Source organism: Takifugu rubripes, chromosome 1 (assembly GCF_901000725.2).
Source record: "Takifugu rubripes chromosome 1, fTakRub1.2, whole genome shotgun sequence".
In the NCBI taxonomy this organism is placed as follows: Eukaryota; Metazoa; Chordata; class Actinopteri; order Tetraodontiformes; family Tetraodontidae; genus Takifugu; species Takifugu rubripes.
This window is the reverse complement of record NC_042285.1, coordinates 23597351-23667648: the sequence shown is the minus strand read 5'-3', so window position 1 is coordinate 23667648 and position 70298 is coordinate 23597351. Positions and strand designations below refer to the sequence as shown.

Below are 70298 nucleotides of genomic sequence, written 5' to 3'. Positions count from 1 at the left end.
CATGGCATTCTCAACTCCATTTAGCTGGAGGTGTATGCTAAACTCCTGTCCAGGACTGTCTTCTGTGGGGTTTGACCAGAGGGTGAGGATCTGGTGGCCCCCAGGGTAGATCAAACCACACCTGGGTGCTACAGCCACAGTTTCAGCCAAGGTACCATACATGTTGTGGTCCAGACAGAAAGTTAAAGGGCAGTCCCCACAATTTTTGAGGAGTGCTGTCTGATAGGAGCGAACATTAAAGGGCACGAACACCTACAGCAGACAAAAAAAACACACATTTACATCACTGAATATTTGAACAGTGTGTAGTTTGGTATATTTCAGTGTATCATTTTAAATCTTTCATCTCCAAAAAAAAAAAAAAAGGTCTCACCACTCGTGAGGGCTCTAAAGAGCAGCTTGGGATAATTGGTTCTTTGACACGCTGAAACAAGCAGCCTATGACTCTGACATTAATGCAGTAAGGAGGGTACAGCGACTGCTTCTCATCGCAATGGGTTCCCTGCAGCATCCAGATATTGACGCAAGACAGCACATTTACTCTAATGTTGACATTACTCAAGCGTGCAAAATACATGATTCAGATTAAAAGGCAATACCTGATGGTAGGCAAAGCACTCTAGCTGCACTGCATGAAGAATATTTGGTTGCTTGGGGTCATAGGTCACTATAAATGAAGTGCACTTCAGTGGCATCAGTTTACATGATGGAGGGAATATGGAGAACGGAGAATCTGATGCAGTAGTCCACACCAGGCTGAAAGAGCATCACGTGTCATAGTAAGAAGCCAAAACAAATTATGAGCATATAAATCACTGTGCATAGCATGCTGTATACCAGAGTTCCAGCTTGGTGTGGTTGGTGACAGAGACAGTCTGAGAAGATGACCAAGAAGCACACACAGGGGATGACATTCTTATATTAAACATGAGATTTGTCGGCTCCACAGTCACAGCCGGAGATGTTGGAGTAGCAAGAGCCAGCGGACCACTGCACCCGAGGCAGGATAGATAATACTCCTCCATGGCAGATTTTTGTTCAGTGGACTCTGGTCTCTGCAACTGTGAATAGAAAAAAAGAAACAGAGGATTTCTGTTGTTTGTTCTAGTGTTTCCTTAAAAAGCAATCTCTCTAAAACCTGCCTTTTTCTTGTTACCTTTTCTGATGGTTGTGTGGACTTTGAGTTACAGGTACCAAGCAAGGTGAGGAACACGGGCTCCTGAGGGGGAGATTACATAGATGTAAGGACTTAAATATATGTGCTGTGATCTCCATACTGCCTCCCACCATCCGCAGGATGAGACAGGGCACTCTTCGGTGATGTGCAGCAGGTTGTGTGGGCCTGTAGACTGCCTTCAGGCTGGTCTGGCTATGTGGGCGTACGATCCCACATGCTGGATGGATGTTAAACACACTGTGTGCATTATAGTCCAGGTCCCACTGGTAAACAGCCTCTGCAGGAGAAGAATTTATCAACTCCATTTGGTGCACACGTTCTTCTCCTTCCTCAACACAGCCAAAATCCACCACAGGTGAGGACAATGAAATCTTTGGACCTGGATGCAAAAGGAAAAATTAAGATTGTCTTCCTTGGAGATGATCTGTTTTTGGCCGTATGTGGGTCTTGCATGTGCTACCTATGCAGCCTCCACTGAGTTTGAGTAGCGTTTCAATCACTGCTCCTCTGCATTTTAGAGATAAGTACTGAATGGAGGATGAATCCACCACAGTAGGAGTGAAGATAACATTAGCCCACTTTGATCCACCAGGCACCACTTCCCCATCGGTCATGTCACAGGTGAACTCCAACCCCGTCAACGGTACCCAGTCAGTCAGCAGTGAAAGTGTGAAAGAAGTTGTTACCTGGGACAAGCAGAGAGAGAGAGAGAGAGAGAGAGAGAGAGAATAGAGTCAGGGCCCTTAGGAATTTACATTTGCACGTTATGTGGATGCGTATTGCTGTGATTCTCACTGGGATGGGATTGAAGATTTCAATGGATTTTTGTGAACTTTTGCCAACGGCTACAGAGCCAAATGACAGCACTGGATCACACTGTTTTTCAACACCTGGAATTCGTAGCTGAAGACAAGGCATCTTAGCTGTAAAGCAAAGCACAGATGAGAATAAATAGACTGGAGTTCTTATTGAATTCTCCTCTCAGCATCATTGAAAACCCAGCCTTTATGGACTACACCCAAAATCTACACTTCCTGTTTAGCTTGTTAGATACTGTACCTTCTCCCTCCAGCAACACCGTGCAGGACCTCTTTGCCTCATTGTTTTCTTCTCCAAACCAGCAGTGGGCATGTTCTCGGTGTACCAGTGCAGCTTGTGGCTGGAAGACCACCGTGATGCAACAGTTCTGTCTGGGACTTAAAAGGCCTTTCTCTGGGCGTAGCTGGAACGGAGGTTTACACTCCCACTGGAAAAAGGTCTCAAGTTTACTGCAGATGAAGGAACAATGGGAGAAAGAAAAAGCAGAAGAGAATAACAGTATGATTTATTTTGGTAAAGATACACTTCCCTTGTGACAACCACCTCTGTGTGTCATATACACACCTCAAATTTCTGAGAAGAAACGAAGCATTTGTTGAGTGTTCAACAGCGCATTTTGGCAGCAGAAGAGACTCTGGCACCTCCAGGGCATGATGGGGAACTGTGGCACGAAGGCAGACTCTAAAGCTGCCACCTTTACATTGAAAGTCAATGCTGTCTTCATACTACAAATCAGCCAAAGCATTTACAGACACACAAATGGGACAATAAGATAAAATATGCTAGAATTAAATTTAAAAAGAACATTCTTTTTTTAACAGAGGTGATTTTCAGCTTTCACATGGGGAGTGAGGCAGTTTTGTGATTATATTTACGTTTTGTTTGCCGAAGTAAAGAATGAACCACAAGGTCTGTGTTTTCTATTACCTCTGTTAACTGGAGAGGTCTAAATCTGATTGGAACTGAGAAAGTTGTCCCTGGGCTGATAAAGATTATCCCTTGAGTCAATACAGTGAAAACCTCAGTTGCTGGAGGCCTGGTTGAGAAAAGGAGGTAAAAATAAGGTAGACAGATGCACTGTAACTGTGTGGATTTTATAACTGAGAGTGAGCTTTTTGTATATAATCATGTGTATATTTACCTGACATGAATCATCTTCTGTTTACTGTGAATATTTTTTAGTACTAAGATCTTGGTGAGCTCGCCTTGAAGGTTCCAGTCCTCCCAGACCAGTTCTGGATCAGTTTTGAACCCAAGACTGGCGCTTCTTTGGCTGCTTGTCTGTTGCAGGGTCTTCTCATCCAGCTGCCTCTGGTGATGTGGGGGTCAATATTAAAAATCAATAGAGACACGATTTAGTTTTAACTAGAAATATTTTACGTAAAGCAATATTTTGCGTATCACACCGCGATCTACGTATCGCTATCCGTTACTTACGTATAGCATTACTTTGACATCTTTCTCGGGGGAGAGTGGTTTCAATGGGGGGCCAGAACAAAGTGAATCAGGATCCTCATCGTCAGCTAGCATGACTAGAAAAGAGACAATGCCTTCATAATATTAAGTGTAAAATATGTCTGGACCTTTGCGTTCTGCTAATTGCAATAGTGAATAATGAGAGACATAAAGTGAGCAAAAACACCTAAAATATGTTTAAAACTTCACATTTTATCTGTTGATTGTGTTTGATTTCTTTTAATTCTGTCATGACGCCAATTTGTTGTCTTTGATGCAAATATCTTACCTTAATGTATTTTTTATTTTATTTTGTTCTATAGTTGCTGACTGCGTTTGAAGTTAACCAATACCAGTAGTACAGAGAACAGTGTGTTGCTTTGAACCCTAGGCCCTTTGATCTTTCATCATTGAAAGATGGAATGTCAAAGCTTCTTTTTTAAAGTTTTGGGATGTATGGAAAAGGTGAAAGCGGTTGTTTTTTTTTTTCTTCCGCTGCCCTGCTCTCTGGGTCACGTGATTCCAAAGCGCGGCTCCGGTTTGGATGAGCGGCGCATGCGCGATGCGTCTTCCCTCAGTCTAGATCTGGGAATGCTGCGGGTCGCTGCGGGACGCTGCGGGTAACCTGACCGCTTGCGCGTGCTTTGAAGCGCGTGAAGGGCCTCACGTCAGCAACCGGCTGCGCGTCGCGGACAGTAACAGCAGAACGTTACATGCTTTCACGTCAGTCTCCAACGCAGCAGCATAAGTTTGTCGCTCTTCGTTTTGAAGTTATAAGTTGCCCAGACGATTTTAAAAGTCGCAGGTTATAGCTGGGAGAAAAATCGTAAAAGAAGAATACCTGCTCGGTCCCGGTACATCTGGTGGAAAAGCCTCCAAACCGTTCCGTGTCAGGTAGAGCCGCGCTGAGTAGGTACTAGTGTTAAAGCGGTTTGCATTTCCGGTGTTACCACGGCAACAACGGGCCGTATGGAAACCGAGGAGGGACAATTGCTCTTCGCAAAAAGTTTGTTTCAATAAGTATTCACTATGGAACCCCCAAACTGTGTAAAACTGTATCGGTTCATAAAAATATGTTCATGGAGCAACTCTTGTATCCACTGTGAACATAATTAAATTCTTCACAAATTCAATCATGTATCTTTCCTTTTTATTTCATACCTACATTACACATAAACACTGTTGTTGCTTTTAATGTGAATATATTACAGTCTATGAAGTTAAATTATGACAACACAACACGCTTAACAAAAAATAGTTTTTCAGAAGAGAAAGACATGATGGCAACAATATTTCAATTTAAAATATATTACAAAAGGGTAGAGACCAAAACAAACACAATTACATGGACAGACAAACAATATTTGCCTTCTCTTCACTCAGCTCAATACTTTTAATATTTAAAGTCATCATAAAGCTCCATTATAAGGTTCTTTTCATAAATTAAATCTGAAAGTGGAATTTTATGCAATGCTCTCTGTGTTCTACCATCAAGTGCTATTACCAACATCCATGCAATTTACACATTTCTAAATAAATTAGATCTTCAGAATGGGCATACAAGCTTGCATTTGTAGTCTTGCTCGGGAAAACCAAATATACAGTTAAGATTATGCATATTTATAAAGGCAGTTGGATTACAAGTCATTAACCAATTAAATACTTATATTTCTCCGAGAGCCCATTGTGTACATCTCAACACGTGTTAATTTAAGAGCTCCAGACACACAATATGAAAGTGGGAAAAAAGATGTCCAATTTGCACTCCGATGTTTGTGCCCTGCACTGCTTTATGTATTGTCTTTTTAATAGAAAATAAATATTAGTAAATACTTGATGTTTTTCATGCTAAACTCCTGTTCTTGCTCGTGCCCCTCCCTCCTCCAGCTCCTCCTCTGAGTAAGAGCTGTAGTTCAATGTCCCATTCTTCAGAAAACCAACAGGGGGCAAAGATCCGGCTCTGAGTGCTGCCGTCTCCTCTTTTTCATCATTTTCCTCCCCTTCAAACTCGTCTTCATCTTCCAGGCTGGAGCTGTGTGAGTCATTCTGAGGCTTGATGCTGTGTACATCCACGCTCACGTCGGTCAATGGGGAATTCAAGGCTCCTTGTTCTTTGCTTTTACGGCTTCTCTTCCACTTCATGCGCCTGTTCTGGAACCAGATTTTAACCTAATGGAAAGCAAAGTGAACAATGAAAGTGTTGCACATCTCCATTTGTGTGGGATTCAAAGAAGAAATGTGAGAGGGGGATGAAGAAGATACACAAGGCCCTGCCTTGAATGGACATAATACTCGTTACATAATTGTCTACTTATCTTCCACCTTTTGTTTTGTGTGGCCTGTAAAGAAAAATCCATCCATTTGAAAAGACAGAGTTGTCAAGCAAGACCATATGAGACCATATGTCCCACAGCCTCCCTCACCTGTGTCTCAGTCAGCATGAGCGAAGTGGCCACCTCAAAGCGCTTTGGTCTGGACAAGTACTTGTTGAGCTTGAACTGGTTTTCTAATTCCAGCAGCTGCTGACTGGTGAAAGCCGTCCTGGGTCTCCGACATTTCCCAAGCAACCCTCCCTGGGATATGGCTACGTGGGGGAAATGTGTGGACAAAACAACAGTAGAAAAATGATATTCCCCTCAGTTTAGATAAGAACATAATGTGTATCTTGTGAAGCTGTTGTGCAGAAGTCAACATTTTAAGCAGACAGTGTTCCCACTGTTTAGATTCCTTCAGCCTGTACCTGTCATCTTGCCAGTACAGTATATCTCAGTTTATCTGAGGTGTCAGATGATATTACTTTGGAAGGGCAATAAATTACACAGGCCCATTATCCTAATGAAAACACTGTCGATTAAGCAGTACTTCTCTTTCAGGTGCTTCTCAGGTGATAAATATTGTTATTTTATACAAGATGAATGTTCTTTAAGTGAGAAAAGTCAATATCACAATGTTGAATAAATCCCTGCGTTTGGCCTCTCAAACCCATGACCAAAATAAAACATAGTAAAATAATAAGTAAAAACATTTTTATTTACTTGGAACAAGAATGGACATCCCTTTGTTAAATAAATATTAAATATGAGAAAGTTTGTTAAGATTATTGGTAATAAAAGTTGTAAAAGTAGGATTTCTGCAAGACCAAATTGACATAGCTGGAGTCTTCTATATGAGCTGCTTACCTCCATACTCTCCAACTCTGGGAACCATCATTCCAGATCTGAGCCAGTGCTCCAGCGGGAGCCCAGCGGCCATGGAAGCGCCCTTGAGTTGCTCTGGGTACGGCTGCAGCAGCTGTGCGAACCCGGGGTACATGAATCCCTGCGTTTGGCCTCCGAGGGCAGCCATAGGATACACGGAGCCGGGGTGAATTCCTAGTAGACCCGCTTGGTGCAGGGCACTGATGCCGGACGGGGACAGGTGGAACCGCTGGGATTTGTATTGGACGTCCTGGGGGGGTGGAGAAGAGTTTGTTTCTTTGGGGTTTGAATGAGGGGACGGCGAGTCGGACCCGCGCAGTGACAACGTGCTGCCGCCGGGGCTTCTGCTGTAGTAAACCCCTGAGGATGCGCCATCCACATCCGTCCTCGGCCCCGCACCGTGCGCCAGTAACGCGTCAATACGAAAGTTATTAGATTTCTCCATGGCGGCAGTCATTTTGCCCCACGACGCCTCAACTTTGAAAATAGTGGCAGAAATATTTCCTCTGGGTATTAACTGGATTTTGTCGGCTCTTTTTGTTGTAACAATTTGACACGAATCCGCCTCCTCCGGTTAACTTTATAGATCTTTAAATGTCGATTGGCAAAGCGAGGGACGGCCCAGTACGCACTCACTGCTCTCTTCCCTCTGATCTGCTCTTCATCCACGTGCGTAAAGAATGCGTAAAGAACTGTGGCCCACTCCAGTGTCGTGTGCGTAAACACTCCTTCACTCCCGCGTTGAAATGAAACATCAGCTAAAGGCGCAATAAAGTTTTCTGCTCTCTGATTGGCCAAGCAGCCTTAAAGGGGGGTGTGCTTCTCAAGGTTTAATTTTGGCCACTCATTTACTACTCTGACCTACTCTGATAAACTAACGGGATAAAAAAAAAAAGTATTTTCTGGATAATTTGCGTAAGAAGGCAAGCTTTTCTTTCTTTCTTTCTTTCTTTCTTTCTTTCTTTCTTTCTTTCTTTCTTTCTTTCTTTCTTTCTCTCTCTCTTTCTTTCTTTCTTTCTTTCTTTCTTTCTTTCTTTCTTGCTTGCTTGCTTGCCTGCTTGCTTGCCTGCTTGCCTGCTTGCCTGCTTGCTTGCTTGCTTGCTTGCTTTCTTGCTTGCTTGCTTGCTTTCTTTCACCACAAATATTATATCAGCTGTAATTGAGGTGTAGTTTTCTCACACACAAACACACATAAACAGGGACCCAAGAGTACACTGTGTTAATAACTGTGATGTCACTTTAGAGATATTCATTATTTTACAACTAACTCTTCATTACATTTTATTGCCAGCTGACGGTCACAGAAACAGAGAGGCTCTTATCAGCCGTACCTGCTATGATTATCAGTCATCACCACACTGTGATGCAGATAAAGAGGCAGTAAAGTGGCAACAAACTCATTTCCCCCCCACATGTGTGATTCCGACCGACACCCAGGCAAGCCCAGATCAGCACGAAGGATTCTGTAGAAAGCTGAAGTGTATTTTTTTTTTATGTAAAAAGGAAGTTATCTGGAGCCAATTGAGCAGAAAATACACCAAGATAGCAAATTACTTTCAGTCTACTGGATATTACTTGATAAAAACAACTTAGTGTCAGGTGGGTCTAGTGAATTTCACATAAATGTGTATATGTTTCTGCCATAGCTTAACCAATAGTGATTTCCAGTGCCCAGTTTATAGAGGACTGATAAGGCGGCGTAAGAGGCCTGGGAAAACAGACCCTCTCACTTCAAAAACAAACACATCAACACCTGTTCAACATGCAATAAAGGAAACGGCCTGTGTGCTTACCTGTGGGACCATCGTGACTAATTATTATCGGGTTATTTTTATGTTTATTGAGTTTCTGAGGAAAGCAGAACAGACGTGTTGTAATTAGACCATAAACGGAAAAATAGTCGCCAGTATGGAGTTTTGTCTTTTGAATCATGCAGAAACACAATGAGGCTCTTTGTCGCCACTCATGAATCAGACAAGGATGATATTCAAGTTCCTTTATCAGTCCCGGCTATAAATCATAATGAGCTTTATATTACTGTATCCGAGGTGACATCAAAAGAGGAGCCGTATAGAAGTGAAGGCTGGTGGAAGTTTTCAGATCAGACGCTCGCCTGTGATATGTCGATAAGGTTATCAGGGAGAGACACGATTAGCCTGAAGTTACAAAGAAATTCTGACTCATTTTGACAATGACATCTCAGGACTAATAGCACTTTGTCTGACATGGGTTCTGTAAGAACACGGCATTTAGAATCACGCCACTCAGAGGTATCATGGGTTCAACTTTGTGATTTAGGGCCATTGCCTGGTTGGTCATAATTATATTGAGTTTTTGTTCTTACAAACCATGAATGTAAAGTTCCAACTACCCACATGTGGTTTTGTGACGTTCTTACACTTACAAGAACAATCGCTTATTTTTAATCAGGGCTACGTGAATGCTGGAGCGTATTCCAGTCCGGCCAGGACAGGTCACCAGGTCATCACACAGTCCACACTATTTACTCACACACTCACACAGAGACCAATTTAGAGTCATAGATCAACCTTTAGTCAGGAGGAAGCAAAGTTTGAGCTAAAAACCCACACTGAGATGTAGAGAATGTGAAAACTCCACACAGAACCGCCACAAAAATGAAGTGAATCCAGAACCTCCTGCGCTGACTGCTGCGCCACTCATTTTATGTTTAAATGTAGCTCATAAACAGCTCCGTTCGTGCCAGCATACAGTAACAAAGTCAATATTTACTTGGCATGCACTGTGGCTGCACATTAACAAGTCTTGAGAGTCCTGCATTTGTTTCATTTATGACTCAACTTAACAGATAAATTCTCAAAAAGGTCAGCGCATTAGCAAGATTCAAATATAATTTGTCCCAGGACACTTCCAGAAAATCCCCCCAAAATCCCGACACAAAAGAATATAATACAGCCTGTTGTTCTGCTCCTGCTTCTCCTTTTCTTTTGTGATTTCAGTCCTAATATCTCCTTTTGCATTCTATTGTTGCAGCTATTGTGGTGTCCCTTCACTGCTCAAATAGGCCTAATGGGCCATGGGGGAATAGGAAACTTCCTGGTTGATCAGAGGTGGGAGTTTGGGGTTGAAGGGTTCAACATCACTCCAAATAAGTTGATTGATGAGTGCCGTCACAACTGAGACTGCAGGCCATAATGTGGAGGACAAGAGGGTGGAGCGAGGGGGGGTGAGAGGAGGGGTGGTGGTGCTGAGATCGGATGATTATTACTCAACACAGTAAAGAGCAGGATGACAGTACAATGAGGGGCAGAAACAGCAGGAGCAGAATAGCTAATTAGTCCTAAACAGTAGGCGTGTGAATGAGAGGAGGAGAGGGACACGAGTAGAGCTGGTTACTGCACAAAGACCTGGGAGGAGACGGGGTGGCGAGGTGGTGTCTGCACGGAGCACTTAAACATCTGTTGCTCTGTGGAGGGGGAACCAGACTGCTCGCTCTGGGCGGCACCTTTAAGTGACCGAACCCAGAAAATAGAATTTCAGTTTCCTGGAAAGACCCACTGACGTGGATCTAGTGGTGTTGTTACTGTTTTCTGGCTTGACTTGACACCTGTTCTTCTTTTGAAGATTTCTCCTTCTGTGCTGCATCTTAGCCTTTTGTCTGAAAGGAGACTGACATTTAACTGGTGGTTCAGGATGAAGAAATAGCCTTAGTGAGCTATCCAACTTGAATCAATTCAACTGGAATCCAACCTCATCTGATGCTGGAATAACTGAGGAAGCATCAAGAGATGGTATTTATTAAAAAGGTCTTTATTTAATTATCATAATGGTCTCCATAAGGAGATAAACTCCTGCAATCATGAACCCTGCAGAACGGTCGATTCAGATGAATGTAAAGAGGAGGAAACTCAACACAATTCTTTTCCATGACACAAGCTGTTCTTGAGCTGTCACTCAAGGCCAACCAACAAAATCAATCCTGATGTGTGTCGTTTGTTCTCCGGCCGATGCATCCTTGTGCCTCGTACCCTCGTCTGTTTAATCTGGTCACCATCATTCTCCCCACACACCACCATTCTGCCGGTGAGGAGACAGTTCAATTAGCCTCAGCGGCCACGGACACACCCACCAATCCGTGTCTCCAGCCTTTAATCAGGTGGGAGCACGTATCCGCGTTTGCAGGGAAGTGTTGGGGCAAGCTGACGCGAGGAATCATAACTCTCCTCTCTCCTCTCACTCCTCGCTCTCCTCATTGCTCCAGAGGCAGAAACACCTCCACTCCTCCAGTGAGAGATAAAACAATAAAAAAAGGCAGCAGGGAGAGGCGAGAAGGTTATAGGTTCTAGGATGATTACATTGTAGTCTGGGCTGCTCGCGCCTGTTTACACTGAAATGACCTGCCTGCTGATTTATAGCTGCAAAGCAATTTGGATAAAAGAGGCAATAAGCAGTGTGGGTGACACATGCCCTCCACAACGACACATTTTAATACAGGAATTGATTTGAAAAGATATTTGGAGTGTGAACAGCGCTTTTGGTTGTTTCACTCATGCCAGATTGCTGTTGATCACTTGGAGGAGCAACTATACTGACGTCTGGTCAGTTTTATCTCCTATAAAGATGAACAAAACTTAAAAACCAACCTCCGATGAATCCTTTGAACTTGTGTGATGTTGTTTTGGAGTTTGGGGTTAAAACTAATAGTTTTAAGGTGATTTTTTAAATCCCTGAGTGCCAGTGTAATGTCATTTCCTGTTTTTATTCCATGACACCCTCAGTGTCCCTGTAGTCCTCAATATAAACAGGAAGTGATGTCATTGAACCTCTAAACATTGCCCAGTCACACAGAAGCACCGCTGACCAACACACACCTGAGCGGCATTTTGAGAACTACAGCTGTTATACACAGCGCAAACGAGTAAACAAGACAAGCATTTAATGTCTGCTTCACAACGCATGTGTTCATGAGCTGGAAGGTCTGAGTTGTCATTAGCATGAGGAGTTAACTGGGGGGGGTAATCTTAGACTGACATGTTGGGGGGAGGAGCTGTCATTGTTGATGTATGTTGCCCCACACTGAAGTTGAGATTTCATTTCCCTAATTGCCCCCCATGTCTCCCGACCTCAAGCCTACCCCGATCTTTACCTTCTGCCCCCTCCACTCCCCCCCCCCACCCCCACCCCCACCACCATCCCTACCACCCCCACCCCAGAGTTTGCATGTCTAACAACAACAATTTCATCAGTTCCAGCAACGAGAAAAATGAGATATGAAAAGAAAGGCCAGGTGTAGAGTCTATTAGTGTGATTAGAGGTGTTGTGAACTTAATGAAGACAGGGCGCCACGCCTCCAAACACACACACACACACACACACACACACACACACACACACACACACACACACCAGACCCACCATGCTGAAATCCTCTGAAAACATTAAAGCAACTGTTTTGGGAATGAAACCAAACAGGGAGACGCCAGCAAAATGGCCCATGTTTGGCTAAAAAAAAAAAAAAACAGGACTTTAAATCTTTAGATTAACGACCCCTTTCCTTCCTACAATATATCAGCTCTTGTGCTGCATTTATTTCTGCATAAATCATGCCTAATTATATGCACAGCAGAGTTTTAACTTCTAAAGTTTTGTCTTCTCTGTTTTACTGCACAGTTCACTGTGGGACATCAGCACCTCCTGGTTGATTAGTTCCAGATTGCTTACTGAGCCTTGACCTTGGACGAACAAGTCAAGGTTAATACAGGCTGTGCTCAAAAAACGTAAAGAAGAAGGTGAGCAGAAACCGTCTTATCGCCTGTGTGAGGTGACGGCGTGAACCTGCTGGTGGGATGGTGGGAATGATGCGCATCCTCCTCCCATCTGTAAATGAGCACCTAATGATGTGTGTGCAGCTATTTCCTTATCCCTATCAGCAGCACAGCTGCTGGTGTTCGCAGGAAAACGCAGCCTCACGCCGAGTCAATCTCCACCGTTGACGTAAAGATGCATGAGCACACCGATAGCAATGAATTCTTATTTAACTTGCTAGCTTAGTGGCACAGGTGTGTCTGCTATACAAAGAAAGCAGAGCTGAGTAATCTTGGCTGGTTTAGGATGACCTATTTTGAGCTGCATTGCTTGTTATATATACATATTTGACATTTTTCAGTCAAAGTCAAAGTTGCATCATTTTTCCATCACCTATCTCTAGATATCTAGATTATACCTGATGGCATGAATGTGACTTTTATTCTCATTGCCCCATCCACTGCTATAATCTCTCTCTTTTTTTAAACACTATAACTTGGAAGGAAGTACTTAGAGAGGACATAAGTGTTCACTGCTCAGTGTTTAGATATCCACAGATGGTGCAACAGAAGTCCCCCCCCCATCCCCACCACCACCTAGACAATCACACAATCCTTAACTCTGTCTTCTCTCCATTCTTACCTATTGGCCTATTGACGTGATAATGGCTGCAAATTGATGAAGCCATTGAGAACGCCAGTGACACAAGGGCGAGTGGGGACACAAACTCTCCACCACCCACAAACGCTCATTAATCAGGCCCGTTCCAGCCTCCGGCCCTCCCTCCGAGCTGCCCTCACAGTCCCAGTGTGTCGTTTTGGGTCCGTCCCCGTCTGCCACCCCTCCTTCCTCATTTCTCTAATCTCTCTGCAGATTTATCACCTCATCACTGACGCTCCTCAATCAGCCCATTTGGAGGAATCCCCATCCCCACTCGTTTGCTTTGTTACTTGTCTTTAAAACTGACCTTCAAAGGTCGACATTCATCTTGTTAATCTGGCATTGGAAGTATTTCCACCTAATGACATATAGTCACTATCTGCTCATGCAGGAAGGGGTGTTTTCATTTAAATCACAACATAGATTTCTGCCAAAGTAAATCAACAGGCCGATGCAGCGACGTCTACATTTTGAACTCCTTCACTCGAGGATGAAATCAGCCTTGACGCTGTGGCGGCTCAGAGTGGTTAACTAACTTCCAGCGTGTGTACAAGGTGTCGGTAACGTCTCACTGATCAGAGCGCAGCTGGAAAACCACCACCGACGTCGCTCGACCCCGCAGCTGAAATATCATCGTGCATACAGCTACATCTCAGAGCTCATCTTTATCAAACAGTGCTACTTATAGGCATTTTTATATGCTATATGTGTAGATATACACATTAGGTAGGAAGAATAATAAAGATTGGAGGGAGGATGCATATGCTGAGCATTGCTTAGATTAGTTTGCGCTGACCTTTGCTCTTATTGACTATAGATGGTAGTAAATTCAGTTAAGTGCAGATGCTGGTTTTTAATCTTTTAAGATCTTTGTTTTCTGAAAAGGACAGACATTATTCATAGTAGTCAGGAGGTGAGGCGGGGGGGGGGGGGGGGGGGGGGGGGGGGGGGGTCTCCCTTCTGGGTTTTACAGCCAGCCCAGCCTTTTAAATGAATGCAGATAAAAGTCTTCCTGTTGATACCGAGCAAAGTCTGCTCTCCAAAATGAAAGAAAATCACATCAGGTTTTCCTCATAAAAAGATGAAAGAAATCATTTTGAGTGAATTATGGGTTAGGTTTTAAGTTGATTCGCAATTTAAATTTTCGGTCAAACAAATTAAACGTTCTTAGAAATGCGACAGAAAAATAACCCAATATATAAAACGTTTTTGTTTTGTTTTATTTTTTTTGGTCGACCCCATCTGGTCGTTAAAGCCGGTTTGAGTGACCTCTAGTGTTCAACCTGTGGTATTACCCAATAACCGCGGAATGAGTTTGCACAAAATTAAAAATAAACTCTCACATTGATTTGAGTGGTTGTTTGAGAGCTGCTTGTTCGGGGGCGTGTGTGTCTAACCCTTCAAGATTTCGTCAAACAAAATCAGCGCAATCAGGCAAATCAGCTTAACTTTGCTGCCAACCTGCAGGAGAGAACATTATTAGACGATGAAATGCAATTCAACTCAAATAAGGAAAAATCCATCACAGCAACCAGGCACTTCTCGTCCTGCGGGGTAATGACTTCTTAAGTTGTTTTTTTTCTATTTGTTTGAGCCAACCATCATTTGCTCCTGCTTTGACGTCCTCGCGTCCATTGTTTGGATGCACTACTGCGTCTCAATGGGACAATTGTAAAGCCAAATACGGTAGAATACATTTGAAATGCAGCATTTGAACGTGTTGCTAAATTTTAAAATTCTATAAACGTCTTTATCATAAAAAAATGTTTTCTGCAATTTTTGATTTCAAATAAGTCTATTGTTACAATATTCAAACGCTAATTTAATCAACTATCCACACGGGGTCGCCAGAGACTAAACTAAACGCAACAGCACGCTCTTATCTCTTATCAGCTAGGAGCTCGAAAAAAATCAATCTCAAAGGTTTCTTCCAGGCCGTCATCTGGGTGGACAAAAACATTGATAAATCATCAAGATCTGATTTTCTTTGCCTAAATAATTCATATCGACACGCTGCAGTGGAGCCGCTGGTTCTGAGATAAACCGCAGCAGATTTGGCTTTGCAGGATGACATCGAGGGCTGCTCTCCCACTGGGCTATCCACTGGGAGACCGGGGCTCCACCTTCCTTTCCCAGCCTGCAGAGTGGTGGGAACAGTGCACTGGGCAGCTCCAAATGCTGTGCTATTTTTTGCCACTCTGTTCAATGCGAGGGCTGCTCCCGGGGGACCTGTAGCCAGCAGCCTTCCCCAAGCCACGGAATTTAACCCTGGGACAGAACTCCCCAAGAGGTGATGGAAAACAGCTGGCCAGCTGCAGGGCTACCAGAGATGGTTGTCCAGTCTCACTGCTACTTAGATTTCATTAGTGCAGATTTAACAGTCGGATGTGACGACAAACAAAAAGCAGAACCAGACCATTTCAGAATAACATTTATTATTGATTTTTATTTAATTTAAAAAAAGGATTACTTGTAAATGTTACACAGAATTCTACTGAAATATTTTAATATCCTGTCTCTCAGCACAGGTTACGAATAGGCACACAGGAATGCAGACATTTTGCAGCTTCAACCATGTTCAGATCGGAAAAACATCGATGGGATAGAAGGGGAGGCGGGAGAAAAGGTGTCACCTTAGCAGCGGCACATTGAAACAGTGCCAAGGAAGAAGATACATCAAAAAGTGGCATTGAAAGCAAATCAATTTCTTATATCCCTGGCCTGCATGACATAAGTGAATAAACACGCAAACGGTACAAACCAAGGTACCCTGGAATGCAAAATGCATCTTGACCAACTTTGGCTGTGTTCTTACCTCACAGTTACTGCAGAAACATCTGCCCGACTTGGAAAAAATCGACAGTACGACACCCACCTCCGAAACATCCAAAATAAAGAGCGTTACAAGCGGAAGCTTCTGCAACAGTGAAGTTTAGAAGTATTTATAAAGCTGTAGCCGGCTAATTTCTTCTGAGAGGTCACGTGCACTTAATATTTGGCCTTTCCCCTTGTTTAAAACTGCACATTAGGTCAGAGGAAAACCAAGCACTATAATAACTCAAGCTGCAGCGGCAAGAAACAACTATTTCACAAACACAGCAATTGAAACGTTATTAAAGGAACCTATAGTCGCTGCCAGGCTGGTAAGCATATGTACAGCTTCTATTAGGGCTCTGCATTCTCACCAGTTTGTTGTAAAGAAGTACAATCAAGATGTATCTTCAATTATTGCACAATAAGGGTCAAAATAAAGGGTTTAATTTCATCTGGAGCAGAAGAATTTGCTCCCACTGGTGTGTCTGTCCTGCCTTAGCCAGTTTCTTTGATTCATAATGGAGTTGAGGACATGAACCGACTTGGCAGATTAAATAGAGGCTTGGATAACGATCACACATTGTGCTCTGCCGTAAAGCTCATCACGTATGCGGTTAGAGGGGAAATGCCATCGCAAACTGACAGGCTCCCTTCTAAAAAATAAAAAACAAAAAACCAAGTTTAGCATCAACAGCATGAGCAGATGGGGGTCGATCACCTACAGGGGGCTTTTGAGAATTGTCGACGCTGCCACCTGACCAGGGACCTGCTCTACAGCACGTAGGACAAAAGTGTATGTAAGCACGGAACAAAACCACACCTTTTCACACAATGTGCTAATATTTACTGTGGCTAAACCTGGTGGGCAGGTGGAAACAAGCGCAGGAAATTTGTCAAAGTCTCAGCTTGTCCTGATACTCGAGAATGAAGAATGAAAAAGCCCAGACTGGAGTTCCACACAGTTCTTACAATGACTCGCGCTCATAAGAATGATTCACTGAACAGGCAGAACACCACCGCCGCCGGTCTGCTTTCCCTTTATCCATCTCGTTATCCCAGTTCTACAAAACACCAGTAAAAGATTTCACGGCATGTCTATGGCGGGCAACCCAGATACAGGCTTTCTCTGCCAGAAAACAAACACGAAAAAGAATATGGTGTCGATGTAAATCTGGAGAAAGAGAGAGAGAAAGAGGCAAAAAAGACCACAAGGCAAATAACAGCACTAATTTGTGGGCTCATGGTGGACACTGGGGGGGTGACTGGTGTCCAGATGAGAGGTTACTAACTGGGTGTAACTGGGAGTTTTAACAGCAACCCCCCCATCAATGTGAACCCTCAAGGACAAGCATTGGCGAGCAGGCCGAGGAGGCGCGCTACGCCATCGAGGGCACCAACACCTCCAGCAGGCGATTGTTCTTGCGCTTGCAGGATGCGCCGTTGCCGTTCTTGGAGGCTCCCTGGATGAATTTCACACACACTTTGTCCTGCTTGAACTGTACCAGGAACCTGCCGCACAAGAGAGAGCACGTGAAGCATCGCCCGGGAGGAGGAAACCCCGCCTGATTTGTTCCGCCTTACTCGTCCGAGATGTCGATGTTGAGCTCCTCCCTGTCTGCGGCCGTGGCCCCGGTGCGGTGGAGTTTGGTGATGATCTCGATCAGATGATCGCTGCTGAGTAAGAAGTCTCCTTTGATTGCCGAGGCTGACCCCTGAAGTCAAGACAGAGCCAAAATTGTCCCAAAAAATTCAGTTTGGTCCCGTAGGATGTTTACACCTAGTCAACTCAGACAAATGGTGATGAGTGATGCTTGAAAATGTACTCATGGACCTCTAATGCTGCACCGACTGAGACGATACAGCCAAAAATACTGTTGTTCGACTGCGATTCTGGAACGTCTCATGTTTTGTGGAAGAAAATGGAACTGAAATGGAACTAATCTTGCCGGGATTTGATTTAGGAGAGGCGGTGAAAATAGGGAATGTTCCTCACCTCTTTGAGTTTAAGAGCAAAGAAGCCATCGGCCTGTGTGCTGACTGACACGCTGGCGAGGTCTGGCAGTGGAACGCTGGCCTTCACCTGGCCCGTTTTCTGGTCAGCCAGGAAGACTCTGTTCTTCGTCAGCAAGAAGATCCGAGCCGTGCCCTTCAAATCGAAGAAGAAACCGTTAACCCTCCGACGGGATGAAGCAGAAAGGTAGAAGGGCGCGAGACAGCGGATGCACTCCAACGCGTCATCTTGTGCGTCTGCACCTTGCCATTGGCCCTGTTGATTTTGTTGACCACATCAGCCAGCAGAACCTTCTCATCAACAGCACTGCTGAGTTTCTGATACTTGGGGTTCTTGCCAATCTCCAGGTAGTCTCCTTTGAAGGGCTGATTCACGCTGTGGTGAGCGGAAAAAAACGATTGATTTATTGTGTGCACCACAGAGGAAGAGAGAGACTTCACAAGGAAATTGACTCGCTAACCAGCTCATTTATTGAGCAGCTAACTGGTTAAATCTCACTTTCATAAACCTCCTTTATCTGCGTACCTGCTGGGGTACAGAGCCTTTTTATCTTTGAAGATCTCACTGGCCTCCAGCTTCTCCTCGTAAACCGCCCTCTTCTCCTCTGTGAACCGGCTCCTGTATTTCTTACACTGAAAACAAGACATTTACAGCACATGAGACATTTGAAAGGTGAACATGCACTACAAAGGCCCAGCCCCGGAGGCACAAAGCCCTCCTCGCTCTCAGGTTTAAGAACAGGACAAACAGGTTTTTCTTTTTGTAACGCTAAATTATATACGAGAAAACCTGATTCCATGTTGCTGAGATGACAAGAAAAGAGTGAAAATAGCTGAGATGCATCTGGAAACCTAACGAACAACATGATGGCGGCGTGCACAAAGCAGAGCAGCGTCCTACCCTCCAGAGATGGAAGATTTTCTGCAGTTCTCTGTGCACTCCATCCAGGAAGATGTAAGGCCTGGCAGGCCAATTCTTGTCTACAGGGGACATCGATGGCATGTTGTTCTTCAGGTCCAGGAAATATTTCTGCATCTGAGTAAATGAGATGGACATGAGAGCTCTGCGCCGGGAGCAATGGCATGTTCACCGTCATCCCAGCAAACATTTGATGAAAAAGCAAAAAGCAGCCTTCATCCCTTTTACCTCAAACTCATTTACATTCAGCCGATACTCACAATTCTCTGGATGGTGAAGGCATAGATCTTCTTGCCTGCGTTAGCTCTGAAGAATTTTCTGTACTCTCTGCGGACCTTTTACAGCCGGGAAAAAGGGGGAAAAAAAGCAGCGATCATTTACCGTCGCTTAACCCGCTTTTAAATCAGCCCGAGACAAGAATTTGCTGTTAGTGGACCGATGCGGACAGACAGAGCTGCGGTGAAAGACATGTGGTTAGTCACAAACACACACCTGCAACAGACAAAAGTCCAAGCTGCTGGGGATTTGTCAAAATGATGATGATTATCCGGCTAATTATCCAAACGTCAACGAAGGTTACGACACATGACCGACACGCTGACCGCAATCGGGCAAATTGAGGCGTGAGCAGGTGCTCTGCGCGGCCGGGCATGGTTCAATTAACGGGATGGGGAGATTAATGCCACAAACAACAATCATTGTGATGACATTTTCCAGACAGTTATGCGACATAATTAAAAACCAAAACGGGGACACATGCAGTTTACACAGCTGAAGACACACACACACGTTAGATACAGGGTTAAACACAGAGATGTAGAGGTTGGAGGGAAAGAGAGAGACAGCCTCTGCCTGGTTGTTGGGGTGGGGGAGGGGTGGATAATGCCAAATTAAAGAGGGTGTGTAACTAACTATTTGGTATATCGACTTCATTTGTAATGAACCATCAAATAAAACCTCCACAAACAGAAGAAAAACAGGTGGACTTGTATTTATTTAGATTAACATCCCCTTCAGCCAATGCAGCTTTTCTGGGTCACACAGGAGTTGCGTAGGACAGCGAGTCCTGCGAAGTGCGGAGCGCCGCAAAATTCAATTATCTGATGGAAACTTGGGAAAAACTTTAATTGAAAAGGCTGAATGTTACTGCGTTATAATTATTACAAGGATAAAAAAAGTTTAGCCGCTTTTGGGCTTAAAGATTTGCTGGGAGGCAAAGTAACCTCTGCGCTTAACCTCTGGGATGGAAACCAGTAAGTGGTTTAAAAACAATTCCATCACACACAGAAGTGCGATTACAGCAGTGGGCAGAGATGGGGAGGGAGGAGTGAGGAAAAAAGACAGAAAAAGAGACAGTTGTGGCAGATGGGGGGGGTCGTGGGGTGGTGAGTAGTAGGTGGAGGACTCGGTGATGGCGGTGCTGTGCTGCGGGGGGGCTTCTGGGTACCTGGAGTCCCTGCCAGTAGGCCCAAATCACAGCGACAGCATGCTTTTGCCTGGCTTCCTCCTTCAGTCTCCTCAGCTCCCTGCGCGCCTGTTCAAGGAGGGTGGGCGGCAAGAGACAAGAGGGCGGGAACAAATAAAGTGAGGGAAGATGAGAGGAAGAGGGAGACATCGTTTTTGCCTGAGGTCAGCAAACATTGCGTCAAATAAACACACTGCACACCAACCAATCTGTGTCCGCTGGACCCGGGAACTGATAACAGACCGAGGTGAGTAGGAGAGGTGGGAAAAGTTACATCACGGGGAGGAGAAAGGTCGCGTCGATAGTTCCGAGCAGCGCTACTGAAAGGGTGTGGCGATGGAGAGAGTGAAGGCTGGGGTCGTGCACAGGGGGCAGGCGGCATGCGTCTCAGACGGAGGAGATAAAAACACCAAAAAGCTCCACCTGGTCTGAAGTGTGTGGACCCTGGTGACAGGTCAAGAAGCAGGTACTTACGTTAGCGTAGACTTAATCACCTGGAGGGCGCTGTAATTGGAACCGTGCTTCTGTGGCGGGTGATAATGTGTGTGTGTGTGTGTGTGTTGGGGGGGGGGGGGGGGGGGGGGGTTAACTGCCTCACGTTGCAAATGAAATGCTGAGAATGGGTTGAGCGGAGCGATGACAATGTTGGGTTTCTTGATAGTGAGGCGGGAGGGAATGGGCGTGTGTGATGGTGGAGGGTGTCGAGGGAGGCGGCAAGTCACACAATCAAGTCAACAGGCTTCCTAAAATACCTGGGTGCCCTGCCAGCCGGCCCAAATAACCGAGACGGCATGTTTTTTCCTGGCCTCCTCCTTCAGCTGACGTAGCTCTCTCCGGGCCTGATGAGAAGTGGTGGCAGTTGTGGGGGGAGGATTAATTTCTGAGACAATGAAAAAGGTAACCGTACCCAGCAGAGCTACTGGGAGAAATGCATTGTTGCCAACACACTGACGACACAGCAAGAGATGGGACGAACACATCAACACTCGGAGGTCAGGGGCTCTGGCTGAACAAAAGGGGACCGTCTTCGTTATCAACACATGATCTTAGAGCTCCATTAGTCGTTTATCCGTAAAATGTGAAAACACAATAGAAATTGTTGGATTGTGCGTAGGTCTTATTTTTTTAAACCTCAAATACTCAAATCAAGCGCATAGGATCAGAAAAGAAACCATGTAAAGTAACATAAATATGGCATTGGAAAATTAAATTATATGAAGATTAGGAAACTCAAAACACTAGGCTAATCGACCTTTCCACCAAAGATAAAAAGGGAATCTTTAAGACATTAAAGGCCTTTAATTAGGCCATGTCTCAGTCAGAGGAGCTTCTAAACTACTCAGCCTTGTCATGGTGGGACTGGGATCGCAACGGGACACGGAATGACAGGAATGAAAGACAGTGGGACAGAAGACGCCACAGCTGGGGCTGAAATACCTTCGTTCCCTGCCAGTATGCCCAAATTACTGTCACAGCCTGTTTATTCCGCACTTCCTGCTTTAGACGTCTCAGCTCCGTGCGAGCCTGTCGGGATGCGGCGGGTGTTTCGCGAGACAGGTCGAGGGTGAGAAGAGAGAATGAAAGGAAAAGTGATAGAGAGCAGTGGGAGGGGGAGGAGAAGTAGCAGTTGTGTGATCAGCAAAATAAGGAAGGGAATAAAAAGAAAACGGCAGCGGCAATAATCAGGTCGGGCCTGGTTAGCGAATCTCTGACACAATCAGGCCGTCAGGCAGGAACGCCAGAAAAGCCAAAGTTTCAAACAGAAAGACGGATTCAAGCCCAACCGCCGTGATGATCAACTCCCCCCGTCATAACTCCAGTACCTGTGTGCCGTGCCAGTAAGCCGCGATGGTGGTCGCTGCCTCCTCACACCTCTTTTGGTATTTCAGCTCTCTCAGCAGCTTGCGGGCCTGGTGGGACGCCAAACATGAAAACCCTCTTATCACTCGTTTCTTGTGGCGGAGACGGACTTTGTGAAGACGAAGCCGCTCACCTGCCAGCCTCTGGTGTAGGACTGCACCAAGGTGGTGGCGCGCTTGATCTTCTGGTATTTCGTTTGTTGCTGAGATGACAAAGGCGACAATTAAAAAAGGTAACAGTGGTGACGTTTTGCTATTAAATGGTAATCTGCCAACGCCTTCTCTTTAAACAACTGAAGCACATTATGCCTGTGAAGGGACTGACCGCATATCGACGGTACCACGCTGCCACCACTATCTGACTGCTCTTCAGCAGCAGGAAGTGGCTGCGACACTTCCATCCGCGATAGATTTTCTGAATGAGGGTGGCCAGGTCTTGAAGGCACTGCCTCCTCCTCTCCTCAAGGAAGAAAAGCTGAAGGAACGTGAAGAGAATTTTGTCACATCAAAAATGCCACAGGCTGCAACAAATGTGCTTTGCGGGGCAGAAAGAGTCCTGATGGGGATTCAGCCTCAGCAAGTATCCTACCGATCAATTTCTTTAAGTTTCGGTTTTAGGATTATTTCACCTCTTCCTGAAGGTGCATGTTTAAAAAAGAAAAAGGGGGGGATATATAACTAGAATTAGTCAAAGTCAGAGCTTTTTTGTGGGATTTTATTCAGTACTTAATAAGTTATACAGAGAAAAACCCTAAGTTTAATTCAGTAAGCACAAAATTGAGCATTTGTGCCATGTTTTCAGATTAAATGTAAAATTAGAGGTCAGAAAACTTGTAATGTAAAAAGAAAACCGGGGGGGGTGCCGGCAGCACAAACAGCTGAAAAGAAACCGTCTGGAATCAAATAAAACCACTCAGCTCCGTGCGTTGATTTCACAGCTGCACATATAATTGAGATAAGTAGATGAGATTGAAAAATGCAATTACTCTCCCGGTATGAGACCGTGTTATTGCAAGCATTGTTTGGTCTCTTCCTGGGTGGGGAGAAGGTCCACTCCAACACCGCAGGCTTTAGCATTTGAAGAGTCTTTGAGGGCCGACTAAAGCTGCTCATTTCCCATGTTACACTGTTAAGTGAAACCATGTGTTTGCAGAGTGCTGATTGCATGCTAATTGCTGAAGTGGGAAGGGGGAGCGCCATGTGCAGCCCACCCTGGGCTACAAACATTTCTCTGTGAGAAAACAGTTCTGAACGCAGAGACATCAAAGAAAGCTGGGAAAACGATAGCTGCGGCATTCCTGTTCTGTACCGTTCTTGGATTCCTGATGAAGATCTTGGAATGTCCGTAGGAGAACTCGTCTTTCGGGACCTGCAGGTCAGTCATCAGCACCTCCACTCCTTCCCTATTGAGAGCCACAGGGGTCACATGTGTCATCCCTCGCATACGTGACATTTCAATTGGCCGCAACTACCACAAAGGCAAAGGCGCACAAAGATAAGCTTGAGAAGAACACAACATGAATGAACCTGACGGAGCACAGAGGAGTGGCTGAACAACAAGATAGTGACGCGTGACGGGGCCGATAGAATCTGTTCGTTCTCCAGAAACATGCTACACAAGTTTGGGCTACACTGAACACAGGAGACCGATAAGAGGTTCTGCACATGTTGTGGTTCAGAGGAACGATTTATTTTTACTGGAGCCTCTGGCCTGACTGCAGGTCCTTTCTGACAGGTCACTGATGTGAGGGCAGGAAAAAAACTACCTGAAAAACAGTTTGTGTGTGCCGTGGTCAAAACAAGATTACGCTCGGCATTTATTGATGCGCTGCAACTGCGAGGTAATTGCTGCACATTTAACTCCACTTTGACAGCTACTGTTATATTTTCCATTTCTTTATTCATTTTTCTGCTTCCATTAAATCTTGACTGCACAAATCAGTGTATTTGCATATGTCATATTTATGCCCAGTCATTGCTTTACATCTAACTCTGCACCTGAACGTGCTAGCTCCCTACTACAGTGTTTGTTTTTTTATTTTCTTGCTAAGGCACAACTGGTTGCATGTTATATTTTAGTTATGCTTTTCTGTCTAATGATAAACTCAACGTCTACGTGCAGAATAACCTGGTGAAACTTAGCCCAATTCTCTGCGGCTTTAAGCATTTGTTTCAAGTGTATTTCAGCTTTTTCCACCCGATAACCTGCTTCACATTCATACCATCACACCTGGGAGCTGACCACTTCCACTGCAGCTTATTAGTGCCGGGCACAGCCACTCCCCTGGGTGCACTCTGAGGTTCTGAGCTTTAGTTAAAGGCACTCGAGAGCATTCCTCCATGTACACGCTTGTATTTTCTCACCAACTGTTTTGGCAACTGTCCAGTGACAAAATCTCCTCCATGCTCCCCCTCGGCAGCCAAACAATTAGCCGCTGATTCGGGGGAAATGGCAGCATTACCTGGCAGGCCCTCTCCAGTGGGGCCAGGTTGGTTTGCAGAGCATTTTGTAGCGTTCCAGACAAGGCTCGTAGGCCTGGCGGAAGGCGTATCCTGCCCTCCTTACACGGACATTCTCCATGAGGCCAAGGTAGTGCACCTGGTGGCAGACCAGGGACTCGGTGAAGATGTGGGGGGCCTTCTTATCATTGGGTTTGATGCACCTGGGATGTAGAACAAATGGCTCGTTCATGTAAATCAAGTTTCGGATGAAAGAATGATAAACAAATCATGTTTCATACATGGCTTCTTTCCAAAAGACAAGCCCTCATTAAAAATGAGGATGAGGTCGTCACACAGCAGCACCATCAACAAGCAGATGCTGAGCTTTAATCTATTGCACCATTACATTAACTAGCAGAGCAACACTGTTGCCAGCTGAACAACTTTACCGAATATAGTTTGGGTTCTTGGTCTGCAAGTTCTTCATCAGTGTGCCGACGGAGGCTTTGAACTGAAAGCCAGCGGTTGGTGGCCTCTTCAGGTTGACTTTGGCTGGGTTGCCCTCAGGGAACAGATGTCTGATGAGGCTGTGGGTGGCCTTGTACATGGCCTGTGACAGGTCGCGGTACAACAGGTCGTTGTTCTTGTCCACAAAGGCCTCCGCACGGTACAGCACCTTTATGTCAAGTGGAGGAAAATAAAATAAAGAGTTGCTGCAAACTTTTCCACAAAAATTCGTCTAAATTATTTGCGAATGTTTTCTTTTTTGTTTTTATTTCAAAGTCAAACTCAATGCAGCTGCTTCCCGTATCTTATCTATATTTGACAATATTTCCTAATGTAGATCATTCGTGGCCCCTACCTTGCCAGCGTAGTGCTGGATACGAAAGCAGTTGTGCGGCAGGCTGTGGTCAGTCAGGAACTTTGAATTCTTGCTGAGGCGACTCTCAAAGTGCTGGTGTTCAGCACAAATGGTGTTCAGCTTATCTAGGAATGTCTCATCGGTGACTGTTCCTGGCCTCAAACACTCTTCATCCAACATGGCCAAGATGCCATTTTGGTGCTGGGCCGTGGAGGAGGAGGAGGAGGGGGGGTGGGGGGGTGGAGGGAGGGGGGCACAAAACACAGAATGGTTTTTAAATCCCAAAGCACTGCACACTCCAAGTATTTACACGATTGTTGATCTTTGTGACAGGAAAAGCAATTTGTGATAAATCAAACAAAAGACAGAGCTGAGTAGATCAGGGCTAAATTGGTTCGCATTGGGGGATCTGCGGAAACTCACATTCTCAATAAGGTCGCAGATAATGGCATTGTTGAAATATTCGATGTTGGTCCACTCGATGCCCTGTAACAAAAGGAGTGAAGGTCAGAGGGACAATAGCTTCTCTATAATTCAGGCCTGATGTTCTTTTATTGTTCCACGGTGACTCAAAAATGGCCCAAAATGAAAGTTTTTCTTCACTTTCACATTTCAGTACTGGCTAAGTACCTAAATAAAGAAAGGCAATAAGTCACGGCTAGTCTCTCAAAATCTCCCGGAAAGCCATTAAATATAAATAAATGGCTTAAAGTAAAAAAAAAAAAAAATCTCCATTGTGAATATAATACAGAAAAGAGTGGAGCCAAGCAAAAAGCTTCATTCGAGGTAAGGAAAGACAATTCAGGGGGAGGTGTGGCTTCAGCCGAGGGGCGAGTGGCCACAATCACTGATTGGTTGTTCTCCATCATTTCTCCAGCACTGGTATTTTCCCATGGAGTAGACTGGACAGGGGCCAGCAGAGGAACATCACTGGTGGAGCCGTTAGTGAGGGAGGGGCTGCGGGGTCACCGCTGCATCACTCACAGCCACACAGCTCTGAAAACAAACAGAACCCGAAGCTCCATCAGCGAGAGGGGAGTAAGGGATCATTTCCGCCTGGGACCCCACGGAGGGGAGAGGGGCAGAATAAACGCCGGGGCTGATGGACGATGGAATGAAGCAAAAATTGCACTTGGGTTCAAGGGCAAAAACGCAGCTCTCTGTGAAAAAGCTCCAGAGGTTAAACAGATGAGTGACCTGACAGCTCCTGAGACGATGATTAAGTGCCAGCACAAACAGGTTACAGCTACAGGTAAGGGAGCGTTGCCACGGCTCCCAGCTGGCTGATTTGTATGTTGTAACTGCTAAGTTTTACCATGGATTATACAAATGACTGAATGCAAACAGGGAGACGTGCCTCTCTGATGTATTCCTCCTGCTCCTCACGCAGAGTCAGCTCGATGAAGAGTTGCTGGAGTTTCTCGTTGCAGTAGTTGATGATGAACTGCTCAAAGCTGTTGTCCTGTCGAAATAATAAAAACAGTGTCAGTAAGCTACAGGAGCAGGCAGCTACATTCCCTTTCCATTGCCAGAAGAATGTTAATGAAAACGGGACCGTTTCTAATTAAATGTGAGGATAAACGCCATCGTAATGGAATTTCTAATTTTGCTCAGGCTAAATTATTAATACAAAGTGTTTTTATAACTGAACTTTATACTAATGCTCCTGTACATTTGTCAATTCCTGGAAACTAAATTTAGCCGTGATCCAAAAACTACAACCACATATTACTAATATCTCTGCCTATGCATTAGACATAATTAATCATTTCCCATAAAATCAAAGCCTGATCTTATCTGCCTGCACATACCGACACCTTTTTCCAGGTGTCACAGGTGTACAAGAACATTTATATTCACCTTGAGCTAACAGCAAGGTCCAGCTCATTCCCCGTTTCCCTGGCTGAGCAAACATTTACCCTCCACAACACATTTTTCTATTCTATCTTATATTTTAAAACCATACCCTTGATTCCTGATTTTATTAGACAACATAATTAAAAAGCCCCAAACAGAATTTGTGTTTTTCATAATATTTCTTCATCACTTCTCAACAATTACTACCATGTACTTGTTTGTCATGCTTGTTCGCAGATGATCTCAATGATAAAATTTAAAATTAAACACCCGTTCCTTGCCAAAAGGGTCGCAGCAGCATGTTTAGCTGGTTTAGTTTGATGGTGGGACGCAGCACGTTGACCAGTAAACACATCACAGTCCAGTGTTAGTATGTTAGAACTCCACTTCATTTGTTAACCCCCCCCCCCCACACACACACACACACACACACACACCTATTCCCCAGAGGCAGCAGATACAATACCTGACTGAATTATGACCCAAAGGACTAAAATATTTCAGCTGCAACTATTTTATGACAAGAAGTTATAGCAGTTTGAGGTTTTAGTATTATTAACTCCACCTGACTGGGAAGCACATGAGAAGTCGCTCTGTTGGACTGTAATCCCAAAACTACATGGAAATCAGTGAAACCAGTACTAAGTCTTTAACATTACCAGTTTCAAGATGGAGAATGGCCATGAATGTAAATCTAGACAGGAATCTGTTAAATGCAAATTATGCAGCATTGTTAAGGACTGTACGGATAAGCAGGGATGCTTACAGTGCATCTTTGCTCATTTGAGGTCATGAACTGTTGAACTGCAGACAAAGATTTCTTAAATATTGTGTCATATGTGATTAATGACACTGCTATAAAGTTTGGCTGTCATAAAAAATTGTGGAATTATATAAGGGTAATTAGGTGGCTAAATTATGCATCCAGTCCTCATCTATGTATGAAAAAGGAAGTCGTCAACATTTTGAGCAATACACTTTCTTGTCCCTTCTAAGAGTTAGACTATTAAATATTTGTAGGCCTCAGAAAACTCCTCTAACTCTTAGAAAGTGTGCAAGTTTATAACAAAATTTGGAAACTAGGACAAGTAACCAAACTCAAACACACTCATTTTTGCATTGCCGTTATTAGCTACACCTCGCTAAAGCTAAAGCAGCCTCAAAGTCTGGTTTTCGTAATACATAAATTAAAACCTAGTTGGTATAAATGCAATGGACAATATGGTAAAAACACAAACACAGCCTCCAAAATTAGCATTAATAATGATTTAACCCCTTCCTGAATCCCAAGGTTAATCCCAAGGCTGCTGCATGAGGCTGCCTCAGTTTTAGCGAGCTGCTCCCAATAAACCGTCAGCAGGGGCTCCTGCAAATGATGCAAAGGCTTCTTTAGCATCTTTGCAACTCTAAAGCTTTGCCGCACACCACAAACCCTGAACCATCATCGATACAAAGCTGAATTAATGTGCCGGGATGTTTGGATTACGGCATGCATGTTGGCACAGCAAACAGGCCGTTGCACGTGTTACTTACTCCGTCCTGGTGACCCAGACAACACAACAGTCAGAGGAGAAGGAGGATTTGTGAGTGAGGGGGGGGAGGTGAATAAGCAGGGAAATGAAAAAGAACAGCAGCGCATCGGCAGTGGGTCTGGTGGCGTCGAGAAACATTTCAGCACGGTGCCCTTAAATGCTCTTGCATGCACGCACGCACACGTGTCCAAATGGTGTGATAGAGGTGAAACACAGCCTGCACGTATGCTGATGTACATATATCACAGAAGGTGGGAACTCTTGTGCAATGAGCAGTTGTTTACTGCTACTGCAGCCTCGACGATGAAAGCCTTATTTTTTTAATGCTGAAATTCCATTGGCACTAAAAATAATTTTCCCCGGTGGGGGGAGCAATAAAGCTGAACTAATCTGATCTAAATGTGGTTTTATCAGCCCATAGTAAGCAATGATAAGCTCCTCACAGGTACCCAAGCGCACACGCAAGCAGCCCTAGGCAAAATCCTCTGTGGTTGGTCAGAGTCTGTCTTCACACTATAAGCACATCATGGGGCGGGGGGGGTCTTACCTCAAATATCTCAAACCCATAGATGTCAAGCACGCCCATGACTTTGTGGCGAGTTTTCGCCTGAGCCTGCGGGGAGACAATTTGGACCAAATTAGAAAAATTGCCAATCCTGTGATGTATCGCCAGTGTGAAAGCAGAAGGATCAACGGAATCAGCTAAATCAAAAACATGCTGGGGGCCATTACTCACTTTAATGCTTTCGTTGATCCTGGTAACCAGCCAGCTAAACAGACGACTGTAGAGGTTTTTGGCAAGTGCGTCTCTGGCGTAGTAGGCCTGTAAACAAGCGCATTTAATTGAATTTGAAGGGCATAAAAACAAATAACTCAGTTAACAGTATAATCACAAACATAGAGAAAGAGGATTTAATACTAAGCAAAACTAAAATTCACGTCTACGATAAGATCGAACCATTTAAGGAATCAGGTCGTCGTCCTGCTATGGGATACAGGCGGCCTGTGTTTGGGCCACCTTAGAAATCCGTGCCAACGCCCTGAACTCCATAACCTCTAAAACACGAACTACATTTGGGTCTCCGAGGGAAATGCGGCTCATCCATAATACAGACGTGTTCCTGCAGCACTGAGATGGATGAGAATCGACACCCAGAAGGGCGAGTCGGGTGGAAGAAAGAGCCCTTTATAGTTTTATGCACATTGAGTGTGGTCAGTGGGGGTTACAAGTCGGTGGAAAAGAGCTACATTTCCTCTCTTACCTGGGCGACATTCAGGGTAGTGGACACTTTCTCCAGCTTTGCCTCCACCGTGCGGTAGCTGAAGGCTCGCTCCAGAACCGACTGCTCGATTCCCAGGAGCTCGCACATCTCTTTCAAATCTGCAAATGCATACAAATCAACATGCTGCAGTCAGTAAAAGAAAACCCAAAATCTCATTAAAGTTTGTGATGACTGCACCCAAAGCTCAGAGGTCGGTGAAGAAGAAAACTAAAAGTAAAACTTAATGCTTTGTTCCAGATAAATAGTTATGCTGTAATATGTAAAACCTGTATTTGCCTGAAGAGGAAAGCTCTGAATTCATGCAAATCACAACAAGCTCAGTGGCTGCAAAACAGAGGGAGGGAACAAAATGCTGAAGAAGTTCTTAGATGACTAACAGGTATTTTGATAAGATTCAAAACTGAGTGGGCGCCGTGTTACGAAACACTGACGAGAGCCTCGTCGCCTGGGAAATTCACCGTTTTTGTCCTTGATGCGGCTCTCATCGGTGCCGTTGCAGCGCGACTCTGGCTTGAACTCGATGTTGCCGAGCTTCAGCACAGCTGCCACCAGCTCCAGCACGGACTGCATTTCATCCTCCATAAAACCCACGATTTGCATTGCATTCTGGGAAGGGAAACAAATAGATGGTACCAAGTCAGGAATGCGAACCCTCAACGGCACAAGTAGAATTAAACAAAGTTTAGTTCAGTTACAATTACTGTACATGGTAGTGAGTTTAACAGAAATGGTTTATTAGGCTTTTTTTTTTTTTGATTTTCTATATCTGTTGTATTCCTACACTTCCGTTCAGTTAACACTCTGTGAGGGACTCATTGTTTACAGCAGCTGTGTGAAGAATACAGCAAAACTCATTGTGAGGGGTCATGAGAGGAAGGATGTGAAAGGCAGGAAAACAAGTAGGATATGACACGGAGGTGCCCACTCTGGAATATACAAGAATCCATCTTGGCGTGCTGAGGCGGGCCTAAACCAGATACATGCAAGAGAATGCTCAAACTGTTGACGCCACGGTGCCCCTGATAGGAAGCAGCAGCTCAGATCTTTCACACATGTACCCAAACCTAAAGGATGCCGGGTTTCCTTAAAGAAGCTTCAGACCTGGTTCAAAGATCTCCTTTTTGCAGACGAGGGCCTTCAGATTCAGGACAACTGACTTCTAAATCTGGTTTGTTTTGTTATGTCAGGCAGATAAAAAAAAATAAAAATCAGATCGCTCCAGCCGTTTGAGCAGGATTTAGCTTAGTGCATCGTGATGCAACACCACTGGACCGTGCAGTTGGTATTTGTTTTGACTCCAGTTGTGATTTACACTAAAGTCTACTCAGTCCATGATCCCGCCCAGATGTGTGTGAAATACCTACCCTGACTGTCCTGAAGTTGGCTGCATCATCCAGTTTGCTGACCACAGCGGAGTCTAAGCTCAGGTAGTTGTACTTGCTGAAGTCTCGTTCCAGCTTCAGGCTTTCTGTGGCACACAAACCATGTGGTTGGCACTTTTACTACATTTGTTTATAGCAGCGTGGCTAAAAGCACTTTAAACCTTATTTACACGGAATACAAATGACATGTAATACACACCTCTGGCAGGTGTTGATTAAAATGAGGACTACCGACAGGAAATATCACCAACGTTTATTACGCGCCAAAGACATCTACCAACAAAATTTCTCACCTCCAGACACCACTTCTACGCAGTGAAAGATCTCACTGCTCCGAGTGTCCCTTTAGAAGATCAAATTCCCCACTTAAAAGCCCCCCTAACAAGCAACGGAAAATAATACATTCCTCATGTGTCACATTTCATTAGCGTGTGCATTAGCTACAGCTGAATCAAGCACTTCCCATCTGTACACTCTGGATTCCGTGACCATTATATTGTTACTCCTGCATTCAGGGCATGAAACAATGCCCAGTGTCCAAAGAAAAGCAAACAGGAGGGCCAGGTTAGCCCTTGTTCCCAGTTCTGTTTGTCGGGCAGGAAGATGAAGACATTAATGCATCGGCCATGTGCTCATGCAGCTGTGGTCCCGCAGGAAAAGGTTTCAAGGTTTGCAATAAACAGTAGCGCAGAGGTGCCTCCAGATGTTAGGAAACAGGGATAGTCTCCCCATACTTCCAACTGGAGCCAGTGGTTTAATGACTTACTGAGCGTGTCATCAGAGGCTCCAGACAGAAGCTGATAGAAGATGTGGAAGTTCCTCTCTCCTCTCGGCTGCTTCACCACGCGCGACTTCTCCAGCAGGTCTAAAACGAGAATGGACGGCAGAAAGGAAAAGGAGGAAATCAGGCAGGCCAAGACAAAAGCCCGACGCAAGAGTCTCCGGAAGGGAAGCCCAAACCCGTTTGGGGAGTAAAAACAGGAATCTCAATCGTGGGTTCCTGCACCAATAAGGTTATAGGCGACTGTATATGTGACACTCCCACAATAGAACATGCAGGACTCATGTAAGGACACGGCACAGCTCTTCCTCCGGGGCAAACACCCAGTGCACCAGTATCTGATCAGAGGGGAATCTGTCCCTCTCTTAGACCGAGTGTGATTTAATTAAAGACTGGGTGCAGAGTTCTGCATCTGAGGCTGCACCAGAGTCACTTCAGCAGCGCGACTAGCTGGATAACAACATTCAATTAGCCTGCTCACAAACCCTCTGAGGCTGACTTTAAAAAGAGCAACGTGAACTTATTTGTTTCCGAGCCCATCTTAGAAGAAAAACTCTGACACACATAACCTTCAATTTTGTGAAATAGAAACAGTCTAAATGGAAAAAGTCACAGTTTTGCAATTATCAGCTTTGTTTTCTTAGTTTTGCAAATGAAACGAAAGTAAAACCTGACTTCATATTTAGGATACAGAGAAGACTCCAGACGGATGACTGGGTCTCACTCCTATCATGTACACAAAGGCTCAATGTAAAACTGTATCTACAGGTCAAAACAAACTATGAATGAACAAACTAAAACAATTCCAGGCTGAATGAGTGTGAACATAACAGAGAGATGGATGTGCCGCTTTAATAATCTGCCCTTTTATTGCTTTTAAAAGGGCTCATCTTTAGTCCTGTTACATGAACTTTAACATGATGTCCAGATGAGATGTTCCGTCATATTATTGCTTTTCTTGAGCAGTTTCCCGTTAGGTGCAATAAAGCATGCCGAAGGCCATTTATTGCACCTCCATGATCACTCTCCCAGAGATTAGCGCACATGAAAGAGACAATAATGCCCTTTTGTCTAAAAGACTTTGACTTTTTGATTGCCACATCATCCCTACCATTCTAATACTAAACAGCTGGTTAATGCTAGTTGTATTGTGCAATAAAGTCCAAGACGAACAGATAAGTGCTGAGAAGCAATGATTCCTCCATTGTGTAAGATCACTGTCAGATAGCCACTGAAACAATCCTGTCTGAAGCAATCCTATGGCACTTCTTAAAAGACAGAGAGTCCCCTGTTCTGAACTAACCCAGGACAACAGACAGAGGTTCATTTGTGCTTTAGGCCCTGAGCTAGTCTCTTTGTTGCTGTGACCTCTTCCACAGAAGGCCGTACAGACAAAACAATATGAACAGAGGCAAGATAATGTGACAGAAGAGAGCTGTTGCCTGTCAGATTCAGCAGTTTATTCATTTGGAATTCGTTTGTTTCAGTCTTGAGGTTTTTCAGGCATTTAATTCACTTGAAAATGTGAAAAACAAAGCGCAGATGCTGGTAGGGTAAAATCTAACTGTGCTGCTGGGAGACTTGAAACAAAATAGGAAGACATTTTATTATAAGACCTCTAAAATACTTATAGAAATCAATATTAGTGCTACTTACAGTTACTGATGACGCCACCCAGGGGATCTCCTTTAAAGTCAAACTCGATGTCCATGTACTTCCCCTGAAACCAAAGACCACCATGGTATAATGCACATTATCTTAATATACACTGTGAGCAGGATTCAGCGCTCATTTCATGAGATTAGCCCGAGTTCTGGAGGAAAACCTCTCCCTGTAATTTTAAGACCTCACCAACAACAGTCTTCTGTGGAGTTGCCCCCCTTTACTCATCCACCCCGGCCAACTTCTTCCACTTCTCCTCCTGTCTAAAACTTGGATCCAAGAACAGAGCCCTGTAGATTTCCATTTTTGACCCTCCTCTGATGTATTAATAGCACTTTTGTCCACAGAAGAGTCCAAAATCTACAGTCAAGTAGGCTCCAGCCAAACCCAATAAGGCTGCTGTGCTCAGCACAAAATGAGTGGCTGATGAAAGCAAATGCCGAGATTTCTGCCATGTAAATTTGCCTGAATATGCCACGACCCCAATTGGAACAACATTCCTGTTGTCACGGTGACTTGTATCTGCTAACCTAGCTTGCTGGCTGAGTTGCGTGAAGGGAAAATCATCTCTCATGTGTAGGGATTGTAGTGTATTTGGCAGCCTGCCGCTGCTGCTGCAGACGGGCATGACGAGTTTCCATTAAAACCTACAAACCAAAAAAAGATCTGTTTGCATGTCCAAAATTCTAAAGGCAAAGTGCTCTCCAGACAAACTGAGTCACTTTCTGAAGAATTTGCAGTTGGGTTCGAAGATGAGCGTGAAACCGTGATTGGCTCATGGAAAAGTGCAGCCATCAACATCTGTAAACAACAAACTTGTTTTTTCCTTTGGTTGAAGCTCAGACGGGAAGGCCCCCACAAAAGATGCTGAATATCTGAAGGTTTGTTCTCCTAAAACCAGTGTCTGGTGGGAAACAAATGCATCATTTATTTTGCAGCACCGTGCGCCCACGGACGACACAACTGTCGGCTGCAGCTCGTATTCATGGCAACTGGACTTTCTGGAGAGGGCAACAGACTGAAGGTGAAAATCCTCACCCATGAGCCAAAAACATGCCAGTTCGAAATTTAGCAACGCTCTGCCTGAGCTACATTTCTAAAATCCATTTGCAATGTTTTTCTTCATAAACCCACATGCAAACACCTACTAACAGCTGATAAAACGTTTTTTTTTTGTTTTTTTTTTACAGAATTAAATAAATATTGCCTTCCATGATCAGCATCGGTTCTGAAAAGGCCTAAAAGATGAGAGCAGAAGTTTGCCCTGACAGAATCACCCTCAGGGAGAGTGTGAAAAAATAAGATGGGATAAGATTGGTGATCCAACTCCAAGTTCAATTTAATTCAACAGCTCGGCTCAAGCGAGCACATGAATGAGAAACTCACTGAGCCAAGAAATTTGAAGAACTACAGAAAAGGGATGCAAAAGTGGGGAATTAAGAAACACTCTGGGGCTTAGTTTGAAGGAAAGAAAAAAAAAGCATAGATAAAAGTGTCGGATTATGCGCATGTTAAAATGGAGCCCGAGTGAAAACATCCAAGTTATGCATAACAGCCAGCAAATGAGGCCTCATTAGAGGAGCAACAAACTAATTAAACAACATTAGTTGTTCATTAGTTCTGAAAAATATACTTACAAATCGAGAGGAGTTGTCATTTCTCACTGTTTTGGCGTTTCCAAAGGCTGAAAAGGGGAAAAAGTGATAATGTGACACGTTTAAAGCCATCATGACCCATGCATCATTAATGACAAACTTCCCAGAGAAAGTTATAGGCAATATTTACAAAATGGCCCAAGCGTGTTTACAACTACCCTAAATATCATTAATGCCTGCCAACATTGTGCCTAAGTTGGTCGAGCTGTCACTCAGATATGAAGACATTTAGACTGATGAAGCTCCATAATTCTGGATGGATTAAGCAAAGCTCCAGGGCTTCCCAAGCTTAGGGAGAGAGACGACTTCAACGTGTTTCAGGCTTCGAAACAATAACAAACAGGATGTCCAATCACTTCACCTAAGCTCATAATGTGCCCTGCATGTGTTTGAGGCCACATCTTTACATTAAAGTGCATTTTATGGGTCGTTTGGTACAGCTATTACAGTAAACACTTGATCACACATTGTGGCATTAAAATGAAAAGGTCAACATGCTAACAAATAGGAATCCAAGAAATACATTGAAAGCAAAAGAGGGTGATGAGGACAAAAGAATCAGAGAAAGTAGGAATAAACACGAAAACAACGTAGCGTGATGAGTGAACCAGCCCTCTCGGGGGTTGTCTTAATAGCATTATAGCAATGAGATCTACAGGAGCTAAACTCTTACAGATGTGCTGGGCTGCTACGGAAACCGTGGCATACAGCTTTATCATTCACGGGCATTTCCTGTCCTCTGGCCTCAATTAAAATACAGCTGTTTGAAGGAAACATTGAGCTGTGGGAAACCAAGCACATCAGAAAGTCTCTAATTTACCTTAATGATCAAATCTTAAATCAGTGAAATCTGTTATATAATCAACATTCGAGCTATCTTAAGTGGAATATTCAATCTGAGCTTCACAATAGGAATATTGTTGGGTTCCTCGGCTCTTGAATGGTGGGCAGTGTTTGGCTACAGGATAGTTTAGTCACATTTCAGAAACGCTCAGTCAACCTGCTACCAGACATTCAAGGCAGCAAACATGAACTTGAGACTCACCCTCTAGCACGGGATTGGACTGCAGCAGCTGTTCCTTGACCTTATTCACCTCCTGGCCCTTCCCACACACTGCCGCCACATATGACATCACCAGCTTGCTGGCCTCTGAAACAGAGCAACAGGGATGAGTGTTGGGTCTTTACCAAACCTGGCAGAGGAACAAGAGCAGCGTGCCCATCCCTCTCTCCGCAGACATTCCTTTTGCCACATTCCTGCAGCCAAGCGTCGGCGCAGGATCCATATGTCGAGGACTGCTATTGCATCACATCACCCTCATCATCATCACTCTAATGATTTCAGCGGATGGCTGTACTGAAGACGTGAATCACAGATGATGTACGGTCTCAGATTTGATGTTACCGTCGGAGTTGCCCTGAGACACTATTCAGCACGAGGCATGTTCTCCAAAATGATTCTTTAGGATTATAAAGAGGCTCAAAAGTGACACGCCTTGTAGGATGCCTGCTGGCACCGGGAGAGATGATCCCGATGCCAGAGGGAGCGACCCAGAACCAGGGAAGGAGGGCTAGAAAGGAGGCTGCTGATCAGCTTGATGTGCAAATACAGTCACGTTCAGGCAAACTGAAGGAAGGAGCGCACGGCACCCATGCAAACTTACGAGCCACTACTTGGATGATTTTTATCATTATCATCTTTCTTAATCTCTCAGGGTAACAGAACACACTTCACGTCATGTCTCACAGAAGCAGGATTATGTTATGTCTTCTGTGTACCTCTGGTATCTGATAAAGCCACACGAGCAGAATGAAAAGGAAAACCCTGGACCAGACATGAATGTCAATGACCCATATCGAAGGGCGCATTTGTGATGGCCTTGCTCCATGAGAAAGCTTTGGGAACCTGATGAGATAAGTAAAAATCCAAATTTATCTCCTCATTTGGAACGAGCAGCATCTTGGGGTGGGGGCTAGGTTGAACGGGCTCCAAAAACAAAAAAGAAAAAGAAAAAACAGGCCGGCACTTCACGCGATAATATAATCTGTCTGCTCTTTTTCCAGCGTCTTTTCCTTTGCCAAAGGGCATTTTCAAAGTTTAAAATGATTCTGACAACTGGCAATCTTTCGCTGCATTGTTGGCAGCTTATTTGAAAAATGACAGCGTCTTTTCCACAAAGCTGGATGCTGACTGCCAAACTGCTGCGGGCAGAGGTTGGTTGTGAAATCTGGACACCAGCCAATCATCAAGGTATCAATACCACAGCGACACTTAATAAAAGAGAAATGCTCGAGTTCAGTGCAGCATTCTACACAAATTCCTCTTTGTTGCTGCAAATGGGAAAGGAAGGAGAAACTACAGATAAAGGGAGTGTTTCCCTCAATATATAGGACTTCAATATTTCCATTGTGTACATTACCATCCTCTTAAATTAAACATATATGGATATTTTAATTACCAAGAAACAGACACTGTAATTATAAGATCACTACCACACATTGCCTGTGTGGAATACATTAAACCTGCATCCCTGCAGCCAACTCAATACGTCTGCTACCTGTGATAGAGTGCTGCCAGAGACCAGGAAATTACATTCCTTTAGGGGTTCTAGAAGATAATACTCCATGCCCGAGTCCACAACTTCAGCTAATGTACAAGTGTACAAAAATAAAGGTGATGTTCACGCTCAAGCTGCCTCGAGCAACATTAGCTTAAAGGAGTTTTGTCACTTGTGAGTTTTGTCTTGAGGTGTATATGTAAAAAGCACCAGTATGATGGAGTCGCTGGCCAATAGTCACGTCCCAACATGTTCACAAAAACATGGCATCAGATTTTTGTTTAAAAAGCAAAACAAAAAAAAACCCATCTGATACATCAGATCTAAATCTGGATGGTGACTTTAAACACAACATCCCATATCTCAGAGACATGCTTTGACTGGAGTGGAGACAATGATTTGAAAAGAAAAACCTCTAATGCCTTTGACCCCTGTATACTTGACACATGTACTGATTACTGAAAACAATACACAATAATACTGCATGTGAAGTCTACATAGTGAAAAGTCAAGGGGCAAAAAAGGAAATGGCTCTTAAATCAACAGATTTAAAGTATTCATGTTCTACCATTAACTAATTACATTTAACTAGGAGCAATGTGTATTTTTTACCTTTTTGGCGGCAGGGAAATATACAAATGGCGACTAGCTTTGACTCAATCAAAAAAAATTTACAATTTCCCCTGAAGTATGCAGTTAGCTTAAAAACAGCAAATGTCCATTTACCAGTTTTCCCAGCACCGCTCTCCCCTGTGATCAGGATGCACTGGTCCTTGTCCTGATCCCGGAGCGAACGGTAGGCTTCATCTGCCAAGGCGTAGCTGCAGAGACAGAGGAAATAGACCAAACACAGACAAGTTGACGTTATCACGGAGTGATTAAGTTTTGGCTTTAAAGACAAAAAAAAAGAAACCACAAGGAAATGGTGGGCTACTGCGCCAAATCATATCGCATCCAGCATCTTCCATAATCAATAACATGTGAATTCCCTGGAAATTAGGTCGCATCTGCAGACGACCACAGGAGCTTTAACCTTAAAAGGACTACTTTTAATTCTCCCAACTACAAAACACACTCAGACACACAACAGTTATATAGTCTAGGTGTTTATGTTCCAGTCTGACTAAAAACAAAAAGGAATACAGTCTGGGTAGAGCAGATCACTAAAGGTAGGGGTCACATTTGATGATAGTAATGATTTGTTTTTTGTCTTTTGGGGAATTATGGCTGATCCTGCATTAGCAGAAGATGTTAATGGTGTGATCATCAGGTCACATGTCGCAGCTTTCTATTCTTTTGGTGGCTACCCTATAATTTCGGTGCCTCTCACACAAAAAAAAAAAAGGAACACCGAGTCTGAAAATGCCTCTTCACGGCTTCCATTTGGTTGAGAAGTACGGAGCAAAAAGTTCTCTCTTTCCCTGCCACATGAGAAATTAGCTCTAACCCCCACCTCTCAGAACACTCCTGCATTCATAGCTCGGGATTTTTTTCTTCTCTTCCAACCCCATGTCTGGTAATAACTGTAATTTTACTTTATGACACACTCCAAATGTCTCCGCTTTTGAAAAATTGTAAGGCTGACTCACACTTTAGCACACATTTGGGACGCTGAAGGATCTTTCTGGGTTGTGTCTGTACAGATTGGGACGAAAGCAGCCTGGCGGTGACATTACACCACTTTGGCTCTAGTTACATCCCATTCGTTTTTCAGAAAAGTTTGACATACTCCTGAAAATAACGCTTTCAAGGATGTACACATACGTGTATAAAAATAACTCGTATCTTCGTGGAAACAGTACAGTGTCCTAGAATTACCCAACCACTCTGCACAACCTGCTGATTTTGTACCAAACACAAGTGCCTCGCGTTGACTTCGAAACCCATCAGCAAGTTTAACCCCACTGGCTGGGATCAGCATTTTCTCAAGTTAATACTTCACATTCAGCACAGGTTAAATCTAGCTTGAGGTAATTTGGGAGGAATGACTCAAAATAGCCTCTCCCAAGTGCCTATTTCAGTGCTTGCCCCGAGGCTGGGGCACCTCAAACCGCCCAGGTCTAGGTAATAGCATTAATCAAGATTTTATATGCAGCAGACTATGAATGCAGGAATGTCTGACGTTCACAGGTGCTGACAGAGATACTGAGTTGAGGCGTGATTTCAGGCTCATTAAAGACTTTTTTTGTTTCAAACAAACAAAGCCATGCCAAAATTATTTTACTTTGCTATTTTTCAGACCAATTTTACACAAATAGAGAAGAGATGGGACGTGATCCTCATTTAGGGGCAAATAGCTTACCCAAGTTATTATGATGAGGATCACAGCTGGGAGGATAGAGTCACATGGTGAACCAGCACTGACCCTGAATTTAAAGAAAGAGCTGATTGCTATGGCTGAGAGGGGACTGGAGCAGGCAGACAGATAAAGGCATTCCAGGCCACAATCATGTTAAACCTAAGGCTAATTGAGTTTAGCTTTCTGCACCACCTCACATCATTTTGGACCAGAGCAGATGTAGTGCTGCGACCTCTAAAACGACCCCCGTTACGGGTCCACCAACAGCAAACCTTCTTGAAAGCAACAGCGCTAGAAGACGACTTCAACTTAAAAATTAATTCGGAGGAGAGCAGGTAGAAAGGTCATTCACTTGTGCAATTAAACCCATCAGGGTAGTTACTCCCATGGTGTTGTTGCATACTAATTTTACACAGGCAGGCTGGGAGGGGGGGGGTTGGAAAAATTTTTACTGACAAGCTACAGTTTTCGTCATTAAAAAGGTAATCAATAATTGCAAGTTTTAAATGATTATTTTTGGTATTAGTATTGGACCCTTTTGTTAAAATAATCACCCTTTCCTCTTTGTGAAAATGTATTATTTTGTCCATCAAAGCGTACGCCTTGGTCTAAAATCCCCACCCACACATTCTCAGATCACAGCCCTCCTCCTCTCTCCGGTGCTCCACACTTGCATGGATGAGATGGGGCATTACATCACTGCTGAAAAGGCCAGCGCAAACCAGCAGATGACTGCTTTTGCAGTCCTGTTGTCTGATCTGATCCTGACAATGACCAAGCCACACAATTACTTTGGCCAAAGAGGAAGCTGGTGGCAGGGAGGTGTGCCCAGACCGGAGGGTGGAATAGGAGTGGAAGCTCCTGACAACCATCCACCCACCCAAACAGACAAAGCCAGGCATATGAATATGGATGATCATTATATAAACGCAATATGAATAGAGGCAGGAGGATTGAGGGAACACACCCAGATCTTAAATAATTATGTCCGAGTCTTAAATCACAGCCTCTCACAACAAAATGAGCTGTAGTTTCTATTCCCACACAGGAAAGAGGAGCAGAAATACATTTAATACCCTGGTGGCTAGAGCAGCATGCCATCAAGAAGATGATGAAAGCAGTAAAAAGAGTGAAGTGGCAGCACAGCTTCACAAGAGTGGACATCAAAATAAGGATGAAAGCACCAAGGTCACTATCAAAGGCACTGGAGCCATCAACAGGGCAGCAAAATCCAGAAAACGCCTGAGACTTTAACTTCTGCTCTGTGCCTCCCTCCCCGTAACATCTGCCTGCGGGCTGTAATTTTGGATGTGCACGTGGCGGTGGTGAGCACAAAGCCACATTGGCATGAGGTAAGCGCTAGAAAAGAGTCGAGTCAGTTCTTTTTATTAGCAAACTTGGCAAGGAAGGGGAAGAAGGCTCTGCGATGTGTGACCTCAGCAGACATTTCTAGTGCAACACCAGACAGGACTTGCTGTTGACCTGTTGTTCACGTTGGTTTTTTTTCATTTTCCCTGACTACAAACTGATACTGTTCAGTATTCCCTCTTAATACTTTGCTGCTATTGTTGTGGGGGGGGGGGGGGGGGGGGGTTGTCTCTGATCTCAGCGTGATGAGGAAATCTGCCTGGATCTGACGGAAGAGCTGGCCAAGGAAGCAACTTTTTCCTGTTACAGTATGAGCAGGTGGACGCGTGGGTGGCTACTGTACGGTCCAACTCAGCTCCATCCGATTAGCACAACTGTATTTATGTTACACATTCTGCTGGGACAGGACATGCAGACATGGCCACAACACCTCCAAAACAGCCAAAAGAAAGAGCAGGTATGCTATGGAAGTTTCAAAGTGCAGTAAAGAACACCCCAAACTATTTGAATTAAAAGCTCAGGGTGAAGTGTTGTTGACACAGATCTCTAATTTATTTAACACTTACTACAGGTTTGCCCGATTTCTGTCTGCCCTTGCAAAGTTTGAGGGGGTTCCTGGGCTTTAATTTGCTTTTCTCCATAGCAATTTAGTGTTCCACAGCTGGGGAAACCACGGTGCAACTCATTGGTCGGGTCTCTGAAAAAGCCAAGTAAGTTGATAAAATCTCTTCTTAGCAATTTTCATTGGAAAGCTCTTCAGGGAATTTGTATGGATCAGCATATTAGACTAGATATTCAAAAGATTCTCCATTAAGAGGTGTTAAAATGTAATTTCATACAATGATGACTGGTGAAGGCCTCTGGCTGTAAGATAAATGGAAAAACATGCTGAAAGGGGGGGAAAATACACGACCACATGTAGACAGCCACAGAAAGGATGATGGAAAGAAGGCTGTATTTTTATATCCCTCAAAGCAGTGGTAACGTCAGAGAACCACCGTCTCTTTACATGTCAGACTTCAATTTTGGTGATATTTCTGGTCATTTTAGAAGCTTTGAGTACTGCCACACACATTTTGACCATAATATTTCTTGAATTATTCATTCATCTAAAAAATGCTGAACCGTTAAAAAAAAGGGCACAAAACCCAGCATAGAAATAAACTGCCATCTGACTTTAGTACTAGATCACTCAGAATGTCTTGAAACAATGCCTCGGGGTTAACACATGACCCAGTGAGCCCATTCAGAAAACAGACAGAATCATTGTCGGTCTAACCGACAGTGTCGTATTGGTTCCACTTCAGCACCATAGTGGTGGCTAACACACCAGGAAATGAAGGAGGCCAGTGAAAGAGGTCGTTGGTTCAGGGAAATTAAGTTGTCAAGAGTTTCCTTCTCCAGAACCTAAACACTTTTATAGCAGATGCAGCATGAAAAAGCAATAAAAAAATGAGCTAAAAACCAAAAAAAAAAAAACTGGCAGAGTTTTGGCAAAGAATATCTAAGTGTTCCGTCAGTGCCGACACGATGACTACAAAATACACCACCACGCAGATGAACCCTGAAACCACACAAATCGGTTCTTATTCCATTTTTGCTGTTTGACTGCTCGTTTTATTCCATCTGACAACTACATGCACCCTCATCAGGCCGTAGACCTGGATCTTCACCAAATGAGAGCGGCGCTGTCCTCATTGACATTCTGCGTTGCATAGCTGCATTGTTAGAGCAAGATTATGCAAAAATATGCCCAACATAATTAAACGTTTGTCTTTTTGAGCAGGAAATAATTACAGAATTAATATAAAAAGGTATAAGATTGCATGGAGGACCAGCGTTCTGTACGGCCGGTCTGCTCTTGTCTGTTTGCCTTTATTTTACATGACTCTTTCCTGCTCTTGTGAGAGCTGCACCCACATTAAAAGGGTTGAAGCCAATTGTTCTCAGTCTGAATAGAATGTTTACTGCAGATCACAGACAAAGGATGGACTATAAAATAAAATCTCAAGCACACAAAAGCAATAAATGACAGCGGAGCGGGCAATGTTTAACCAGCATTACGTTAACTAAGAGCAGATAGATGCATTATCTTTAAAAAACAAACACAAAGAAAATCATAACCTCAGTCTATTAATGATTACCAAAGGGCTTCCAAACCTCTTCCACACACACAGCAGCTGTTACCATAAAAGGAAAAATAACATATAAAAATTTCTGATTTTGAGATAGGCCTCTGTAATGATTTATTATTATTGTTACATACAATAAATCTCCCAGTTTTTTCCCAGTCATTCATAACTAGGGAAAAAGGGCACTGAAAATTACACTTTGCTCTTAATGGGACATAGTATACGCTCTGGAGAGCCCAATTTTCTCTCCAATATTGTAGGGGACTATGTCTTCTATATCTTAAATTCATGCAGCAAATGAAAGCAAATGGCTGCATTATCCAGTTGGATACACTTGCATTTCTCTCCTGTGCCGAGGTGGTGGGTGGAAAAAAGGAACACGTAACTACTGTTTCCCAATTGTGTTTCTCCAGGTCCACCGTGCTCTCATCACGCCAACGCACATGCTTGTGAGGGCGTATTCAGCCCACCTGAGTCAAAATGCCACTTCAATAAGTGCCCACTTAAATCTACCTACATACAGGTTCTATGCTGCCGCTTATGAAGGTCTTGTTATACAACTGTGCACGTGGCAAAGTCTGACTGTCATTGCCATTATCAGTGGCTGTAATTACTGAACCTTAAAGGATATTTACAACACCTTTTCGATTACAAAGAAGGGAAGGGCAAACAGGGCAGGGTAGGGTCCATAGGGCTTCATCAATAATTCCTTTCAGACTTCAGTTTCAATTTACTATATAATGAGAACTCATTTTAAGTGTATGCCCATGCACAGGGTACAGAAAGGGCTTTCCATCAAGGGTTTATATGCATTTTCTCCAAATTTCCCCATTTAATAACTTGTTGAAAAGATCATGGTTCAACAGTACTTACACCCGACGTAGGATGAGATGGACAGAACACAGTATTTTTGCTCACCAGAGAGGCGCAGAGAGCTTCCTCCCACCAGTAAAGTGATATTCAGCACGACACAACTGTACATCAGGAAAAAAAAACTGTACTTCAGGTGCTTCGCGATCCTAAGGTTAAATTGTGCAATTTTGATACGTTATCAAGAGCTTCTTTTCTTTAAATAAATTATGTAATTATCCTACATGTTTCATAACAAATAAGTATGAAATGTTAAGTACGTGAAAGGTACTTTTAAGGTATGCAATTAGTCACATCTAAATGTCAATCTCTATACTGCGGCAGAGTCCAGACTCCCGCCATCATAGCAGCTGAGGACCCCCGGCATCCACATTGTGTGAGGCCTCTGTGCTCCATTAGACAGTCATGCTGCCCCCTGTAACCAAAGCTCTGTAGTAGCACGAGGTATCGAGCGCTGAGAGCATCGGGGGTCTCAATACCTCATTAAACAGTGGAGAAATACAATCCTGCCCCAGAGACAGTATCCACACACACATGCATACACACACAAAATCTGTGCCTGGCTTGAGTTGCAAGGGACACACAAAAGATGACTCCAGGCCATCTGTAATGCTGCACTGCATGGAGAAGGGCCAGTGATTAGTTGCCTAATGCTGCAACTGTGTGTGCGTGTGTGTGTGTGTGTCACCTGCCAGTTAATTATGAGGAGCCTCATCTGGATAGAGCGCAGGTCCCTAAATTGGTCGAGTGAGCAACAGACTGCTCTTTAGCTGGATTTATATTTAAATGAGATTAAATATATAATTTCTTCCCATAGAAAAAAAAAGCTGGAACTTACAGATACCACTTTTATTTTTCTATTCCACTAACTGTGGTTATGAAACCTTTTTTTTAACTATTTTAATTTAAGGACCAGAGTGTTCCATCTCACTGATCACACTGAAGAGCCAGCGAGATAATTATGGTGAAGTAGGGAGAGACTGTGACTTGTTTTTAAGAAACTTTCACACAGTTAAGTCATCCTGGACTTTGTCACTGTGCACAATGTGCACAATACAGTATCGGTACTGTTGATTCTGCACTTGCAAGGCTGAAACTCGACATCACGAGGAACAATAATATTTAAAACACGACTTCCAGATGGTGCCTGCAAACGCCACTGAAGTGTTATTCAGCCAGTGTGTGTGTATGTGTGTGTGTGTGTGGGGGGGGGGGGGGGGGGGGGGGGGGGTGTTCTGATGGAGCTTGTGTTGCTTGCTAATTGTTATGTAAAATATCTGAGTGCTGTAGAGTCTGTTACTTTTCTAAAATTTTCCGATTTGCAGTCTGTGTAGATTCAGGCAGATTAAGTTGGCTTTTGTTGCAGTTTCCGTTTATTAAATCGATTTGAGTTTATTCCATAGGGGTTAGTATGATTGAAATAGATCATGACTCCCACTCTATTGAAACTACTGGTCAATATTCCTGATATAATTTAGGGTATCTGTCTGCCGGCACCAATAGCAAAGTGCGGGCCATTATTAAGTGTGGATTCCCCTGCTCACGTAGGGATCATTGATTCCCACAAGTATAGAGGGATTTAAGACACACAACCCAACAACCTAGTACCACAAGACCAAACACCACAGTGAACAACTTTGGCTTTGACGGATCCAACCTGTCCTGAGCTGCTGATTTTAAAGTGATGAGGATAAGACAGGAAATACACGATTCCTCGAGACCCCCTGTGGTGACCTTAATTAAAGCCAACACTGATCCTCTCTGGTCGGTGCGGTTGTCAAGCCCATCATTCAGAAAGCTAGTCATGCACAACAAATGTCATGGAGAACACGCACACAAATGGTTTTTAAACGTCACTTTGAGGTTCTTGTAATATTCATATATGCACATCCATCAGGCCTCAGCTTTTTAAAATCTATTTTATAAATTGAAACATTTTTCAAATCCCTCCCAAAAGCCCTCTCTCAAGGGGATTTTAATGTGCCTCCAGTGTTGTGTTTTTACTGCCTCTATCTTGTTTACTGCAGGATTGATTGGTTACAGATTCCTGCTTTGTTAAATGTTAATGTTTCCTGGGCTAATCTCAAAACAAATAACTGAAGAAGATGGGTTCTTCTGTGTTCAGACATATTCTCACCGAAGGTCTCAAATCAATGATGATTCTTTTACCTTTTTGAACAGTGGATGGCTTTTAAGACCAAGTATCAAACTGGTTTTGTCGTAAAACCATCGCACCATTTCATTTTCCTCTATCTGTGACTCGACCATGTAGTCCCTCAGGGATCTAATCCAGAACTGATTTAATTTGCATGCTAAAGCAAAATGCTTTTTCCCCCTTTATTTTTTAGCCCAGTCTCTGTTGTCCTTTAAAACAGACCAGGGGACCTGAAGGAACTCTCATTATGGTAAATAGAATCAGTGAACAGTAATAGCACTGGTCATTATAGCTTTAAGTATACCCAAATCACAATCACAAAACAGCTAAATATTAAAAAAAATAAACAACATCGTTATCATTTCTGTTTAGTTGGATCAAAGTCACATCATTAAAAACTTAGTTTGGATCCCAGTTGTATTCTTTAGTCACTGACTGCAGTCCTCGCTCACTTTTACATCTTGCAGTCACTTTTGTTGATTTTGTCATCACTAAAAGAAGAATTTCTACACGCACGCATTTGACACGAATTAGGATTAAGCGCACGCAAGGACGATCGATGTTAAACCACAAAGCTTGAACCAGATGGTCTGATAGGAGGATTAAGATCAATTTATATGGCATGTTGAAACATTCTGTCTTTTGAACGGCATTTTAGGTCTTGTACAAGAGCCCGCCATTGGAAAAGGGGCTTAATCTCATTTATCTGAAGACTAATGAGTAAGGTGATTTTAACCTGTTTATAGGATGCACATTTTATCCAATGGAGGATTTCTCTTTATGGTCAAAGAACAAAGTCATCGAGCCGCAGCCAGACAGTTCAGAATAAGGTGGAGTTTTTTCTGTGTGCCCGTGTTTCTAAACCAAATCACTTAAAAAAAAAAGTTTGTAGTTTGCAGACATGTTTCGTCTTTGTACTCGATTAAACTGTTCTTTGGTCAAGGTAAAATATCATAGCCAAGGCATTCCAATCCCTTTCCTCCATGACAACAGTTTGCAATCATATTTTAGTCCCTCCGGCTGGGATAGTTCTGTTCTATCAAACTACTTTTTGTTAAGACTATACAAATAGTTCTGTATATTTAGTGTGAGTTGGCTGTCCTGGCGGTGTCTGTGTAAAGCAAGATCAGACAGAAACAATAATGTAAGAAAAAAGGAATCTGAAACTGTGTCATGTTGGTTCTGCAAGAGGCTATAAAGTAAAGCCAGGCAACTTTCTTTGTCTGCAGCAAGTGATGTCTCCTCCAGTACAAAAGCTCTTGCTCGCTCTCAATCTGTCGCCCGGAGAGGTTGTGTCGCAGCCTGGAGACACAGCAGGCTAATTGACGATTGCTGGGCTTTGTTTTGTCTTGGCAGCATAAGTAATGCTGACTTAGTGCTGCCAGTAGACAGATGGCGTGCCAAAACGCTAAATGGCTGATAGAAGCTTCAGAAACACTCATACGTTAATATCCTTCTGAAGCAACCCCAAAACAACCCATCTCAATGGGTGGCTACAAATTGACGGGCCTTATAATGATGTGCGATGCGTCGCGGGACCTTTAACATAATTGAAACTTCGACATAAATCCCAAGCAAGACAAAGTAAGCACGGACAAAAACATATAATTCACATAAATACTAGGTGCATTTGAAGAGGATGTGGGAGGTGAACTTACATGTGTGGACTGAGCTCATAGAAGTTCCTGTTGCGATACTCCTCCACTTTGTCTGGCGTGTAGATGGGCAGGGACTTGTATGGGTTCATGGAGATCACCACACTGCCAATGTATGTCTAAAGGGAGATAAAAGCATTTTACCCACAATTCCATATATTTCACAAAGTGCTGCATAGGCTGACAGGAGCTATTAACAACACAGCCATCCACTGGGATGTTGACGGCGTAGAAGCATCGTTTCTGCTGTCTACGATTCTCAGTTGGCTATTCCTTACACACTGCTGAAATAACTAAAGAAAAAGGGGAAAAATATGGATAGCTTTAAGAAATCTGTGGGTAGCAGTCAACGCAGACTGAACAAAAAAGCAGACAGGCCATGTGTGAAAGTATTCATGCTGGTGTGGCTGCAGGCCAACGTATTACCACTTAAAAATCCAGCTGCAAAGGTTTTGAACTTCAACCAAGTTTAAAACATGACAGCGTCGACTGACTGCATCCAACTAGACCCAACATATGCAGTATGGGGGGGTTGAAATAAAAAGATAGAAATAAATCAATTAATGTGTCAGTAAAATGTTCAAAAGCTCAAATTGCATAAAATAACCTTTATTCAAGTTTAACATTTATTCAAGTACTCTACAAAACATTTCCTTTCTGAAAGCAAATGTAACCAGTCTTCATCTTCACCATCCTCCTCCTACGTTCAAAACAAAGCCTCACACTTCCAAACATCAATCCGAAACATTTTTCTCTCATCCACAGTAATGGCTGTTGCGTAACGCACTCTGACAAGAGCGGAGCGCGGCCTTCCCTGTGGCAACACCTCAGCCTCCTACAGTTGCTCATTCAACAGCCCACCATGGGCAAAACAAGACTTTTTTCAAGTGCGCACATCGGGCACAAACAGAAAGAGTGCTCACAATGTAAACAGAGATCACATGTCGCTGAGCGGCTCTCTGAACTCACAGAACCAGCGGGCCCTGGAGACGACAGGCAAAGCTTGCAAATATATTTTATTCATCAACGTCAACCTTGATACGACTTGTATAGGAGACAAAAGGAGGAAAAGCTCTTCATTGCAGGTTATGCTGTAAAATCAGGTCTTATTTTTCTATTCATTTTTATTCACACTGCCTGGTCTAAATACCACATGGCTCTACTCCTAATTTTTTCTTTGAATGCATCATTGGCCTGGACTTTAGTAAACTCCTATGTACCCATCAACACAGATCAATAACGTAAGCAGCTTTGACCTTTAACCCCGCTAATGCACATGTACAAATGCTGTCCTGCATGTTAGCATTAACTCCACCACGAGCAGAACTCCACGTGCTAGAAAACTACAGACACACAAGTGTTCCTCCCCCTCCCCCGGCCATAGTTTTACACTTCATGGAAATTAAAGGGCAGATTAAGATTTCTGTCACTTGATTTACGTTCTTTTATGAAAGTGGGACGTCTATACAGGGCCGTATTTCCTGTTTGGGTGAGACTTCCAGATGTTTGCATCTACTCGTTATACATCCACGGGATGGAAGCTACTGCAGGTGCAGATCAGCTGCTGCTGAAAACATCTGGACATGATGTTCTGCTCTACTGGAAAGTCGTGTCTTCTACAAAGTAAAAACAGAGTGTCGGCTAATATGCAATTACAATGAAAAATGATCCAAATAAAATAAAATAACTGGGCAGCAGAAGAAGCAGATTGGACAGTGATTGTTGTATTGGATAGGCCAGTTTCTCCTACTGGGAAATGATAGTTTGTTCTGGGACCATTTTGAAATGAATGATGCCTTGAGAGGGATAAACACCCGAATAAAGGAACTAAGCAGCAGAGATGTAATGGATAAGTATTTTAATGTACAAGCATAAGCTTTGGCACATTTGGCCTAGCGTCACTCTTGAGGAGCAGCTCAGACCACAAAAACTGCTCCATTATAAAATCCAAACCGTTTACCTTTCCATGAAATGGGTATTTCACTTTATAGTGCCATTAAAAGCAGGAACAAAATACTTTTCTGCTTAAGGGATGACAAACATTAGGACTTTGCCAACGTTTTGACCAAACTATACATGTAACTGTTGCTTATGTAGGTGACATCATCCCATGAGCTTTTAACCTGGGGAGCCTCCAATAACCACAGAGAAGCTGAATACGTCAGGCCCATTTCAGAAACAGCTGACAAGAAAAGCAGAAAATGGCAGTGCTGCAGAGCATTCATTTTCATTTGCATTCATTCCCAGAGGGAGCTGTCAGATACAAGTATGACACTTCAAAACCACCTCTCTTCAAATGCTAGAGTAATGGGCAACCAGCCCACCAGAGCCTTCTTGTCCCCACATTTTGGTTTTCATGCACCATTTAAAAGGAATTATTGACATTCCTTGGTGATGCGATTTACTGATTTTCTGGTTAGTGTGGTCTCTGTATCTGAGCTGCCTATGTAGCAAGAAAAATATAGTGAAGGGAAACAGGAACAATACTGTCACGAGATGCATCTGGATGTTTCCATTTTGCAACCAGCGTTGGAGGTCTCAGAGGTGGGGGTAAACACACAGACCTCACACACACACACACACACACACACACACACCAAATCCATAAAATACTACTTTATTTTGGTTATTTGCTGCTACAGTGTTGCCTGACTACTTACATAGATCTCGTTGTGGTCAAAGCGATTCTTCAAGTTCTCCAGGAATGACTCTTCAGTCATGGGTTCGAGAAGGACCATGTCGCCGACCCCAATCATGTTGTCTAGAAGTGACGTCTTCACCTCCATTGTGGCTGTGGTGTCCCCCCTGCACAGAGACGCAGATGGAAAAAATATATCAAAAACACAATAAAACTGCATCCATAACAATGTTCTACCATTTTGTTCTTGTCCTGCACCAAATGATGCGACTTTAAAAGCCTGCAACAAAACTAACAGTGAGCCAGAGAATTGTGTAAACTATATCGATATAAACATTATAAATGTTTTAAACTTTTATAAGTAATTGAACTGTGAAGACAGTTTTCCCTTTATAATTAATTAGATTCTCTACATGTTACTGGATGGACGTGTTCAGTCTACAGCAGTGCTTCCACTCCGAATGAGGAGTGGGGACTCTGAATTGGATAATCTTGTTCTCCTCTATAAGTGAGAATATCCCGTAGGCAGTTACATAACTAGAGAACTTTGACCTTCACCCCCGGGTGCACAGCTGGATTCTCCCATTTCAGAACTTCCTCAGAGCTTCAAAGGAAGTTCCCCTCAAACACTCGGCTGCTTTGTAGCTTTGCTCCATCCTGCTCCGTTTGGTTGTTGCAACAAAATAATATTTACGGCTGGAATCTGTGCTGGAGTGGAGCGTAACAAAGACAGTGCTGCTGATGGCAGTTTTTAATCAGTGTTGCCTAGTATCTCCTTTGGGACAATAATCCCAAAGCTATAGGGCTGTGGCTGAAAGGGGGGCCTAGGGTACATTCACAGGCTTGACACAGGGCTTTGTAACTCTAAAAACCCATGTCTGCTGTAGCAAAAGACAGATGAGGTCATGAACGCGTCTAAGGTTCATTGCTTTTTAGTACCGATTCGTTTTGCTTTTGCAGAAAAGGCAGAGACAGTTGAAACTAGCTGTAAATTTTGGATATAGCAAGGGGCTAACAAACATGCATAACGAGAACAGTTTGACAGGTCATAATTGGGGATGAAACAATAGGGCTGGGAGGGTGAGAAAACAAACTGGCTTGACACTTTCCTTACTAGATCCAAAAGAGTGAAGATGCATTCCTTAAAAGGTAAATTCTGGAAAAAATCTACCCTTCCACCTTCTGAAGTTTCTTTCCCTGGATCTCTTATCCTGCAGGGCACAGTGTTGGCACCGGAAAAAAGTCTTCCTGTTTTGGTTTGTTTTTTTAGGACAACTTCTTTCATCTAATGTTCAGGATAAGAAAAATCTTTTCAAAAGGGGACTGTGCAATTAAAGCAACATATGAGCAGCTTGATTTCAGAGGAATTAGCAGAGCAGGAACACAACTTTTTAACAAGCGGTCTAGATTTACAAGAAATTAATGAAGGTAACCCAAAATATTCCAAGTGGGGATTCACATCCACCAGCTGCATTTGCATCAAATAAGTTTGTTATTTTTAAATATATACTAAGGTTGCTGATCCTCCAGCTACCCTAAAACCTCAAATCCTTAGAGATCTCAGACCATATGTTAGCTTAACCAGAGGCTCATGATGCTGTTTCTTGCTACAGCAGGCCAAGGCTTTTTCTATCCTCAAAGATGCTCCAATTAAAGAGGTTCCTGAAGTACCGTGCATTAATTGTTCTACCATGTGACACATCTGTGGGAGAGTAATTTGCTGCCCAAGTATTAAGACCCACTGGGGCGAATGGGGATTCTGGAGTTTATAAATAAAAGTGACCTAATCTAACATCTAGAGGGCACTAAACAAATCCAATCACATTCACAATTAATGACCTATAGTGAAGAATGGCCTCCAAGAGCATTAGAGAATGCATGCATTAGCCTAGCAGGATCAATATTTGTTAATCCAACTGCAACACAGTAGTTACCAGCCCCTGGAAACCAACTGCATCCTTGGTGGAAACAGATGTTGAAGACTGTGACCCCAGAGCGAACACAGTGTGTCCACAATGCCGGAGAGCTTGCCTTGCTCAGGCTGGCGACATATTGCATGTGTCTGCTGCCTGGGTGCTGGATGCCCTTAGCTCCTTTGCTGATAACCCACTACCCCAGATTTAGAGATGGCTTCTAGGCAGCCGCTGACACAATCCCATTAATAATAGTTGCTTCCTGCTGTTAAATGCTGAGCTGGATCCAAAGAGCAAGAATGGTAGAAAACCTGACAGGCTTTGATTAATATGTGGGGGATAATCTTCTTTGCTTCTAATATGCTTCAATGTGGACCCACAGCCGACAAAACAAAACTCGTGCAATTATTACGATTTCAGAGCCGTTTATCAGTCTGAATCAGAATGACCCCGATATGAATGTTTTCCAAATTACTCCATTGCAAAATGGATTAAAAACATTCAGCCTCATCAATCTCTCAGATGCATGAGATTGATTAAATCCCTTTATTGCATGTGTAGAAGGTAACCATAGCATGATCCCAATGCTTTAGCCTTTATTAATCTTAAATCTCAACCTCACGGTTTAAGGTGCAGCAAAAAGTTGTGGTCACCAGCTCACGTGGATGTGTGTTACCTAAAATGGAAAAATGCAATGGGCACATTGGACAGGAGACCAGAGTGATTTACACATCATATATGTCTAGCAAAAGTACTCTGAACTAGCAAGAACAATGTTGTGCTTTAAGGGGGATTACCCATTTATTTCTAGGCCTTCCTTGTTATTCAGTGTTATCTAGCACCAGCTATCAAACTCAACTCAATACCTGCTACTGGTTAATACCCGCCTCCAATTACGCAGCACACCCAGAATGCCAAGAAAAGGGTATTAGAGTGTCACTGCTAGATTAGACAAGACATACGGAAGAAGTCCCAACATTCATTTCCAATTGCAGTTTGTGCAATAATTCAGACAGATTAGTGTTTTACGTCACAGCTGTTTACAGGGAAAATTCATATCAAAACTGAAAGATTTTATCGTTTAACCTCTCTGTGATGGACAAGAGATTTCAGTAAAACACAACAAGGTCAGCCTTCACTCCCACATTCGATGCTGACCTAGTTTCCTGGGATGAGCAAGCCATGAAAAAACATGAATAAAACAGTCGTAAAAATATATATTATTTAGAAAGTTTAGGCTTGCTTAATGTTCCTTTAGAAGGATGAGATCTTAAAACCAAGAGGCATGAGCATTTATGACTGGTCCTGTTGATATTTCATATAAAGGTTGAGCCAAAATAGTTGCGTGCACATTATTAACAAAGGGGTTAAAACTATAGGTTATAGAATGGTCAAAAAAGGTTCAACTTTTAAGACAAGCTCAGAATCTACAATGAAATCTGCCAGAAGGCAAACTAGGCATTGTGTAATAGCTGATTGGCGTCATTCTACCTTGGGAGCTGTTGTTTGAGAACACAGAGGCATGGCTATGTGCAAACAGATGATAATAAAATCTATTATGCAGCATAAAAGTCTTTAAACCCCACCACCACCACCAAGATCAAGCCCGCATCCCCACAGGACGGGTAAGCAGCATAATGGACCGGCTTTTGGAAATGATGGCGATTAAGGTCTCCATAACATGCCCAAACCTGGGAGGCCACTATAAAAAGGCGACTGAAATAAGCAACTTGCCCTTAAAGGCTTGAAATTTCACTTTGTCTATGCACTAAAACATGATTTGTGAGTCAAATGGAAGTTTCGTGACACTCGGGTCTACGTGTAAACCAAACAAACATTGGCTTTATTGTTATGCAGCTTCCCTGCACACAGCAGGGAAATGTCAATATGGGTAGACGAGTGAAAAATGAGGCTGACAATACAATAATGCTACGCAATAATAAATCCAGTAGGTATACAAAAACCGCCATGAATAATTCAACTGTTTAATTATCACGTCAAATATTGGCTTTAAAGCGTGTAGAACGAAAAAACTAAAGCACCATGTTCTTTTTCATCATCCCAGCACATCTGCTGACTACTGCCCCATCTGTCCAGGAGCTTCATGCCCTCAGACTACGGCGATACAAATGAGGCCTCTTCTTTCAGGAATGTTATTCATTTGCTGTCTCACAGCACTTTGCTTTCAAGGCCACAATAAAATTTTGAAGAAATAAAAATAGTGCGGTACAAAGGGGGCACGGCAGTGCTTTCCTTCTGCAGGCTAATATTACAATATTTCCTTCCGAGCCCAATTTACCGAGTACATCGGGCCATCTAACTTCATTTCCTGTTTCAGCTATTTTGAACATGTGGTGCATTGATGAGGACACACCCGGCAAGCAAATGCACACTGGATGCTGATTCAGTCGGGATGTGACACTATCTGCTTGCTCACGATGCCGTTGACAGCAGCCAGACTTTTGCTGGGGTGCGACAGTTGGAGGTTGTCAACAGAGCAAGAATGGAGCGCGCTGTATACACTGTATAATTAATACAGGCCATACGGATACCAATATATCTGGGTTTGACTAGCAATCGAATTAATCCCAGAGGAGAACTCACCCTGGTTAAGTTATTCACTGCATTAAACTATACACTCTTGTAAATGCTAGCCAGACTGCTGTGGATTTGCAGTTTCAGCATCATCAACGCAACAGGCGGTCAAACACATGGTTGGATTTTCGTCCTCCTCAGCAAACGGAAACGGCAGCTGTATTATAAAAATGAGCCGCCTGCAAATCTGCCACCGTATTGCTGTAGCGCTAAACAACGGGAGAATGTGGCAGACGGTGAACTTCAACACAGTTCGGATTCTCCAGCAACATCAACAAAACAACTTAATGAGGCGTGCCGTTGATGCACAGTCAGGGGCGCTGTATCTCAAGTCTGGCTTCTCGTGACTGTCCAGCAAACAGGGCCTGCCTAATCTTTTCGTGGGCCAGCCAGGGGATAGCCGTACATCTGTGCACCGGCTATCTCTATTGACGCAGGGTTGACACAAGGCACACGCCTCACTACACTAAGCGGCACAGGCAGACACTATTCATCACCATGGCGCTGGCCGGGGGACTTTGGTCCTCCAGACACACCACATTAGACCATAGCATGTCATTCAACAAGAAGCTTTTGGCACATTTTTAAAAACAGTTTCTAATCTCACCATCTCCACTCAACATGCACATGTTTAAAACTGTGCTCCAAGGACGCAACTGAAGGTTTTGCTTTGAGAAAAATAGAAAGGCGCCTTCAACTACTAGTAAAATATGTGTGTAGTGCTGCTGAATATTAAACTACACCTCTATATCTGCACCAGTTATTTGAACATGTAGGAAACGGTGGCATTGATATTTCTAAAGGCTTTCGAGTGGCGCTGGATCAGGTGTATCAGCCCTGTACGTTTCACTTCAGAGAAGTTTCAGGAAGTTGGAAAAGGTTGGAATCATGTATTTTTAAAAATGCAAATACATGAATAAACAAGGAGAACGGTTCAGTCTACTTATGCCATGTGACTCGGCTATATCCAGCAAACCAATGCCAACAAGCATTCTGGGATATAGAGTAGACATATAGGCCAAAATATGTTTTTACATTGTATATAACACACACACAGCAAACAACTCCGCACACATTTGCTGTGGACTTTTCACGGCTTACATCATTGTTTGATCAGTCCGGGTAATAAAAGTTCCCATCTGGTTTCCCAACTGAGACTCTGGCCAACAGTGGTGGCACATATTTGAGGAAAACCGCAAAGAGAAAGTCAAAAATTCTCTCCCCCCCCCCCCCACCCCCTTTTTTTAAAAGGGTTTAGCTGATCCACTTGGGATTTTCAAGTTCACAAATGGAATTAAGAGTTGAAGCATTCCAAAGTAAAGTCAAGTACATCAGCATCGAACGCCAAAGAGCAAGAAAATATAATGAGAATCTTAGTTGGTAAGACTTCCACTGCGATGATTCAGTCAATAATTTAGGGTATTTTTATCTAAAAGAACAAAGGTGTGTAATCATGTAATGCGGGGTAGTTTATTCCCCACGCTTCCTCTCCCAATGTTTTCCTTGACTTGTTTGATTTGATTAGTTTCAAGCTGGATCCCTCAGGGAATCCCAGCAGAGAGAAAAAGCAGGTCAACCCCAGCAACTTTGTGATGTTTTTCCTCACCGAGGTGAATACTTTGATTCATGCAGCTCATGCTGAGCAATAATTTATTCCATGCGGCAGAACCGAGATCTCCTTAAAAACCTGGAGCCAAATAACATAAGTGGACCTTCAGTCAGTTTTATCCACTCAATAGGAGACACTGATGTCTTTCTTCATCCATGCCACAGACAGGACAAACACAGATGACTTAATGCCATTTTAATCAAATGAGCGTGCAGGTTTTTGTATTTCTTTTCGTTTTACCTGTATAAAAAGCCTCTAACTCGAGATCTGCATTTAATGTTCAGCTGTGTGACGACAGCAGACGTGAAGGCCAGATCTAAAACCAGCTGCCACCTGAAGAGACTAAACAGTGATAGAGGATTGACACATCTGCCCCCGTCCTGCGCCCTGGAGGCAGCAATCAGAACCGTGCTCAACTTAAACCAGCAGATGTGCGCAATTAGGGACCGCTTGTGTGGTAATGGTGCCAAATGAGCCTCGGTTCGGCTTGAAACACCGTCTGACTTCAGTCAAACTCTCAATCTCATTTTATTCCCACGCAAACATTCACCGGTCCGCAAAGAAAAGGGGGAGAAAATCAGAAAATAACCCCAGCCCCCCTCTTCTGAGGACAAGGGGTGAATGAGAGCAGCAAATGGTCTGCAGACTATGAAAAGTTAACTTTTGGGAAAAGTTACAGCGAGCGCAGTAGGCTGGAGGAGACAACAAAGGACTCAAAGTTGTGCGTTCAGCCCCCGAATTGAGCGTCAAAGATGCCAAACTTGCCTCTTTATCTTTACAGAAAAGTTGCTCCCTTTCGCCTTAAATCCAATGTGTAGGCAAAAGTCGGATCCCGGCTGCGGTTCCCCAGTTGTGGAGCAGCTCCTGAAGCCCTTCCCGTCTGCTCTGGTGCTGAATGAGGGCGAACGTGGCTCTCATCCGGAGTTCAGCACGATGAATGGAGCTCAGGATGGACTTGAATGCAGGGTCCGCTGGGCGTAGGGAGTGGCTGGAGCGGCGTTTGGGATCGTCCAGCGTCCCCTAATCACCTCCGGCGCGGGGGAGGTGGAGTTGTGATGCCTTCACGTGTTGTCCGACGAATCGGTTTTTTTTAAGTCTACCAAAGAAAAGGGTACTTTTTTCCAAATTTAAAACTTTCGTATTGTGGAAACCTTGTCCAGAATAGACCATTGAGTGTGATACAACGTGTTGATATTCCAACCACGCACATGCTCTGCAAATCAGAAAACCATAGCCTAGAAAGATAACGCAAGTTGAGGGTTTAGAAGTAAGCTATAAAGCAAAGTTTCTCGTCGTGTTGTACAGATAGTATTTGCCCAATAGCACAATATCCCCCTCCTGTGTCTCGATGGTACATAGCATCGACTTGCTCATACATTGTTAAACTAGAGGTAGTTGCACTGTAACTCTGTTTTTTTTTATTTGAGAAAGTGTTGGAAGACTATTCATATTGTGGAATCATAGATTTAAACTATAGTAACATTTCCAGTTTGTTTAGAGTTTAAACTAACTAAAGAATATGACAAGTGCGGAGGGGAGCCACGGATTTTCTTCGTATTATGTTCCATCTTACGCAACGCGCCGACAATAAGTTTAACCATATTACGATTCAAAAAGAGAATATTTTAAAAGACATCATGGTCACTTTACTTGGGCTTCTCTAGCACCATTTTTTTAAATAATTGTAAACGAAGTTCTCCCCCCCATAAATCCAGCAGTCCATAAAGATTCGGCGTTAATGCGCATGCGCATCTTCCTGGCATTGATCTCAGTGTTGTGAGTTTTTTGTTTCACGGACCGATTTTGCACAACCAAGAAGATTTCTGTGAGTTTTTGGTTTATTATCTATCTGCAACGGTGATATCGGAGCCTTCGTTTTCTTACGTCTGGCCATCGTGTCAAAAAAATAACGAAATCTGGAGCTAAGGCAGAATCGTTAATCAGCGAAGTCAGACGTTACGAATGGCCTTGTGCGTTTGAGAACTATGATATTAATACTGTTAATACTACTATAAGTATCCGTCAAATCGACATTCAGTAGCAAAATGTATATGTATAACATCGGTACTACGCAGTGAACACCGATCTAGCCCTGTTAATCTCTATCTCTATCTCTCTCCCTGCCCATATAATTTCATAATTCTACGATTGTGTAATATACGCGTCATAAAATAAATGCATCGACCCCCTTTGATCCAGCCAATGAGAACAAGTTTGTACATAATCTTTATTTACTTCTTTATTTTGCTCTTACCGTGTTCTGTGTCGCTTTAACATTTCGTTATAGAGTTGCAGTTATGTCACCGCTGTGATTGATTTTCCTTTCTGTTTGTTCTCCAGAGTGTCTTTTATGAGTAATCAAAAGCAGCAGAAGCCAACGCTTACAGGCCAGCGTTTTAAAACCCGAAAAAGAGGTGAGAACCTTTAAAGAAAAAGAAACTAAGAACCACTATTGCAACCAGTTATCTTCCATGATTCCATGATGCAGGTTTAAAGTGTGGTTTCATTGCAGATTTTGTTTCATATGTAATTCATATGCCTTATGTTTGTGTGTTTCAAAAGATGAAAAGGAGAGATTTGACCCTTGCCAGTTTCAGGACAGCATCATACAAGGTCTGAACCAAACTGGCACTGATCTGGAAGCTGTCGCAAAGTTTCTCGATGCGTCGGGTGCCAAGCTTGACTACCGCCGCTATGCTGAAACCCTTTTCGACATCCTGGTGGCTGGTGGAATGCTGGGTAGGTGGCAGGTGTCTTACACGGCTTTTACCCTTTGAATTACAAACACCCACTTATTCCATCTGAAGTATTAACATAACCGATGTATTGAATTTCATTTGATTCATCGTATCTGGGGGTTGAGGTGAGAATGCCATAGATTATGCTGATGACTATTATTACTCTGATCTATGAATATCACTGATGCGTTGACCAGGGATTCAGATGCTCTTCAAAACATCAATTTCCATCTTAGGAGTTAATTGTACTGGCTTTGTTGCAGTGGTGTGCCTTCTATTCAGAAAGGCTGAAAGCTGATTCCTAATATCCCCATGTTTCTATACCATATAAGAGTTATTGTGATGGCTTGTGTACCATATTGAGTCAGTTAATGGTAACTTTATTGATTATACATGATTAATTCATTGTCCAGCTTATAAATGTCTGGAATCGTTTCATGTTTGATAAAAGCATCCATATTCACAAGCTGATTGGACATTATTATTATATGTCTTTCAGCCCCAGGGGGCACCCTGTCCGATGAGGTGACCTCCACTGAAGTCTGTCTCTTCAAAGCGCAGGAGGACATGGAGACCATGCAAGCATACGCACAGGTGAACGCTTCTGAATTCCTGCCCAGAGACAGACTATTACTCTGTAATCTTCAAAGCATGTCCGCTGTTCCTTTTTTTTTTAGGTCTTTAACAAACTCATCAGGCGCTACAAGTACCTGGAGAAAGGTTTTGAAGAGGAGATTAAGAAGGTTCGACCCATGCGACGCATTTAAACTGCTGCAGCCCAAATATGTGCATTGATTCTGTTCAGCCCATGAGAATAAGAGTGATGTTTTGGTGTCTGCAGCTGCTGCTGTTTCTCAAGGGCTTCACAGAGTCTGATCGCACCAAGCTGGCCATGTTAACAGGGATTCTGCTGGCCAATGGCAACATCTCTGCGTCCATTCTCAACAGCCTTTTTAATGAGAACCTCGTAAAAGAAGGTACCTCCCTCTCTGCCTCATACGTGCACCTTTGTGTTTTTTCCCCAAATGTTTTTTCTTTTACAGTAAAGTATATTTCTCCTCTTTTAATTCTAATGAATTAGGTTTCTTTAGTACTAGGTGGTTAAATGTAAGCACACTAGTGTAGCAACCAAAGAGCCACTAACCACTCCTGCTGCACACTGTTTGGTTTCATTCTAACACAAGCTAGTTAAACTCCCTCAGTTAATACATCTGAAAGTCATAACACAGACACAAAATCATGGTTAGTTGTAAAAGGAAGAACAGTGGGAATAATTGTTGGATCAAAAAAAGCATTTTTTGAACAGACACTTTCGTTAAAGCGGTCTAAATGTGGCCCTTGGCGTCGTGGTGTGCCAGCGTCTTATTCTAGCTTAGCTTCATCCTTGCAGGTCTGTTGGCAGCATCTGACACGTCCTCTTTGCATTTGTTCAGGTGTCTCGACATGCTTCGCAGTGAAACTCTTCAAATCCTGGCTTTCAGAGAAGGACATCGGCTCTGTTGCTGCCAGTCTTAGAAAGGTTGGCATGGACAACAGGCTCATGGTGAGAATGACACGGCAAATAAAGAAACCCAACCCCGCTTAACTGCAGTGATGTTCAACTGTCAGCCCGTGTACCCTTGAGATCGTTTGATGAGGAAACCTCACTAATTTTGCATATTAATGCTATTCCAAGTAATTGTGTGCACCCTGTGCTTGAGAAGATGAATGAACAAAGCCGGCTGATGAAAGCTGGTTTCGCCTCTGGCTTCTGCTTCTGTGTGCTTTTTCAGGAGTTGTTCCCTGCAAATAAACGCAGTTGTGAGCATTTTGCCAAGTACTTCACGGACGCTGGGCTCAAGGAGCTTTCAGACTTTGTGAAAAACCAGCAGACAATAGGTGCCCGGAAAGAGCTGCAGAAGGAACTACAGCAGCAAATATCACAAGGCGAGCCCCTCAAAGATGTAAGGCTTCTCTCTCTTCTTTACATTTACCCCTGGGTCTTCATTTATTCTCATCATTAAAAAACCACAGCCATCACCTTCTGACTAACAGCGGTTCAGGGTCTGATTTCACCGAGATGATGTAAAGCCGGGTTATTGGTATCAGCCATTTCATCTTATTGTTCACATTTGTGATCGCCGGAGACACGTCACATCTCTGGAAACATGGCTGAAGGCAAACGACAATCAATTCTTGAAATGTGGAGAACCCAAGGAACACCCTCTTAGCACTGTGTTAGAAATGAAGCCTGCTAATTTACACCAGACAGTGTGACAACTGTTGAAAGTGAGGTTTGCCGGAGAGAATAAGCAGCAGGATGTTTGGAACATCAAGCCGAGTGTTCTTTGCTCCTCTAACCTTGTCTTTATTCCCAGGGCTTTCTCACCTCAGCCTTGTGGCAGGATTTGATAAGTAATAAGCCTCAGCATATGCTGGCCGTGGCCTGCCTGCTCTGCCAATAACCTGCTCTCCATCTGTGACCTGGATGTCTTACAGATCATTGCCTACATCCGTGAGGAAATCAAGAAGAACAACATCTCGGAGCAGACGATTATTGGACTCATTTGGTTCAGCGTAATGAGCTGTGTGGAGTGGAACAAGAAGGAGGAGCTGGTCACAGAACAAGCCATCAAACATTTAAAGGTGACACCTCCCGTTATTTTTGTTTTGCTTTTTATTCAAATGTGCCTTGACTATTGGTAGTCATGACAATGAGCTAGCTAAGGAGAGTCACTGTGACGTCTATTCTGTTGGCAACGTGCAATTATCAATGCCATTATTTTCTCTCTCTTACCCCTTGTGTGAATTTGAATGCCTTCTCCTAAAATTCATTATTTCTTATCTACATTTCAGCAATACAGCCCACTGTTAAAGCCCTTTACCTCCCAGGGCATCTCTGAGCTGACTCTGCTGCTGAAAATTCAGGAGTACTGCTATGACAACATCCACTTCATGAAGGCCTTCCAGAAAATTGTAGTTCTCCTCTACAAAGGTTAGTTTTATGTGCTTCCTAGGTGCCTTCCCTTTCGTGCCTTTCCTGTGGTAGTGTCATGACAGGTGTTGACTGTGTTCGTTTGCTTCTACTTTGTCGTTTTGTTAAGCTGACGTCCTGAACGAAGAGTCAATTTTGAAGTGGTACAACGAGGCCCATGTGCCCAAAGGAAAGAGCATCTTCCTGGTGCAGATGAAGTCCTTTGTCGAATGGCTCAAGAATGCAGAGGAAGGTAAGCGCTGCGAAACGTGTTTTTGTGCGCGAAGCGTGCGTCTGTGAAAGGCAGAAACATTGCCAGCTTCCCCTCGTGTGTACTGAGCATCTGTTCCACCTGTTGTTGCAGAGTCGGAGGAGGAGGAGGAGGAACAGGAGCAGGAGGAGGAGGAAGCAGAGTAAGGACCTGGAGGCGCAACTACATCTGGATTTGTATTTTTACAATATTACAGTAAAGATTTGTTAATGTAAGTCTGTCCAGAAGGGAGGATTTGTCCTTTTCTTCTAGTTAAGGGCTTTAAAATTGCTTTTATCTTACCAATGATTTCTGTTTGAATCAGTACTTGTAGTTCTTTCATGCTTTATAAGAAGCCAGTTAAACTATTTTTTCAGGGTTTGGTTTCTCAAGAGTAGAAAAAATGGTACAATGTGTCAATCTTGTGAATCATTGCACCATTTGACTGTTTCTTGAATAAATGGAAATTACTGCTTTTAATCACCGTTGCCTTGGAGACATTCTTTCTTATATGGATCATACACAGCAGTCATAAAAATACAGATAATCTGTCACACTGGCTCATTATTGCAGTAAGTTTTGGAGATGCGAGTACATCCACCTGCACTCGCGCATATTTTCCATCGGGTCGATGTCGAGACTCGCCTAATCAAGCAATCATAAAACGGCCGCCTAGCAGGTGTGACCTGAGTTGCAAACAAACATTTCATTCATCTCACCTCGAGCCCACTTTAAATGGTAATTATGGCTCAGCCAAGCATGCAAAAACGAGCGTAAGATGGGGATTCGCGATGTTGTGAGAGTGGAAGGCCGTGCGTGGTCGTTATGACAAGTCATTTTGGCAAAGCCTATAAAACGCGGACTTCAAATTTAAATGCCTCCCCTATGAACAGGTTGGGAGTTTTAAGGGTCATTTACCATGATGTCAGACAGCTTTGCAGAATCTTTACAAGTAGCCTAAAACCAGCAGAGCAGCAATTTAAACCGAAAGCAACATCTACTTCTGTGAAAACTGGCATCATTCTCTGCTGTTACGCTGTAAATGTGGTCTTGCAGCAGTCTCCACAGCACGGCTGCAACGGGATCATCATTGATTGACAATCAGTTTGACTCAGTACCAACAGATGGCAGTAAATCCTTGAGAGATGCTTCCATCCCTCGTTAGAGCGCCTCTCAGTTTAAGAGTCAGTTTCAAACAGAAAATGCTATTTTGAAGAATCCAGAAAGACTAGAAAGTATTAGACACAGCCACAGCTACAAAGTATCCAAGGAGTAGTTTCTCTGGCGCTCTGTCCCGGGAGGATTTGTGCACCTTTTGGTTTTATTTAGTCGCTCTAAGGAACATGAAACAATTCGAGAGTGACACGCCAGCCGAGGGAAACATGGCTGCTTTGGAGATTTGTGCGTGGACACGCATACTTGAAAGGGTGTGCAGCTTTCAATGGCAATGATGCCGCCCTGCAACCCGCTTGTCCCTCTGCAAAGCGCTGAGCTTTACCATCGTGCCGCCTCTGTTATCTGCTTGTTAGCAGCGCTGCCTGGGCTGAAACCTCACACAGAGGACCCCTCTCCTCGTGTCATCTCCTGCAGGCGCAGAGCACCACTGTGGTCTGTCACATCTGTTTGTGTTGCCCATTTGCCATGTTGACCCCCTGCTTATGCTGCTGCATGTACATTAGGGATCCATCTGGATGTCGCGGGTGAAGCACGCCCATTTGCATTCCGTTTTTTATGCAGGCCATGAAGTCATTATTCTACAGCAACAAGGCTGTACTTTTTTTAATTTTCAATTCATATGAGGGAAATGAATTTTTATTTCTTTATTTATTTTTAAAGACTGCTCTTTCTCGTTAAGCCTTTCTGCATGAAGAGAACCCACCATCACAATGTGCCGGGGTGTGCCAGAAGGGTTTGAGGAGAGCAATTATTCTGGATTTCACACTGCAGCTTTGGTCAGTAAACACAGCTCACGCTGCAGCGCAGAACTCATCTAAATAATGTCAGGAAACAGAGAGAGGCTTGGGATCATTTATTTTTCAATAAAAACAAACCCTACTCTAAGCCCCCAGCCACTCCGATCATGCCATGATTTCCAGTCTGAAAGAGCTGCTGCTTTTGTTTTGGCTAAATTGGAATTTATAGGTATTTTCTCTGCTTTTTAACCTGTGTTGTGCATCGTGCCATTTTGTTTGTTTGTTTTCCGCTCTGCCGCCTTTGTAGGCCACACTAATACCGGGCTTAACACCCAGGTGAAATATGGAAATGAGGATCAGTGTGTTGACTCTGCCACTTTGTCGTCCGGCTAAACTCAAGGCAAACCCTCCAAAGCAGCGCAGCCTTCCAGCCTCAATGCAGCCATATTATGGACAACTGAGCAACCCCATGATGGAAAATAGCCACTAAGCTCTTAAAACCAAGAGGTCTGGAGAGTTTCTGGCTTATAGGCTGACAGCCGCTGTTGTCTGTCAGCTGTCCCCGGCTCAGTCCCTGGAGATAATGCGGCCGTCCCATCCAGTTTTCGTTTGCTCCCATTTTAATGCTGTGGCCCGGAGCCATTTTTTTTCTCTCAAGGTTATTCCTCACGTATGATACTCCTGTCACTGTAATTAAAGATGACAATATATGTGGGGCGCTTAAAGCAAGGCTGTTGCCTCCATCTCACTGAAAACGCTCCCCTTCGTATTGATTTAGAGAATTTGCGGTCCTCGCATTGTAAGTTCAAATTAACAGCAATGTCAAGGCATGAACCACAGCATTAAAGGCTGCATGTCGAGGAGTGTGACATGAAATGATGCAAATCTGGCGCTAATAGAATTTTGAAGGTCCGAGCCTTGCGGGTAAATCGGGTTTTACCTGTTGAGACCCACATCATTGTCACAGCTGTTGATTTGGCACACGGTGCAGACAGGAGCAATTCTCATCAAAAATGCCCACAGATCCTGAGTTACAGTCCTCCTCTGCCAACTGTGCGAGGCAACAACACGTTAACAACAGATTTATCGTACTGAATGAGGCACAGGGCCAGAGACACAACTATATGGGTGGGTGTGTTATTACACACTGCATATTTAATGTGTCTCTATCTGCACTTCACTTTTCCCTCCCAACTAAAAGCTGATATTTCCATGCACTTAGTTCTGTGCAGTTTTTCATTTTAATGTCAGGCTTTCACTGCATCCTTTTATTTTCTTTTTCTTTTTCTTTTTTTTTGGGGGGGGGGGGTTCCTAAAACATCGATCTGCTGCTCATGATGATATCAAAATTATACAAGTGGCTGCTTTTTGTGACATTTATGGCGAATGTTGCAGGGACGTGGTGACGGGCATGGCTGTCCTTCACAAGTATTGTGTCAGCAAACACAAGAACAGCAATCATTAAATAGAAATTTAAAGGAAAGAAAAATGTGCAGGGTTCAGCGGTGGCCACCACAGCCCCATATAGGAGCTTCTCCAGCCACTAAAGGCCCTTCTGCAGCTTATGGCTACCACACTGAGGGATTTAGTGGCTTGAGTTGAGTCAACATTGGGACTCATCATAAACATCATTATTTCCTCTCGGCTTGTCCTTCTTCCTCTTCGGTGCAGATCTAGGTCTTTAGGTGTGTGCGAGGGACTTGGAGGAAAGGGGGAGGATGGCCTGGGATGATAAAGAGTGATTGACTCCAGGGCTGATGCTTATTGGGACTGTGCTCATCTCAGGCTCTGGCTGTGGGAAAGAGAAAGATCTCTCAGACATATGAGAGTGCAGAGGGTATTGCTCGTCAAATGCTATAGATTTTGCATCTCCAGTTTTACGGTCTCACCAGAGTGTGTCATAATGACGGGAATACAAAATTCCACCACTACAAAGGCATCATAAGTGCATTTACTAAGAACTACATTAAAACTCTTGCATAACATACAAGTTATTAAATGACTAGCTTCAAAAACATTTTGTTCACATAATTGCTAATGCCTCCAAAGGTTAAGTGGCTTTTTACTTTGTCTGCAAATCATCGAAATATATAATACAATGGTGAAATGACAGAATTTCATTTACAAGGCTGCTTGTGTTGGAATACACAAAACATATTCGAAAATATTCAAAAACTTACATGATGAGAGAAAAGGAATGCGGTCAAGAATGCTTCAAGCTGAATAAAGACTGAAGCCATTCATGCACTGGCTTTAAAATAAATAAATAAATAAAATAAAATACCAGCCCAAAAAAAATTCCTCAGCACTTGTAGTTTTGGAGTATTTTTTAATAACGCACCAAAATTATTCCTCAACTTCCGCCCTGTCTACTTCTGTTTCTCTTTAAATTCCCGCTTGAACTTTTGGAACCATCCCAAAAGAGGGATTATGTTTAAAACGAAGCCATTTATGAATAGCTTTGTGGACCAACCGTGTATCCTTCTGGCTTCAGTTCAAAGCAGATTCACACAGGGATGCAAATGTCAACCAATTCCGGCATCTGAATATCTGTCAACATCAGGATGATCCCCGCACACAAAAACTTCACCTGCAGAGGACACTTGAAGCAATTTCGGCAACTTTCACTCCAAAATCAGATTTTCAATTGATGCATATTCACTATAGTGTCAAATGCCTCTTCTCAAGTTCATTTGGCTATTCAGAACAACCTTGATATAATTATTTCTATCAGTCTGCGCAGCTCTGCAACAAAATACAAATAAGCGCATTTCTCATAAGGTTGAGTTTTTCCCCCTTAATGACAGCAGCCAAGACACAAACAGGTGAACAAAGCCGAAATGCTGAGGTGAGACGTTGAATAGAATATTTTTTTTCATGAGGGTCTGCACATTCATTTGCACTTACAAAGGCAGAATCAAAATCTGGCTCTGTAGTGTGAAAAAGGAGGAGCCAGTTTGCGTTGACCTTTATTCACTGCTGTCTGGCAAAAAAGGTCACCTTGACAGCTGCTGCAAAGACAGAAAACAATCACTATCACCGAGGACTATGGAGTTCCAACATCCGTTTGCTGCATGTGAACAGCACCGTGGACCCTCCAAAGCTCAACCTGACCCTTCACATGTATTAATTCCAAAAAATAGATTAAAGATCCAGCTGGAAATATTTTGCTGGATCTGCAGCATGAACATCAAATTATGACAAAACTTTGCAGGGAAAAAGTAGCTGAAAATACCTGCTACATGTCCTGATACCGATGGTCCTGATTGATCACGCTTGACGAGAAACAGTTGAGCACATTCAATCAAACACACTTACGTGTCAATTTTCAGGCTTCTGCTAATATCTGGAACAATCATTTGCTTTTGTTTCGCTGGCTATTTTATAGAATAGAAACAATAAAGACATTGTGTCTCATTGATTTCACCTTTCAAAGAAGAATAGGAAGATGAATAAGCCACTTACAGAAAGATTTCTGGTTGTTGTGTGTGAACCAGGTCGTTGGAGTGCAGCAGCAGCAGCAGCAGGACCATCGCATCTCCTCCTGGCTCCTTTTATCACCTTACCAGCAATGGCTTCTGTGTTTACAACCACTTAAACATTTTATATGTGAGTGTGAGTGTGAGTGTGAGTGTGTGTGTGTGTGTGTGTGTGTGTACATTTTTTGTCATTTTAAACTTTTTTTGTGTGATGTATGGTGTCTCTGTGGTTCAGATTCACCGTGAGTTTCCTACCCCCCGGCATTATGGCAACAAAGACTATTCTATTTTATTCTATTCTATTCTATTCTATTCTATTCTATTCCATTAGGTTTTGAGGTTTTATCTAATGAATGTAAATCTCTGCCAGTCATTGTTTGCAGCCACAGGTCCCCTCATTAATTTTCTGATGGCTTGAACAGACTTGCGAGTGGCTTTGCTGCCATCATCGGTTTGTAAAACGCACCTTTTGTAATGTTGGTATTGCGTGTCACAGTCACAGTTTCCTTAAAAAAAGGAAGCTCCGGATATTTTCCATGCATCACTGCACACCACTGGCCAACGTCAGGTCAGAAGCATCCCAATTAAAGCTGCTTCACGCTGACACCTACTAAGCCAGAGCAGATGTGTTTTTATGACCAAGAGGCAATTAATCATGTGAAATACAGTAGTTAAAGTTAGTGTGGCACAGTGGCAGCTCCTCTCCTTAAGCCACTAATGCAAATAAAGACGAACAATGGTACAAAGATCCATCCCTCCATCCACCCGTCCGTCCATCCATCCATCCGTCCGTCCGTCCGTCCGTCCGTCCATCCATCCATCCATCCATCCATCCATCCATCCATCCATCCATCCATCCATCCATCCATCCATCCATCCATCCATCCATCCATCCATCCATCCATCTATCTATCTATCTATCTATCTATCTATCTATCTATCTATCTATCTATCTATCTATCTATCTATCTATCTATCTATCAGCATGTTGACAATAGAAACATATAAACAGAAATCCACCATACACGCCTACTTTCAAAGATCCTTTATGATCCAAACTATATTTTGGTATATAAGAAAAATAAAACACATTGTGGTATTCACGGCCACTGATGCTACATCCTGTTCAATATTTGAGCAGGGTTCTAACCTGAGTCCTGTCCTGAGTTCCTGATGCACACTGCTCCCCAAAAGATTGGGAGATATGCTGTCAAGCCACTTTAACGAATGTCCTGTGAAGCTTGGCCATAGCACTATTACTTTTCCAGCGTACTGCTTTATATGGATGGCCCGACTCAATGTTACATTACCAGTGTCACCTTCAGTCCAATAAAATAATTTAAAAAAATTGCTATTTTTCTCTTGCTGTTTAATCTGACTTTAATGGTAAATAGGCATCAGAACGCTGCAGACAGGCACTGCTGGAGAAACCGGGGACAGGCATGATTAATAATAGCCCTGTTGATTTATTGTTCTTGTGAATTTATTTTGAACAAATGTGCTGATAACGTGGCAAGAATTGTAATCAAACAGACATTTTCATCCGTATTCTCTGCTT

The 70298-nt window shown here is 43.4% G+C and overlaps 4 protein-coding genes and 1 long non-coding RNA gene across 11 annotated transcripts in view; 2 read left to right on the top strand and 3 right to left on the bottom strand.

Annotated features, from left to right (window-relative positions):
* The window catches only part of cfap65 (cilia and flagella associated protein 65), a 9825-nt gene extending 5278 nt beyond the window's left edge, over positions 1-4547 (bottom strand). Inside the window, exons 1-14 of the mRNA XM_029848756.1 lie at positions 4293-4547; positions 3434-3528; positions 3138-3307; positions 2924-3032; positions 2561-2721; positions 2237-2445; positions 1973-2100; positions 1638-1863; positions 1288-1556; positions 1157-1219; positions 838-1061; positions 600-756; positions 374-502; positions 1-252 (exon numbers count right to left, since the gene is read on the bottom strand). Of these exons, the coding sequence (XP_029704616.1) occupies positions 1-252; positions 374-502; positions 600-756; positions 838-1061; positions 1157-1219; positions 1288-1556; positions 1638-1863; positions 1973-2100; positions 2237-2445; positions 2561-2721; positions 2924-3032; positions 3138-3307; positions 3434-3528; positions 4293-4311 (2211 nt within the window). The 5' untranslated portion in view covers positions 4312-4547. The remainder of the gene's footprint in view (positions 253-373; positions 503-599; positions 757-837; positions 1062-1156; positions 1220-1287; positions 1557-1637; positions 1864-1972; positions 2101-2236; positions 2446-2560; positions 2722-2923; positions 3033-3137; positions 3308-3433; positions 3529-4292) is intronic.
* A 51-nt stretch (positions 4548-4598) lies between these two features.
* Positions 4599-7401, bottom strand: LOC101063334 (motor neuron and pancreas homeobox protein 1-like). Its single transcript, XM_003962062.3, has 3 exons — positions 6631-7401; positions 5875-6035; positions 4599-5620 (listed from the first exon to the last, which is right to left on the bottom strand). The coding sequence occupies exons 1-3, from the start codon at positions 7103-7105 to the stop codon at positions 5300-5302; spliced, it is 957 nt and encodes a 318-aa protein (XP_003962111.2). The 5' UTR covers positions 7106-7401; the 3' UTR covers positions 4599-5299.
* An 8106-nt stretch (positions 7402-15507) lies between these two features.
* Positions 15508-58591, bottom strand: myo1b (myosin IB). Of its 7 annotated transcripts, XM_029832138.1 has the most exons (33): positions 58173-58591; positions 51313-51457; positions 48656-48771; positions 38900-38994; positions 36661-36765; positions 35598-35644; positions 33955-34018; positions 32284-32382; positions 31500-31603; positions 30594-30741; positions 30115-30233; positions 29589-29675; positions 29400-29465; positions 28854-28859; positions 26821-26925; positions 25887-25949; positions 25464-25664; positions 25051-25277; positions 24622-24822; positions 23469-23562; positions 22485-22634; positions 22294-22362; positions 22124-22210; positions 21738-21824; positions 21053-21139; positions 20283-20369; positions 19096-19170; positions 18818-18952; positions 18443-18549; positions 18160-18292; positions 17900-18052; positions 17488-17618; positions 15508-17415 (listed from the first exon to the last, which is right to left on the bottom strand). In XM_029832138.1, the coding sequence occupies exons 2-33, from the start codon at positions 51436-51438 to the stop codon at positions 17283-17285; spliced, it is 3507 nt and encodes a 1168-aa protein (XP_029687998.1). In that variant the 5' UTR covers positions 51439-51457; positions 58173-58591; the 3' UTR covers positions 15508-17282. The 7 variants fall into 7 exon arrangements, with proteins under 7 accessions (XP_029687998.1, XP_029688112.1, XP_029688058.1 ...); XM_029832252.1 differs by lacking the exon at positions 21738-21824 and having other exon boundaries at positions 58173-58589; XM_029832198.1 differs by lacking the exon at positions 28854-28859 and having other exon boundaries at positions 58173-58589.
* On the top strand, positions 41733-43628 carry LOC115248740 (uncharacterized). Its single transcript, XR_003887505.1, has 4 exons — positions 41733-41824; positions 42082-42297; positions 42484-42550; positions 43493-43628. It is a non-coding gene; the product is annotated as an uncharacterized lncRNA (long non-coding RNA).
* A 514-nt stretch (positions 58592-59105) lies between the features above and the next one.
* On the top strand, positions 59106-63828 carry LOC101063775 (basic leucine zipper and W2 domain-containing protein 1-A-like). The gene is made up of 12 exons (XM_011611543.2): positions 59106-59232; positions 59748-59821; positions 59970-60146; positions 60645-60739; positions 60823-60888; positions 60987-61122; positions 61579-61688; positions 61918-62088; positions 62624-62770; positions 62981-63119; positions 63229-63351; positions 63463-63828. Exons 2-12 carry the CDS (start codon positions 59758-59760, stop codon positions 63513-63515), a joined length of 1281 nt encoding a protein of 426 aa, XP_011609845.1. The 5' UTR covers positions 59106-59232; positions 59748-59757; the 3' UTR covers positions 63516-63828.
* The last annotated feature ends 6470 nt before the right edge of the window (positions 63829-70298 follow it).

What these genes read in the sequence shown, in the direction of transcription:
- LOC101063334 (XM_003962062.3), bottom strand. Translation starts at nt 7,105, where the DNA reads ATGACTGCCGCCATGGAGAAATCTAATAACTTTCGTATTGACGCGTTA. An exon ending in CAGAGTTGGAGAGTATGGAG is followed by an intron (nt 6,036 to 6,630) that starts GTAAGCAGCTCA and finishes TCCCCCACGTAG; the next exon opens with CCATATCCCAGGGAGGGTTG. An exon ending in TCATGCTGACTGAGACACAG is followed by an intron (nt 5,621 to 5,874) that starts GTGAGGGAGGCT and finishes GCTTTCCATTAG; the next exon opens with GTTAAAATCTGGTTCCAGAA.
- myo1b (XM_029832138.1), bottom strand. Translation starts at nt 51,438, where the DNA reads ATGGAGGTGAAGACGTCACTTCTAGACAACATGATTGGGGTCGGCGAC. An exon ending in TTGACCACAACGAGATCTAT is followed by an intron (nt 48,772 to 51,312) that starts GTAAGTAGTCAG and finishes ATCTCCCTTTAG; the next exon opens with ACATACATTGGCAGTGTGGT. An exon ending in TTGCTCTTAAACTCAAAGAG is followed by an intron (nt 17,619 to 17,899) that starts GTGAGGAACATT and finishes TCTTGACTTCAG; the next exon opens with GGGTCAGCCTCGGCAATCAA.
- LOC101063775 (XM_011611543.2), top strand. Translation starts at nt 59,758, where the DNA reads ATGAGTAATCAAAAGCAGCAGAAGCCAACGCTTACAGGCCAGCGTTTT. An exon ending in TGAGAACCTCGTAAAAGAAG is followed by an intron (nt 61,123 to 61,578) that starts GTACCTCCCTCT and finishes GCATTTGTTCAG; the next exon opens with GTGTCTCGACATGCTTCGCA. An exon ending in GCATGGACAACAGGCTCATG is followed by an intron (nt 61,689 to 61,917) that starts GTGAGAATGACA and finishes GTGCTTTTTCAG; the next exon opens with GAGTTGTTCCCTGCAAATAA.